Source organism: Artibeus jamaicensis, unplaced genomic scaffold (genome assembly GCF_021234435.1).
Source record: "Artibeus jamaicensis isolate MK-2021 breed Jamaican fruit bat unplaced genomic scaffold, CSHL_Jam_final contig_233, whole genome shotgun sequence".
Classification (NCBI taxonomy): Eukaryota; Metazoa; Chordata; class Mammalia; order Chiroptera; family Phyllostomidae; genus Artibeus; species Artibeus jamaicensis.
The window spans coordinates 51,092,069-51,159,160 of record NW_026521486.1 but is presented as its reverse complement, the minus strand read 5'-3'; the positions used below and the strand labels follow the sequence as shown (position 1 = coordinate 51,159,160).

The window sequence follows — 67,092 nt, the reverse complement described above, 5'->3', positions numbered from 1 at the left end:
GCAAGCAGGTTGGGAAGGAGGAGTTTGGCACTGCAAGGAGGAGAAAGTGTTGCATGGAAAAGTAATTGTTCATATGGAACCGCCAGTGATGAGAAGGGTGTGGGTAATGAGGGGTCAGCAGCTGCTGCAGCCACAATATAGACTTTGGCATTGGGAGTTCAGGAACCAGGAGCGGCAATGGAGAGCTGGATAGCCATTTCTCCTCTTTCAGGCCACTACTTAAAGCTCTGCTTAATTGAAGTTCATGGACACAGAGCCCATACTGGTGAAGTAATACAATGAGATATCATAGTGGCCAGAAGCATGGATATTTGGATTTAGATGTGCTTGAGTTTAGGTCTTACCACCATCATTTACTAGCTCAGTGATAATGTACAAGTTACAGACTTCTCTGCACCTTAGTCTTACTATCTCAAAAGTGAAGATAATAAGCCTCTCTTGTGGGAATTATTGTACAAATTGAATAAGCTGATTAGCACAGAGCACACACTCAGTGAGTATCAATTTTAATGGTAATGGTGATGAGGATGATGATGACCTGGCTATTGTAACATTGTAGCTTGGTCTCCAGGACACTCAGTAGATGCTTGCTCTAAAGAACAAGTGAACGTCAGCTTCCCAGAGGTTTTATGACCATGAAAATGTCAGTCCAGTTCTCTGAGGATCAGTTTTCTTAGCTTCCAATTAGAAAAAGTATTCTTAGGTTCAATGTCCACCAGGGGGAATAGAGGGTATAGACCAACAGGAGTGTTTTGTAAATACCATTTGTTGAGCTCTATCCCTCCTGTCCAGTCAGCCCTCCACTGGAGATACTTCCTGTCAGGGCTGATGTGAGAGTCTGGACAGCATGAGAGTGGTTGGAAATAACAAGGAACTTTGATTCAAAGGTTCACCTACTGTGATATTTAAGGGGCAGGCAAAGGAAACAATCCACAACTTAGAGGATGTGTGGATTGTTGGACAAGCCATGGGACCATTTTGAGCCTCAGTTTTCTTATAGCTTAAATGAGGATGAGAGTATTTGCCTCTAGACATCAAGATGGTAAAAATACATAATGTGAAAAGGCTTTGTGAACTGTGAATGTGTTATATAAAAGTAGTTAAGTGAAATTTGAAAGGAATGACAAAGAAGTAGAGGGCAGTAGCTGGCTATCAAGGTCACCAAGAAGGACAGTAACTGGATCTGGTTACTGTGGCCCAGTGACAGCTCTACAGGGACATAAGTTTGATTTTCTTAATGCACTCAGGTTGAATTTGCTCTAGAGGACAGCTATTTGTGAAACAAACACATAAGAGAGGGGTGTGTGAACCAAAATGTCCTTGTATTAATTTGTGGGGGAGCCTACATTTTCAGTGACTGACATACCTGTGCCTCTGCATCCTGTTATCAAGGTACCTGGGAAACTGAATAAGTCAAAAAAGGCAAATTTAGAACAATGGAAGTTGGTTGGCCTTGAGGGAGAGAGATGGTTTACCATCTCCATGGGAGAGTGGACTTCTGGGGCCACCGGATATAGCACCTGGGACACTGTTGAATGAACAGGACTGTATTCTGGTGCTCTGACACACTCATTTTATAGATTTTTCTAAGGTTACAACTTTCTGTAGTCACATTTTAGTATTGGGAATTCCCCCTGATCATCTTGCTTGGACTTGGGTTTTCTTGGTAAGGTCAGACATGAAAGAGAGAAAAGTGCAATTTACAGTGAAACTTGTCAAAACTTGTAAGATCACAAGGACACAATGAAAACCCTGTGTAAGTCAGTATATCATGTAGAACTCAACTGAGTAACGTCAAATGCCCAAATACCTTAGTATTAGAAAGACAGTAAAGGAAAGATCTGGATTCTGTTCAGTTCAATGCATAGTTCCTGCACACATACTAGGTGTCAGGGATGAGGCCAAACACTTGGTGTTATGAGTGTGACATGGTCTTGTTTTCAAAGAGCTTAGAATCTTGGGTGATAGAGAGTATGTTAAACACATTACTACAATACTCATGACCCATGCTATGATAGGAATGTACGAGGCATAGAAATGGTACCTATAGACTTGAGGGTGATTAAAAGTGATGCCTGGCATGTTTTAGAGAATAAATAGGAGTTTGTCAGGCAGACAAAGACATTTATGTCAGAGAAAAACATTTCAGGCAGAAGAAATAATATAGGTGAAGATACAAAAAGAAAACATTGCACAATTTCTGAAATTTATCTTCAGGAACATGAAATGAGTGACAAGAAATGGGGGTGGAGAGTTAGTTATATCAGTCAAGAAGAAGTTGTAAGGCATTCAGTGGAGTCTGGAGTATAGTTTGTGGCTCAGAATTTCTCTGATGGGGTTTTGGGACTTACTGGTTTATTACAACCTACTACTGGGCCAATGAGAGGGACAGGGGTTGCTTCACTGATAGTGGGATAAGAATCAAGCATAAATCAGAGTTCAGCTTGTACTTGAATATCCCTTAAGAAATTTGACCTGCTTATGGGAGATCTGCCCAGGGAAGTGTCATTTTTCAGGCATTTTATGGCTGAAACAGCTGAGATAGGTGAGGAAGAGCCAGTAAAGAAATTTAGTAGGAGAGTGATTTGGTCACAATGGTGTTGTAGGGGGATCTCTCAGATCAGACTAGAGGGGCTCATATTGGAAGACTTGTTAGGAGATTATTGCAAAAGTGCAGGCAAAAGACAATAAAAATTTGCACTTTGGTTCAAGTCCTTAGAGGTGATAGAGTGGCCAGAAGTGATGATGAAGATATGCATTCTAGAGATAGTTAGGAGTCAAATCATTAGGACTTGGTGATGGATTGAATGCTGGGTGGATAGGGTGAAGCAAAGGGAAGAATTGAGGGTGACTCCATGTGCCTGGGTGGGTAATAACAGAGAATATAGCAAGAGGGCTAATGGGGAGAAATGAGTTAGTTCATTTGAGGTGCCTCTGTTCTATCCATGTAATTACTGGGGCTAGACATGTAAACTAAAGAGTCATCAAAATCTGAAAGTTAGAGTGTACCATCAGATAACTCAGGAAGAAAGGATAGAAGGAGATTGCAGAGAACTCCCAGTAAGAAAGCCAGAAATGCATGGGAGAAACTTGATCAAGTGGAGAAAATTTAAAGGCCATGAGACAAATGGTAATTTTTCTGGGACCATCCAGTCAAAATAACAGTGGTCCTCCAGATCTGATGATGACATCATAAAATCTTAGACTCCAATATTTCATCCTTGCCTGCCCAGTGTAGATTTGAAGTTGGTGTTATCCTAGTAATAATATTCAGAAGGAGGGAAATTCACAAGTACAAGTGCCAATAAAAATTCTACCCCCCTCCACCAGGTTCCCTTTCTCTGTGGCAACCATGGTTTCTTAGATATCTTTCCAAATGTATCAGTACACATGCAAGAAACATGCACATGTATATGTATCCTCCTTTCTTAGATGTTCTCCTACCCTAGCAGACATGACTGTCTGCACTCCATTGGCATTTAAATGACACACTGTTCAGCATGTAAGCCTTTGGAATGTGGCTGTGGCTTCTGTCATATGGCACAGCCTGTGGCCAAATCTCAACATCTTGCCCTAACTTTAAGATATCTGAACACATCTCTTCTCCTCCAAGAGTGTCCAACCCATGGCCTGTGGGCTGTACTTGGCTTAGGATGGCTATGAATGTGTCCCAACACAAAATCATAAATTTACTTAAAATCTTTTTTTGCTTATCAGTTTTTACTAGTGTTTGTGTATTTAATGTGTGGCCCAAGACAACTTTTCTTCTTCCAGTGTGTCTCAGAGATGCTAAAAGTCTGGACATCCCACTCTAGACCCATGTGTCTCCCTCCTAGAGTCTCAGCTGGAAGGACAAAATCCTTCACTCTGCCTCCTGACCAACAGAGACTTGGGGCTCCCTTTGGGCTATTCTTCTTCCTTGAATGGCCACAATGTTGCAGCCATCAGTTTGGTGGCCAGTCTTCCTTCTATAACCTGCCAAAGTTTCTCTCTCTAGCAATGTGGTTCTTACAAATCCTCTCTAATAGAGCTCTGGGATCCATCTAACTCCAGAGAAGAACAAACTTCCCACCTTCTTCCCTCCTCACGCAGTGTCTCCTCTCCCAAAATTCCACGCCCAAGACAACAATCTAGTGCTCATGGGAAAAGAACACAATGAAATAACTCCTCCTGTAACCCTGGCTTCTCAGATCCTAGTTGAGTTTAGCTCAAATTCGTAATTCTACTTCTTCTCCTGGGGGAAAGTCTTTACTAGGCTCAGGGGCTATTCACTAGCTCATTGGAGAGAGAATTCCAGAAGATGATCTTGAACTAGAGCTTACAGTTTCACATGGAATCTTAGGAACCAAATTCCCAGGACAGATTTCCCTGGAATAGAAACCTTCTATTGGCCCTTGGAGGAACTATGAGGAAGTCTCATGTGACTGCCCAGTTCCATCAAAAGCATGTGTGGAAATTTTAAGTAGGACTTTGATGAATGTTTCTTTTGAAAGAGAATACTCTTTCTTTAGGTTAGGAAGTCTAAATGTATTAGTATAATTGACCTGTTTTTTAACAAAAATTAAAGGAACACCCTTTTACTACCAAGAAAAGGAAAACATAGATAATATACCTTACAATCACATATGATTTAAGCATATCAGCACAACACCTTTACTGAAATATCAAGGAGATACAACAGGGAAAATACTGGTAATAATATCATGTATATTTCAGTTTGAAAGTTCCCAGGCAGGAATGTATTAGAAGACATAATGAAGCATTGGATGTTTGCACTGAAAGGTAGATTTGTTTTCCGTTTCATTTGCCATTAAAGAAAAGAGAGAGAGAGAGAAGAATCAAAAACAGAATCCCAGGGCCACTCTGCCTACTGCCTAAGGATAAGACAAAGGCAGAGAAATCAGTGAAGAGCATAGAGGAGCAGTCATGGAGGATGGGAGACGTGAGAGAGCCTGGTGTCATGGTAACCAAGAGGGAAGCACATTTCAAAAGCAGCTAGGAAAAGAGGTCAAATCTGAGTGGAAGTTTCCTGGAGGAGCTACACATTGAGAAGAGCCTAGAAATATGGTCAGGATTTGGTCAGGTGGAAGGGATGAAGTGGGCCCTGCAGGCTTCTTTTCTTGTAAACAGGGCATGGCAAACAGACTAACTGGAGGCTAGTTTAAGGCTGGAGATGTGGTGTATGAAGTTGCTTCCTGGAGCTACAATTGGATGGAGTCTTGTGCCAGAAAGTGAGGGTAAAGGTGCCCATGAGACATTTGGGAGGGACCAGCAATTTTGGGTTGTTTACTGGAAGTATGGATACTCAAGATGCCTTGGGATGCTCTGTGTTACTGTGCTTGCCCCTCCCATATCTGCTGGAAGGAATGTGGCACTTCTTGTCAATCCATTATCAGAAAAATGGCACCATCTTAGTCAACTTGTGACCTTCCCGGGTTCACATACGGTTATTCCCACCCCTCCCTGGTGCCTACGCCTAGTTTCTGATCTGTCAATGGGCCCTGTTAGTTCTGTCTAGACAGGATGGAGTGTCCTCTGCTGGTACAAAGGCTTCTTTACACACAACAATGGGGCCTGTATTGGTCACGGCAAGGCAGTACCTCTTAGAGGTGGTGTGAGTGAAGATGATATAATATGGATATTTCAGAAAACTTCAAATAATTTTTTCAAAAAAAATGTTTTTCTTTGTTCTGTTCATAGAGATATAAGGAAGCAGCTGCATTCCTCTTGGTACCAAGAAAGTTCTCCCCCTGGGTGTTGAATTTGGTCCTAAACATTTGAAAGGAGCTTAGTGACACATTGAAAAGCTAGTGTGAGCTCAGGGGCAAAGCCGGGGCAGCGAAGGGACTTGGAAGGAATCAAAGATGATTGAAGATGAGAATAACAGTCCTGTTCACTGAAGATGGACCACAGAATTGTTGTATGGAAGAGGGTCAGGACTGTTTTTGCCTGGACGTGACAGAGGTCACCCTAAAGAAGAGCTTCCAGTCAGGTCTAGTGTATGACAGGGGTAAAGACTCCCCTGTGAGACAATGAGTGAGTCTCCCCTGGAGACATACAGGGAGGCTTCTCTTTTGCAGGAAGGGGCTTCAGAAGAGTAAATCCCTGGATGGGGCCACTTCCAACCTGGGTGTCTCTTTCTCCATAATCTTCCCAAATTCTCCATAATCTTCTCTTTTCCTCTCCCAAGTCTCAGATTCATCTTCCAGAATATTTTGACCAGTTATTTTTTAAAAGGCATACAAGTTTGGTCTTGGTTTGAACTGATCTGATAGGTAATTTGGAGAATATTTTTGTTTGTCCAGTTAAGAAAATGCCAGAATTCAGTTCTTGAGCTTGGGTTGTTCCTGGCAACTTGTGCATGAGATCAAGACTGAGGTGAGGCCATCTTGCCCCTCCGGTTTTAAGTCCTCAATTAACCTCAATGACATGGAAGATGAGAAGGGGTGTGGAGAGAGTCAGGTCCCTGGCTCAACTTTCTGGATCCAACAATCCATACAATTTCTACTCTGTAAACAGTGAGACGGTTGATTTGTCCCTTTCATCATCAGCTTTAAGTTTCTCCTTTTGTTAGCACAGTTTATTTCCTTTTGTCTTATACTTGGTGAAGCTGGAAGAACATTCTGGGCAAGTGGATAACATAATGCAGTATCTTTGTGTCCCTGAAGGAAGCATTCAATGGAACTTCAATTTAAACCATCCCTTATCAACATTCACAGAGTAACATTTGAGATCATAGGGAGTGCCCCACTTTTGGCTGCCTTCTCTTCAGTAATTTTCTGTCTTGTTTTGATAATATATAAACAAGGTTTCTATAGTGAGGACATCAGGCTGAAAGGCAAGTTTATGTGGCAGGAGCCTCATGCCACCTGATTGGTACTTCTGACCTGCCACATGCCACCATGAAGAGGTATGCATCTTCTAAGACTAGGGGGAAAAATTGCAGTCCGTGGTGAGAAAATCATCAACATCCAGCTATTAAGGGTCTGATAGAACAAGGGTTGGCTTATCTTGTTTCTGAACCCAACTTATTAGCCCCTTTCCTATCTACTTATAAGCATGTGCATAGGAAGGAGCAGTCGGTTTGATACCGTAACATCTTAGGGGCAGTGTTGCAATGAAAGATTTAGAAGCTTGGAAAGAACACAGCTCCTGTTCACTTCCTCTTGTTTATCATCATTGTGGGTAACCGGGTGTTTGTGATATTTATTAAGGGCCCGCTGTTAGTTTACCTGAGGCCTTTTCTCCTCTGAAATTCCACACTGTCATGGTGATGTGGTTTGGTGGCAGAGCTGCTGGGCTGGGTTCCTGGTCTGTTAACCTTTAGTCACAGGACCTTGACAAATCACCAAACTCAGTCCTTTTATCTTAAAAATGAAGGTATCAGTCAGAGTGGTCTCTAACATATTTCTGAGCTGTTAGTACACATACTAGACTGAGGTGGAGAGCCTTTCAGAGGGGCAGGCCACTCTGATCACATCTCTGGGTTGAGAGCAGGGATTGGGCAGACAAGGGTGGAGAGGTTAGCAGTGGAGCTCACAGAAGAATGTGGGTCCCCAAGATATTGGTCTTAGGTCTGCCATGTACTCACCTGTTGATCTCAAGCAGGTCTTTTCATTCTCTTTGCTCATGTGGGAAATGGGCATAACAGCATTTGTCCAACTTATTTCAGAAGATTGTCAAAATGAGATGATATCTGTGAGCATGATCTGAAGCATTACAGGAAGGCAGGTATCGTTCCCACTGTTGTTCTTCCTTGAGAATGTACCAGAGTGTGGGGTATGGTCAATCAGCAGAGGCATAGCTAGAGCACTCAGGAAAGGCTCCTTTATTGGGGACCAAGGTGAAACCCTGTCCCTCATTCTTCCTTATGACTTCATTCTCATTGGTCTTGAAGCATTCAAGGGTCCTCCTTTTAAAATAAATACTCAATCATGGGGGGAAAGCTCATATCCTAGAACCACTACCATGAGCTTTGTAATGAGTGGCTGGTTAATAGCTGAGCAGGGCTGAGCTGCCTGCCCGTAGGGACCTGGGATGGGGAAGGGACCAGAGCTTGTGTACATGGTCAGGTGGCAAGATGTGGCTTAGGAGCTGATGTTGTTTTAATTTTATTGCTACAATTTTGGGATTTCTAGACATTTCCTGTAACTGGGATTACTGGAAAGTAGAAATCTTCGCTTTCTGCTGGAAATTGTGCTAAGTGCTACATGTTTGCTTTCATTTATTTTTCTATTAACTCTCTGAAGTGAATACTGCTATATTGCCCACTTTATAGATAAGAAAATAGAGGCCCCAAAAAGTAACTAATACTTTTAAGGTCAAGAAACTAATAAATGGTGAGGCCAGGGTTCAATCTAGGTGTGTGATAAGAATCCAAGTCCTTCCTTTAACTAGTACACAATATGGCCTTTGTTTAAGACAAGTCACCCCCCAACGAAAATTTATCATGATAGCTTTTCTCCCCCTAAACAGAGAATCCCTCAGATCTTTCTTTTGGGACATTGTAGTCACTTTTTACATGGGGACAGAGGGCAAGGAAAAGACCTACAGGACAGAAAGAAGCCCCAAAGTCCCAAGTGTTTCTGTCACCCAGGCAGAGCCTGACAACTCAGCCCTGGATCCCAGCCTCAGAAGCTTTTCTTTCCTGCCAGGATCCTCTCAGGGGATGAGGACCCATGCCCTTTCAGTCCTTGGAAAAACCCCTGTCTGACTTGGCTCAAGGGAGGCCACTGCCTCCAAAGCCAGGCAGAGAGCTGAGTATGGCTGCTAAGATGCCAGTGAGGAAACCTGACCTGGCATCTCCCAGCCTCATCATAAAGGCGACCCAAATCCTCCCCTCCACTGGCAGCATTGTTCCCTCCCGGCTTCCAGGGGAAGTGGGTAGAGACTGCTCACCCTTTGGCAGATGGTTGGCCAAGTTTTAGGGCAAGGCAAAGGGTGCTTTTCCAAGATCATCTAAACAGCCATCCTGTTCAGGTCTCACATTCTCAACTTACTGTGTGGGGAGCAGTTGTCCCTAGAAGGCCCAGGACACCAGACTCTCACTAGGACCTGAACCGGGGCTGGGAGTGTAGGACCTTCTGCAGAAAAATGGATTAGGAAGAGGGAGTGTAATCCTGGGGATCCATCTGAGCTCAATCTCCCAGATGCTAATCTGGGAAGAAGGGAAGTAGAGGTGGAAAGTAGCAGGAGGAGGGTGGCTGGTGAGTAAGAGATCAGACCTCAAGGGTGTGGATCTGTGAAAATACTGTGCACACTACCTGGCACTTCTTTAAACAGCACTGAGATAGCAGCAGCACAAGCTCCTTACTCTTCCTGCTTCTTCTCCACTCTGTCCTGTCTTCCCAGGGACACTCACCCAGCCCAGTGTCTGCTCGTGGGTGGTCCTTTAGCCTCCAGGGCACTGTCCAGCTCCTGGCTGAGACCCCCTCCCCAGGGAAGCTGGTGACTCCTGTTCAATGTGGGTGGCTACTTCCCAACTGGCATCCTGGATTTACTCCTTACTTCCCACTGACCCTGGAGCAGACCTCCCAGTGCAGGACAGGGTAGCTGCCTATCTTGATACTCGTCTCGTGACGGCACACCTGGGCTCAGGCCTGAGTGCTGCAGTCCCAGTGCCTCTGTGCCCAAAGGGAGCAGGAGGAGGGCCTCTGAAACTGGTTCTTACAGAAACCCATGGAAACTCCCTGCTGTCTCCCGCAATGACATACCAAGGCTGCGAGCATGGCGGGGAAGGATGCCAAGATTCATTCCATCCTTTCTAGTTTGTGACATAAGATGTCCTAGGACACTGGAGCAGGGAGGTGACCACCCCTCTTTCTCACACTCAATCTGATAACCTATCATACTTTCTCCTCCCAGCGCTCCTGGGCCCACACCCACAGCAGTCTCCCTGCCCACCATCTCCACCCTCTTGGGTGTGAGTAGAAACCCAGAGCATCCTGACACCATAAAGTCCTCTTCCCGTGGCTGCCGTGTGTGACCAAAAAGCAGTGGCCAGAGAGACAGGGCCAGTCAACAAATTTGTGGCAACATGGCAAGCCATTCTGGTAGTCAGGGCCTGGGGCAAGTGGCAAGACACAGCAGGAAGTGAGATCAGTTAAGGACAGTGCTGTGTGAAGAGCTTTACTCCTTTTCCTCAGCAAAACCCCACACTCCCATGTAAGCATCCCACCTTGCAAGAGCTGCCCGAGCCCAGCTAGTGACTCTCCATGGACTCCAAGCCGCCTTGGGAATGTGTGAGCCAATACCCACAAAGGTGGCTCGGCCACTTGAGAAAGTGCACCAATATATCAGCTAAATAAGGGGAAACAAAGGCATGGGTGTGATAGAGAGAAGAAGCACAGAGTCAAGGGGTAATGGGCACCCCATGTGAGTGATGAGCAAAAGCTTTCTAGAAAAGGGGGTTCTGAGAAGGAGAGGCTTGGGAAGATAGAAAAGAGGGAGGATATGTGGAGAGGAGCAGGAGAGGGTAGCAGTTCCAAACCACCTACCCCTGGTGTCTAGAGAGACATTGGGAATCCCTGTGACCAACAAAACAACAAGTGTCCTGGGCACAAGCCAAGTGTCATTATAGCAAACCTTTCGACGTCTGTTTCCCAATCTGTAATAATTCTTACCTCACAGGATTGTCAGCAAATTAAAAATGAGAGCTAGAATAAAAGCAAATACCTAGTGAAGGGTGAAGTGTTGTGCAAATGGGAAATGTCCGAGGTCCTGCCAAGAAGGTCCAACAAGTTTGAACTGTCCCTTCCCAGAGTCAGTAACTCCAGGTGCTGTGTCCACTGCACAAGTGGGAGAGGGTCCCCAGGGTGACCTGCTCGGTCATACCTGACACTCCTTCCTGCTGTTTGTGGAGGTCAGGATTTGTGCTTGGTTAGTGTCTACACAGAGCAGGGCAATGAAAATGACAGTCGCCTGTCATGGCTCTGCCTTCACAACCCTATGACACATCCCCACTATAAATTCTCTCACTGTTACCTCCCTTACCAGAGAAGCATTACTCCTGCATGATAGTGGATATCATGGAGTTAAACCTACAGAGAGAAGTGCAGGCACCAACCTCGCCCTCTGGGGACTTCCAAAGTATGGATGCGAGTCAACTCCATGATGTAGTAATGGGCCTCCAGAGGATGGGCCCTGATCAGATGACGTGGTTCTGCGGGGCCTGAGCTGAAGAATGGGGGCCAGGAAAGCCCCAGGCATATGTGCTGTAATGTTTAGGTGCCAGCTGAAATGCTGATCTGGGGAGTTGGCAGGGAAGGTGGGGTCCACGCAGACTCTGCACCTCTACCTCTACCCCCTAAGATCTTTGTCGAGAGGCTCCATGACCTTCCCATCTTTGGATTTTGCTCTGTATGGGAGAGATAGCTCTGAAGCATGCAACACCAAACAAGTCGGGCTGTTCAGACAAATGCCAGAAACAGCAAAGGCACTTTTGTGCAAGGGAGGAGAGAGAGCCTGGAGACTACATCCTAGAGACCCCAAATCCCAGACAGGCAAACTCTTGTTAAAATTTTTCTCAGTGGCTAATGTGGAGCCTGAGAAGAGGTGGAGTTCCCTGCCTGCTCCCAGGTGTGCTGATGAACTCTGATGCCAAGGAGAGAGAAAGAATAAAAGGAGAACTATCAGACCAGGCCTTCTGCTGCCATTTCTTCCTTAGCTCTTCAGTGAGATCTGTAGTTCAATGTCTCCATCTTGCAGGTGAGAAAAACCAAAGGTTAGGAAGGCTGTGGGCTACCCCTAGGTTCTGGTCAGTTGGTCACAGGGCTGCTAATAGAATATAGGTTCTCTAGCCCCTCATTTAATATCCTTCCTATTCCTGTTGGTTCCTGAACCCATCAGTCCACAGGCAAGAAAATGTAGACCTGGCAAGAGGGGTAACCTGCCATGGTCACATGCCTAGTTTCTGGCAGAAGGATTTGACCTTCACATTAAATATGTTTTTCCCAGTCTGTCATATGACTCCCCTTGTAAAAGACTGTACAGCTAAATAGAGACAAATACACTGCTTCAAATTCCTGATGGGCTATGAAGTGTGCCTATGGCTTATAAAAATTTAACTTAGTGTCATAAATTTGACACATCCCAAATGAATGACTGTATTAGCACTATTAAACATTCACTGCTTAACTATCAATGACTTCACTTGTTTTTGTTTTTCAGAATTTAAAAGACTTTCAAAGAAGAGTTTGAAAGACCCATGATTTTTGGTATTAAAAAAAAGCTGTCCAGAGAGTTTTGAACAGTTTTCTCCTCCTCCTCCTCCTTCTTTTCCGTATCCTTCTCCATCATCCCCTCCTCTTCTTCCTTCCAAAACAAGGTATTTTGGTACCCATGGGCCCAAAGGCATCTTGAAGAGCTTTGTTGCTAGACTAAAGAATGAGTCTCTTGAAATAAGAAACAATTTATTTGGTCTTTAAAAATTTCATTTGTTTTCATCCTTTTCTCTCTCTCATTTTCGTGTGGGGGTAATATTTCTCCACCTGCTTTTTTCTACCATTCCAACCCAGCCAACTCAACACAGAAAACCTTGAAAACAAACAAACAAAAAAAGGTCCTACCAAGGGGTCAGCCTTAAGTGATGGGGCAAGGTGAGGTGGGAGCTGAGGGTGGGACAAAAAGTGTGGACTGAAATCATCTGATGGAACTCCCAGTGGACAGCTGGCCTAAGGACACTGCTAAAGAAACATCAGTTGTCCGGATGGAGGCACTGACTGTGAATAGTAACTGTGAATGCAGCAGTATGATATTAGTTTAGCAGGGAGACTCCCCAAGAGTGTGAGGTTGGGTAAGATGGGGGCAGCATTAGTCTGGGGAGACTTGGAGGAATCTCTGGACTGTGGGGAAGGCATAAGTGGTATAGCTATGAACACCCCATTTTTCTGAAATCACCAGGACAGGATGGAATATTTGATAGCTGTCTTGTCTTTCCATGTTGGGGTGGCTATATGGTAACAGGCAAGAGTAAGAATATCAGTGCTTGGAACAACAGTTGGGGCTGGGAATGGCAAGAACTTCATAGGAGACCTCTTTTTGGCTCTCTCTCTGTGAACGCAGACATGCAGGTAAGAACACACATGCACATATGTTAGAGTTTCAGTAGCAAGATAGCATTGTACCAAATAAGGCACATGCCCCAGTGCATGTCTGCAGCCATGACAGGAACTGAGTTCATTCAGGTGTGGATTTGTCCCTTGGAGAATCCAGCTAGGATGTGTAACCTCCCATTGCCTGGGTCAGAGCTGTTGGAACCCCATTAGAAAATTAGAGTTGCATATGATGTTTTGGTCACTGCAGTGGAAAAGAGACAGCTGTTGAGCACCTACTGTGTGCCAGGCATAATGCTGGAGGCTTCCCTTGTTGGTTGCTTGATCACTTCATTAGTTCATCCAAGATGCACTGATCCCCTGCTGTGTCCAGGGCAGAGTCCCTGCCCTCATTCCTCCTCTGAGTCTGGGGTCTGCCTTGTTTTGAGCAGTGGGCACATTCTGCTTTCCTGATGAACCTGGGAGTCTCTGCATTCCAAAATGGACTTCTGCATGGCGGGGTAGGTGGACCTGGCTGCCCATAAGCTTGGCTTCTCAGTTAAAACCAGTTTGCCCAGGGCACCATAAAATCAGTAGTCATGTGGTTGATAGAAAATAAAGAGGTAGTGTGAAAAAAAAACCCACCAAACTAAAAGAACATGTTAGGTAAGAAAGGAAGGGAGGCCCAGGGCTGCAGTGGAGAACTGGGTCAGGGGCTGGGACTATAGATGAGTGAGCAGTTTTAACATATTACTTACAAAGAAATGCCCTGGAGGAGATATTGAGCAAGTGACTCCTGTTGGGAGCCTGGAAGTCTCCTGTCCCACCTTCCCTTAGAGCTGCAAGAGCAGTTCTGATGGAAAGCACTGGGCTTAGCAGGCAGCGTGGGGATCAGGTACAGCTATCTTGAGAATTCTCTGCTGCCGGCCAGCCTGTAGGCAGCTGATTTCTAGCCCACTGCTGGTCATCTCTCTGCTTTCTGGACTTCTTTCTTGGTGTCTTTGGATGCTATGGGTGTTGGCCCCTTGAGCAGCCTGATCTCAGCAGTAGGAGCTGGAGGAGAAGGGTTTGCAGTTTGTTTTGTTTTATATTTGAAATCTAAACACTCGGTTTCCATTCCGGGGCTTGTGAACAGGTACCTTGAGGGCTCAGCAGCTGTGTTCTGCGGATGCTTTGAGTTCTTTGTAAAGGAGAGGTTCGCTTTAGTAGCCTGTGTGGAGAAGCCCTGATGGGGCTTGGGGAAGGTGGGACAGAATCCTGAGACTTTGTCCTGGTGAGATCTGTAGGAAAGATCTCTACAGATGGCAGATTGTGAAGATTTGTTAACATCCCATTTCCAAGTCACGAAAAAGCTGCAACTCCGAACTCAAAATCTTGGAAATGATTTTTTGGAACATAGGCTTATTCCTTGAGTGACTGCTCTGTGCTGGATGAACAGAGAGGTTTAGGGTAAAGAGAAATATGACACTGGCTCTGCCCAGCAGAAGTCTAGAGATGTGACTCATTGTACCACAAGGAAGGTTGTGAGGAGGTTGTAAGCGAGGTATTCACGCTACTAAGGGAGTAGGTGGGAGGGGGAAAGTAATTCCTACCCGGAGAATCTGGTGTTGGCATCCACATTTATTTTCCACTGGCTAAATACTTCACCCCCTCTCTGCTTCACACTGGGAGCTTGCTTTTCTGCTCCTCTGGCCAAGGGGCGTGCTTTTGAAAACCTGTGAGGGGAAGCATTCAGGAGCCTGGGCTTGCCGGCAGCTTGTTAAAAGAAGAATTTTGCTCTGGCTGGTGTGGCTCAATGGATTGAGTGTCAGCCTGTGAACCGAAGGGTCACTGGTTTGATCCCCAGTCAGGGCACATGCCTGGGTTGCTGGCTGTGTTGCTGGCTGTGTTGCCAGCCAGGTCTCCGGTGGGGTACATGTGAGAGGCAACCACACACTGATGTTTCTCTCCCTCACTTTCTCCTTCCCTTCCCCTCTCTCTCAAAATAAATAAATAAAAACTTAAAAAAAGAGGCAAATCAAACATACGGGATTGCTGTTCTGCTCTCAGAGACAGCAAAGTGAAAACTCATTACACCAACAGGTCAATGTCCTTGTGGAACAGTGTGGATTTAGGATAAATGTTCTCGTTTCACAGATGAAGAAAGTGAGGACCATAGTGGAAGTCAGCTACAAAATACTGTTGGAACCGAGCATCTTAATACCCATTTCACTTTCTTAAAGAATACAGAAATTGTTATCTACATAAGCACACTGACATTATGTAAGAGGTAAAGTTTAAAAAAGGAAGTAAAATGTTATATAATATTCACATTGCATTCTTTCACCATCCACATTTTAAGAGAAGAGGACTGACTCTACCTTTTCAACTTGACTTTCAAGAACTGGCAAATGGATCTAGAAAGGGAAGGTACCTGGCAAAGAGACTGGAAAGGGAGACCCAGTGTGAGAGCAGAATAATAAAGCACACAGACTGTATGCCTGGCATAAGCCTGATATACAGCAGATGCTTAATAAATGTTCGTTCCTTTCTGTCACAGACAGACTGAGACCACCCCCCCCATCCCCTGCCAAAGCTGGCATGGCCTCAGCACAGTCATGATGGAGTAATGGACAATTAGGGCGTAGTTCAGATAGCCATAGATAATGACACATTTAACTTTGGATTGAGGTTCTCTCCAAAGCTTTTAGCTTTATGATGTATTTGCATACTTACAATTATATAAGCCCAATTGGGGAAAATAAATAAAGGAGACACACGGATCTGCTTCTTTCAGCATTCTCTTATTGCAAATCAAACTTCTTGAATAACTAGCTCCCTGTTCTTTATCTTCATTGCCGCTTAGTTAAGACATAGGGTTGGAGACTTGGGGGAGGTGGTGCAAGAAGGTAAATAGTACTTACTGAATTTCTACTATTGACCAGGAACTGAGCTTAGCACATGTGTTTATCTCCTTGTTTCGTTTTTACAATAACGATATTCTTATTGTTTCCATAGATGAGGGGACTGAAGCTCAGAAAGCATTGTGAATTACCTAAGGTCATTTAACTAAAATACAATGAAACTGGGACTTAAACTTGAAGCTTACCTTTTTTACTTGAATGTATGCTAACTCTGAACTAGAATCTGAGTAATCCTGGTTTGGTAACTTAAGTGATTTTGTAGAGTTCATGACCATAACACACGAAAAGAAAAGGAGATATCTTTGCTTCACCCAAAATAACAACAATACTTAACATTGATATTGTGTATCATTGTTTTCAAAACATTGCAGATGAATTTTTCATTTTATAGCTAACAATACAGGATTGAGTTTAATACAACATCACAGAGACAGTAAAATGCAAAATTGGGACTCAAACCCAGAATTTCCAACTTTAAATTTAATTCGAACACTCCATAGTGCCTCTCCTATGTATCTGGCCACATGGACAAAGGAAGGACTGTGCTTGAACTTAGATGTGGGTGCTCTGTGCATTTGGTGACTTGGTGGGTCTTCTGATATTCATCCAACCTTGGGTATCATTGAAGAGCCCAGTTTCCTAATTGTTTACTAGAATCACTGCCAAACCGTGACTACTGACTAACTAAATCAAAGTACACTTGGATCTTGGGGTTGCGGAAAGCCTTTGATTGCAAACTTTCATTGGGTGCTCAGAGTGAGATAGACCCATAGGAGGAACTTTCCTTCAGCCCCTCATTTCTGGTTTTCATGTAGAAAATGATGGAGTTGATGGTTATGAAAACTTCTGGTTACAGGAAAGAAAATTCCCCTTTTATTAATGCCTGGCTATTGTGCATTTCTGCTATATCACAGGAAGGAAAGGGTCAAGATATTCTGAAGAATGACAACTCTTTTGCAGTATCTCAGGTGTTAGGATACCTGTTTGGCAGCCTTACAGAACTTCTGTCTGTAGGAGGATGCCTGTTTCCCCACATCACATGCAAAGGCACTTGTTAAAACTCTTCTTGGGGCAGAAGGAAAACCAAGGGGCTGGTATTGAGGGGCTGCCACAGTCTCTACACCTGTCGTCTGGTATCAGCTGAGCTGTGGCGGTGAGCCTTCACTGGCCTCCTTTGGGTTAGTCCAGGACAGGGAGCAGCATTGTGCAGGAGGTCCTTTTCAGATTGAGAAACACACATTCTGATCTCCTCTTTTGATGATTTTACAAAAATCAAATTGCATGACAGATGCCTAGATAAGCAGGAGGAGTTTGCAATCAAAGCAAGTTCTGGGATAGGGCAGGTTATAGATTTTTAATGGCTATTAGCTTGATAATCATACACCAGGAATAGCTTCCAGGCAGACCAAACCCATGCATAAGTGGGCCCACACCCATGCACACCAACACCTAGGTGGAGTATAAAAGGGGACCCTGACAGTCTCCCAAGAGCAGAGTTGAATCTCCAGCCTTTAACTCTTCTCAGGAACCTTCAACTTTCCTTGCTGGGCAAAGCCATCATGAGTTGTCAGATCACGTGCAAACCTCGAAGAGCAGGAGGAGGTGGAGGAGGATTCCGGAGCTTCAGCAGTGGCTCGGCTGTGGTCTCTGGTGGGAGCCGGAGATCAGGCACCAGTTTCTCCTGTTTGAGCCGCCATGGCGGTGGCGGTGGCGGTGGTGGAGGCGGCTTTGGCAGTCGGAGTCTTGTTGGCCTTGGAGGAACCAAGAGCATCTCCATTAGTGTGGCCGGAGGAGGTGGAAGCTTTGGCTCCGGTGGTGGATTTGGTGGCAGAGGAGGTGGCTTTGGAGGTGGCTTCGGAGGTGGCAGTGGCTTTGGAGGCGGCTTCGGAGGTGGCAGTGGCTTCGGAGGTGGCAGTGGCTTCGGAGGCGGTGGTTTCGGAGGAGGCGGCTTTGGTGGAGGCCGCTTGGGAGGCGGTGGCGGCTTTGGAGGTTCTGGGGGTCCTGGTGGCTTCGGGCCTGGCGGATTCCCTGGTGGAGGCATCCACGAAGTCTCCGTCAACCAGAGCCTGCTGCAGCCTCTCAATGTGAAAGTTGACCCCGAGATCCAGAACGTGAAGGCCCAGGAGCGGGAGCAGATCAAAACTCTCAACAACAAATTTGCTTCCTTCATCGACAAGGTGAGTCATGAGAAGCTGGCTCCATCTGATGCTTTAGGATGCCCTACTTCCAGTGCTAACTGAGAAGCAAATCTCAGAGATTTGTCTGTTTTAGAGCCATCAGTGCAAGTCACATAAGCCTGGATTGTTAGCAATATCCAAAGGGGAAAGGTGTTGGCTTTGTGGGCTACATCTTCCACAACAGCCACAGTTAGGAGTTATTTGTGCCCTTGGCTTTACTGTTTTTGCTTAAATAAATAATATTTATAGAAAACTCTGAAAAATCATAGAAAAAGTGATATAGATAAATAATGGACTGACTGGGTCAAGCCATGTGACAGCAGGTTTTGGAAGGAATTGCTGAGACATTTTCTTCTGAGATCCTCTATCCTTCCCTATAAGTTTTTACTTTATTAAATTCTGGGGAGCCGAATCTGAAATATCTGCTTGGGGATGAATGAAGTTCCTGCCTTGAAGAGAAACATTCTCAGTTGTGACCCATAAAGTCTTTATTGGTGTCACTTTGGTGTGTTACAGGGTTTTCTCCTATTTCAAGGCTGTTGAACCTGTCTAGGGAATTTACAAGGCTCCTAAAAACCAGACTGAGGAGTCTGCCTTCCAGTGCTCTCACATTCATTACCCTTAGGAGCAGTGCCGGTGGAGGCCTGCCTTCGGTTTTCCCCAGCATTTATGGGACCTTTGCCGAGAATTCACCTGGAATGGGGAGGGAAATGGCCTGGCGTCTTGGGAGCAGCTGCAAATAAACTAGTGGATGGTAGAGTAGGAAAAAGGGTGCTGTGCATGGAGAATGCTGGGTGTAGTATTAGGAGTCTATAGAACCTTCCCAGTGTGGAGGCAGGGAGCTCAGGCTCTGTCCGGCATAATCTGGCATGATCTGTCATCCAGCTCAGGAGGATGAAGCCATGTAGACTCCTCTAGGTCCCGAAGCAGGGCATTCCAGAGCTCATGTCCCATTCTTCTGGTCATGGCAGGTGCGGTTCCTGGAACAGCAGAACCAGGTGTTGCAGACCAAATGGGAGCTGCTGCAGCAAATAAATGTCAGCAGCCGTTCCACCAACCTGGACCCCATCTTTCAAGCATACATTGGCCAACTGAAGAAATATGTGGATTCACTCTCTGCAGAAAGGACAACACAAGATTCAGAGCTGAGCAACATGCAGGATCTTGTTGAGGAATATAAGAAGAAGTAGGTGGCAGAGAAAACACTGAGTGGAGATGTTGATCTGAGCCACCTGATTATTTCCCCAACAAGTCACTCATCACTCACTTGCATTTGTGGTGATAAAGGGCTGATAATTTGCGAGGAAGACATTCAGGCTTTAGAAATCACCTGTTTTACTTGTTGGAGAGTTAATTTATTGAAAATCATCCTCATTTAGGATATCATAGTTTCATTTTAGACCATTAAAGAGTGCTTAATATTCCATGAGAATAGGGTAATTTTGGTGACTCTATCAGGAAAAGGAAAAGAAAAAAGTAAACAAAGTAGAACTAATCTAACGCTATGTCTTTTGGGTCTCAACAGGTATGAGGATGAAATCAACAAGCGCACAGCTGCTGAGAATGATTTTGTGACACTTAAAAAGGTGAGCAAGAGAGTGTCATGGCTGGGTTGGAGATGAGAGTGCTTCAGAAGCCTGTGGTATTCAAACAGACAGGCTGGAGAACAACTCTGAGTGAGAAGACCAGTGGCAAGGGAAAGGGGTGAGGCATGTCTATCACTGACTCTCTTGGGAACAAAAGTGTTTTTGTAGTTCAAGTTTCTGGAGACAATTTTCAAAGATGTTGTGCAATTTGCTAGAGCCTTTCCCATCAATAACCTATTAAAACCTATATTGGATTATGAAAGATAAAAACAAAGAGAACACTTAATTCTTCTAAAAAGTTGAGAAAGGAATGAGACTTCTCTAAGAATGCCTGCTGTTGCTTGTTGGTTGTACTGATGAAGGTTTGAGCTAGAAGGCAAAGGTGTGGATTTTCAGCTGGTTCCTACAGAAACTTTGATATAAAGTCCAAAGAAACTCAGGAGAGATTGGGATGGACAGATGGAATGAGAGAGTGGAGGACTGTTAAAAACTACAGAGGCCACTATGTCCCATAATGTATCAAGCAAGAGGGAGAGAATGGTTGACAGATCTTGATCAATTCAGAGCTTTGTTGGTGTTGAGGCACATGAGCAGTGAATGTGGGCATGGAACCCCCAGGAAAGGCACAGATTGGACTTTATGCCTGATGAGGTCTCATGAGGACAAGGCTCATCTGGAGGTGCCTGGGATATTGGAGAGCAGCTAACAGAGACTGGGTGGAATAGAGTGTAGAGAGAGGATGGGACCCATACCCAAAAAGGGGGTCATAAGTTTCACCAGAGGCCTCTTACCTTTCTTACAGGATGTGGACAATACCTACATGGCCAAGGTGGAGCTGCAATCCAAGGTAGAAGTGCTGAGCCAGGAGCTTGAGTTCATGAAAGCCCTCTTTGATGCGGTAAGGAGCCTGCTCCTGGGTGGAACCCTTCTTCCCACCCTTCCTACCAAAGGAAAGTCCTTCTCAATTGTTGAAAAAGTGGTATAGGTGGGATGTATGGACAGGCTGACTTCAAATTGCCATCATACCAGGCTGCTGTGGGGCTTCTGTGGTGTAGGTCTTGGAGGAGAGCAACTTTCTACTCTGATGTCACAGGAAGCGAGGCTCTGGAAAAACTTGGACAACTCTCCCTTACTTCAGTCCCCAAATGTCCCAGTCCCTTTAAGAAGAGATCTGTCCTGTTCCCATCCCTATGTCCAATATACTTTGGCAGTCAAATTTAATATACCTATCTGCTCCCTGCCTAAATGCACATATGTGACTTCTGCAACAGGAAGTATATTTTAAGGCATTTGCCATTAATCAGCTTCTTTCTGGGGGCACTAATCAAAACTACAAAATTATGAAGGCTGTTAACTAGGAGGCTCAGAAATACAGACCCCTCTTCCACAATTCTCAGGACAACCTCAGCAGGGGCCTAGAAATGATGGTTATAGAACTTTAAATTCCATGCAGGGCCCTCTGAGTCTGAGACTCTGTGTGGTTCCTGAACATCAGGGAGGGGCTACCTTTTCAACAAACAGGGAAGCCATGGCCGGAACTCCCATGTGTTGTAGGAGCTGTCGCACACGCACCAGACTATCACCGACACCAACGTCATCCTGTCCATGGACAATAACCGCAACGTGGACCTGGACAGCATCATCGCAGAGGTTCAGTCCCAGTACGAGGAGATTGCTTTTAGGAGCAAGGCTGAGGCTGAGGCCCTGTACCAGAGCAAGGCAAGTACTTGGAGCCCAGGAAGAGTCACAGCTGCTTCTAGCCAGCCAGAAACTGAATAATATGATTGTTATTGTTTTTATCTAGTGGAAGTTAGGCATCATTCTCCAGAAAGAGTGTCCACAGTACCCTAAATGTCCTCAGTCAAGATTGGCACTGAGTCTTTCTGGGGGTATCAGATGGTTCCCACCCCCATGAATGTAGACATGATATCCAGCTTGGCTGATGCTCCCTGGGCCAGTACCAGGCTTTCCCTGCTTCAAGCCAAGCTTCTTCTCATCTGCAACTGTTTTTCTCTCCCCATACAGTATGAGGAGCTCCAGATCACTGCTGGGAAACATGGAGACAGCATGAAAGAGATCAAGATGGAGATCCATGAGCTAAACCGCATGATCCAGAGGCTGAAAGGGGAGATTGACCATGTGAAGAAGCAGGTGGGGTGCATCCCTGAGGACTGGTGCAACTCCACAGGTTGCGCAGGGCTTGGGGTGGGGTGAGAAGCTGTGTATAGGTGTGTGCAAATGTGTGCGTGTGTGCATGAGAGAGAGAGAAACTGAGATGTTCTAGTCTAGTGTATGTTGGTGCCAAATGCCTTGAGCTTAACATAATTTAAGGCTTATAACAATTTTTAGAGTGGCCTAAGGGACATTCTAAAGCAAGGAGTAGTACAGGCAAACAATTATGCTTGCTTTTTGATTGCTCACACCAGTGAAAGGGAAGAATAACAAATAAAGCAGGGGCCATTGGACTTGTCATGGATTGCAACCCTAGTGTCCCACTGTGGCACAGCCCTGAGCACAGCTGGCTGCATGATGGAGAGGCAGTGAGTGCTGCAGGGAGTTGGCAGAGGGCTGGGCATTAGTTTTGAAAGAGAGGATGTGGGACACAGAATCTACTCCATAAACAACAGAATTTGTGAAGCAGTCCACCTTGGATGTTTTCATTTGCAATTATAAAATGGGATAATAATTCTGGCCCTGTGTCGTGAGGGTCAAAGGTCTGTGTGGGGAAATTGTAAGAGTCCAGTCAAAGGTGACTTGGGAAGATGATGCCCCAGAGACAGCAACAAGTCTTAGCACAGTTGTTTGCAGCTTGTGTTAACTCCAGGGGAACCCAACACTTCCAGGCAGTGATTCTGGCTTGCCACACCCTAAACACCTCTGTTCTCTCTCTGCCAGGCAGATGCCAGTCTCTATATAAACAGAAAGCTTTTCTCCTTCCCTTGTAGTGTAAGAATGTGCAAGACTCCATCGCAGATGCTGAGCAGAGGGGAGAGCATGCCATCAAAGATGCCAAGAACAAGCTCCTTGAGCTGGAGGAGGCCCTACAGCAGGCCCGGGAGGATCTGGCCCGGCTCCTGAAGGACTACCAGGATCTCATGAACACCAAGCTGGCCCTGGACGTGGAGATTGCCACCTATAGGAAGCTGCTGGAGGGCGAGGAGTACAGGTGAGGGGCACTGGGAGGGCAGAAGGGACCCAAGTTTACCCTTCCTTCTCTCTTAGAACCAGGGCAGAAGACAAAGGCAGGGAAAGCAGTGGTGGAGCTGGGCCTTCTGATGGCTGACAGCTGACATCACTATGTCCCCTAAGCAGGAAGTCAGGACATAAAGCATTGTTGTACAGTGGTAGATTTATTCATATGGAATGACTAACAAGGCAGAGTAAATTAAATTAAGCAGTAAGTTAATTGTGGTCTTTTCTGAAAGACAAACAAACCCCCTCCCAAAAAAAAAACCAATATGCTGTGAAAGCATGTCAGTCCTAGACACTTTGAAACCTTGCTTTCTGGGTCTGTGGGGCACGTGGTCTCTTCTGCCTCCATGCTGTGACCTGGAATAGGGAGGTGGTGGGTTGGGGCATGCTGACTGGCTGGGGTGTGCTCACCCAGAGCAGAAGCCAGACCTAATTTTTGCAGGTTTCTGGAGGCATAAACAGAACCATTTGCTAACTCCTCTAAAGGGGCCAGAAAACTGTCAGTGTCGTTAACATCCCCAGTGATTTATTTAATCTGGCTATAAGCAACTGGAGGAGGAAAGCTGTTCTGGGCCACCAGCAAGCCAGTATGACAGGGAGGGAGCTGCTGGCTCGGGCTGTTGCTCTGTGCCTGTCTGCGAGTCCAAGCTTCATATCCCTCAGCTTGCTAGAGGCAGTGGGAAAGAGTTCAGATGAAGCCAAGGGCAGTGAGGCAGGAAGGTGGGGCAGGGAGGCTGTACAGAGTGGCAGTTCTTTCTGAACTAAATGTTCATGCAGTACAGCCTCATTTCAAAATTTCTGATGTGGCTGGGATTCTGAATACTAGATTCCCCAAGATGGATTTAAATTAAAAAATGGGGTGCCAAGTCAAAAGTGAATTTGCCTTCTGATTATTTTTATGAGAGCAAAAAATGTAGATGGATTGGGATGCCAGGCAGTGTGGAAAGAGGGGGCTGGTCCCATCTCTGTGATCTGGCAGCGCAGGAGAGAGCGAGTTCTCCAGGGCTCTGGTGGCTGATGTTAGAGGCTAACCTGTACACTTGCAAAACAACATGTATGTAGAACTTAAGTGCTCTGCCTTTTCTCCCTCTCCCTTACAGGATGTCTGGAGACCTCAGCAGCAACGTGACTGTGTGTAAGTGGGGGTATGGTCCTCCCTCTGTGTGGTGTGTTGGGTGGAGGCAGGCTGAGACAGTCAGAACTTTCTATGGCATCACCATCTCTCTCTGCAGCTGTGACAAGCAGCACTATTTCTACAACCTCGGCATCCAAGTCCGGCTCTGGAGGCCATGGTTCTGGAGGTAGAGGATCTGGTTCTGGAGGAGGAGGAGGAGGATACGGCTCTGGAAGTGGCAGTTTCGGCTCTGGAGGCAGAGGGTCAAGCTCCAGAAGTGGCGGTGGAGGTGGCGGTGGAGGCGGCAGTTCCAGAGGAGGCTCTGGCTCCGGAGGAGGCTATGGTTCTGGAGGAGGATATGGCTCTGGAGGAGGCTCTAAAGGAAGCTCTAAAGGAGGCTCTAGAGGAGGCTCTGGAGGGGGATATGGCTCTGGAGGTGGTACTAAAACAGGAGGCGGAGGTTTTAGCTCTGAGAGGGGTGGTGAAAGTTACAGTTCCAATGTAAGCTTCTCTTTTAGATAAAGATGGAGTTCTGCTCCTGATTCTCCCACTCCAGAATGTAGAGGTCTGTCTTTGTACATCTAATTGACAGCAAATCAAACCTTGTAATCCACCTCTGATAGCATTTTGGAGGAAAGGGATGCCTACATAGAATTTTTGAAATATCTCCTCTCCAAAGAAATTAGTTGAAGCCACTGACACCCTCTGTCCCCTGGGGAAGAATCTGCATTGCCTAGGTTTGTGCTTCCAGCCATGTCCCCATTCCTGGCCACTCCTTGCATTGCCCATTTGGTGGTCCTCCCCGCCCCCCCCCCAAGTATTCTGTTGAGGACCCTGTTTCAAAGCCTGTGCCTTTCCCCTGGCAGTTCCCCCAGGGAAACAAGTTTCTGTGTATATAGCCTGTTTTGCTGGCTCTGAATCTAAAGTGCTGTGGTCTTGGTGTCTGCACAATAAATTTCATTTGCAATTCATAGCATGTGATGTGTGTTTCATGTCAACCTTGGCAGAAGTGGGTACCCAGGGGCTATTACTCATTGCCTTCTAACTGAAGACACCAGAAAATGGAGATTTGGAAAGGGTAAGAGAGGATTCCTGAAGGAGAAACATGTTGCCCCGGGGCAGTGTAGCTGGGAGGAGGCAATGTTCCCCCCTCCCTCTGGAATTCTTTAAGAACAGTAATGAAGTGGGGCTGGCACTGAGTCAAGGGATGCATATGTGTTGTGAGCGTGTGTTTGAATTATAGCCTTTTCTATAAGCCAGCCTTCAGTCCTTGCTCAGATCGTCTGATCTGGGCTTGATGAACCAAAAGCACTGAGTAGCCTGTATGACCAGCAGTTCTACAGGTGACATGGGCACTGAGAAATAGCAGGGAGCCAAAGCAGGTGACTATGCTATTCATTAGGATTTTATTAATGCAGGTTCACTTAACCTTCATTGATGCAGATTTAATTCAAATTTATACTAACCTAGTGACAATACCAATCACTCAGAAACAATTAGTAATAACATTACACAAGAGAATTGGGGGTAACAAACCTGAGTCCCAGAGTCTTAGTTTGTGGGTCCAGGAGACAGCACAGTGAGCAAGCAAGCCATCATTGTCTTGTGAGGAAGAATCTCCAGAGCCAGGTGGGCAGCAGTGCAAATGAAGTCCTCAGTCCGGCAGGGCAGCGCCTCTGGCAGCTGATGCCAAGCAAGATCAGTGTGGTGTGCAGCAGCACTCTGGTGTGTGGAGCTCAGCTGTCTCAATAGTGGTTTGGAGCCTGCCTCAGTTATACCCTTGATAAGTGTATATTACCCCAGTGGGGTGGAGAGTAGTATATTCCACCCTATTGTGTCTCTTGATGTGTCTTAGTACCCCAAAGACAAGTGGAAAATTTCCCCAGGAGACTATTTATGGGTGTCTTGCTTTGCAGACATGGCTGTTCTGGTCACTTGTATAGATATTTTAGGCATGTCTTCTTGCCAGATGTGTCTAACATGACAGGTAGATTCCCTCTTGAACCAAAGTGTCATGGCTGACTGGTAGCCACTGTGGTTGACATGAGTAACTTCATTTTGTTTTATATACTTTATGCTATCTTAACCAGACCAATGTCACTTTATTGGTCCTGCTCTCCACAGTGTGATATCCTCAAAAAGTATTTGCCAGACATGGGGACTGTAATATTTCCAGGAAGGTGACAGGGGGATTGGTAGGAAATTCTCTTTTCCAGAAAAAGCCACTCTTCTTAACAAGCATTTCCCACTGACTCCACCTCACTCCTGCCCTATCTGAGAAAAGCTCTGATGTGAGGCAACTTCTCCCCAGAGCAAACGAGCTGAGGCCCCTGAGCTCCCATCCAGATTGCTTGCAATTCTGAGCTTCCAGGGCAGAATTCCCTCAGTCTGACCTAGGTCATGGATGCTCTATGACCTAGAGTGCTCATGATACCCTACAGTCCTAAGTCCCCATGTGGAGCTCTCAAGAAAGCTGAAGGAGAGTATCTGGGAAAGACTCTGGGACTATAAAATGCCCTCCAAAAATAAGAGAATGCTATTTCTACAGAACATTTCCCATTCCATCAGAGAAGTCTCCCAACACATTCAGCAGATAATGGACCACTCTTTTCTCCTCTCCTCCAGCAACCCTCTGTAAACTCCCACCCCTGGACATCTTGGGCAGGGTGGCCTTCTCTTGTAAGTGTGAAGATGATTTCAGTCCCTTTCCACCAAAAGGCCTTGTCACCTGACATGGACCTCTTGGGAGCTCAGGAATGGCTGGGCAGGCAGGGTGAACTCTTGGGGCTGATATCAGACTGGCCAGAGTTATACAAATTGCAGTTGGTAGCTTAGGTTGGGTCAGGTGAAACTTCATGTATGTTGTGTTCAGATACAGCAGGTATGGTCTAAAACAACTAAGAAAAATATACTGAGGGGTCCCTCCTGGCTGGTGTAGCTCAGTGGATTGTGTGTGGGCCTACAAACCAGAAGGTTGCAGGTTCGATTCCCAGTCAGGGCACAAGCCTGGGTCCCTGGTGGGGAACTCCTGAGAGGTAACCACACATTGATGTTTCTCTCCCTCTCTTTCTCTTTCTCTTCCACTGTCTCTAAAAAATAAATAAATAGAATCTTAAAAAATACTGAGGGGTTCTTTTCTCTTTCATTATACTCTAGCTTCAAATCTTGGTGAGGTCTCTGTTGAGTCTGAGATCCTCTTCCTGTTCTTAAAGGTTGTAGAGATGGTTTTGAGAAATGCAGGGGGAAGTGTTAATAGACAATAGGTTGTTTCACCTGTACCCAGACCAGCCAGCCCCGGGTCTGAGGGTGACAGACAGAAAGAGCTCTGAAAGCTGCAGGCTACAAGGTGACAGTACATGAAACTGACTATTCCAGGGTGATCTGTTGCTCAGAAAAGGGCCCTTGATCAGGTGGGAGAGGTCTGGGGGTCGTGAGGGTGTACGCTGAGAAGGAGAAGCACAAAACTGGCTATTTTAGGGTGCATACACCATGCAAACACCAACACGACCCTAAACAGGGACTAGTGTCCCAGAAACTTAGGGCTGGAAAGAAGATTTCACAGTCAGTGAATCTGAACTTCTGATTTAGGTTAGAAATCAGGTAAGGCCTAGAACCAGGCCTCCATCCTTTATTCATGTACTGTTTGAAGGCTTCAGGAATGGCGAGCCGTTTGGTAACTTTTGGAAGGGAAAGAAGGTAAGGCAGGTAGGGTGGCAGTTTTTACTTCCAATTACCTTAATTCCTGAGACTGTCAGTGGTGTGAGTCTTCTGTGGTTCATAGCTTCTCACTCCTACCTCACCTGGAGCACAACCCTTCTTTTCAGATCTACTCAGACATGTGTTACTGTTTTTAAAAAATATTTTATTTATTTATTTTTATACAGAGGGGAAGGGAGGAAGAAAGAGAGGGAGAAAAACGTCAGTGTGTAGTTACCTCTTGCATGCCCCCTATTGGGGACCTGGCCAACAACCTAGTCATGTGCCCTGCCTGGGAATCAAACTAGTGACCCTTTTGTTCACAGGCCGTACTCAACCCACTGAGCTACACCAGCTGGGGCCACATGTTACTTTCACGTTGGACTCTAAGCAAAATTAACCTTTTATGTTAATTCAGGAATACAGGCCTGATGCCTGAAAGAAATCTGTCTGTAAGCAGGTAATGGAGTGAGGGGCCAGCTTGAGGGAGAGATTCTCCATTTGCTCCTAGGAGTCTTAGGAGACTAGTCTACAATCTGGGTCATGCCCCTCCCACCAAATCTGATAATTGACTTGTCAGGTTCTGGCCTTCAAAAAGAATAGATGGACACAAGCAGAAAGGCTTTATGAGCTCTATTTCCGTAGGAAAGTGGACTAAATATTTATGTTCTGATAATGTTGCAGAATATTTGGAACTTGCTCCTTTTCATAGCTCCCTCCCTTTCTCTGCCTGGGAGTCCAAGGATGAATTCAAATGAGCCTCTTTGCTCCCCTTCACAGAAATCTTCCCTATCGACTTAAACGAGTCTTGAGACAGCTGACCTCCTCCAGGAAGCCCGGTTGAATGGAGCACTCATGCTTCCTCTACTTGCTGTGAAGTGGAGAAGCCTTTCTGTGGGAGGGGGGAGACTTGAATGCTTATCTTCATCTTGGGGGGGAATCATCATGTGACGTTATAATAGTCATTTCTTCTCCCAAGGCTGATTTCTGCATCAGTTAAAGGAGATGAAATGGGATGTCTCTGTGTATCCCCCCAGCTCTGATGAAAAAAGCCCTGTCTGTGCTATTGGGTGGGCTTGTTTGTTAAACCTCCCAGCTGAATGGGGGGTTTGGGACACAGTCAGGAAAGAGGCTTAGAGACACAGGATGTGGGTGGGTGTGAACACCTGAAGGTCTGTTTTCATCCTATTTCATTTCATTTCAATTATTAAATTTGAAGGTCTTACTAGCTTTATTAAATGATTCATGAATAGGGCAGCACTCCACCTGGCCAGCAGAGAGGAGCCCCTCCTCCATTTCATTTTGGTTCACTGATGGTTGGACAATGACCGTGGGCAAGGCACTGCACTGGGCTGTTGTGAGGGTACCAATACTCACAAGACACTGCATCCCACAGGGAGCTTACACTCCAGTTGGGGGATAGATGAGAAATTTATGAACAGCTATTAATATAAGAGATACTCTGGGGGGGGGGACTTCTGACAAGATGGAGGCATAGGTGGAGACGCTGTGCTTCCTCACACAACCAAGTTTAGAGACAACTAAATATTAGCAACAGAAAACATAGCCAGAACACAGAAAATTGAACTTTTTGGAAGTTTGATAACAACAAATTCTTCAGCCTGACCGGTAAGAGGGGCGAAATCAGCAGCTGGCGGAGCAGGGTTGCACAGGAAAACTCAGTCAGACAGACTCAGCCGCGAAGAATCCAGGAGCAGAGTTGGACCTGGGGGGCAACTCAGCAAGCAACCGCGGAGAAACAGCGAGGGAGCAGGGCTGTGGGTTGACTGTGGTCACGCATTCCTGTGTGGATAGACAAGCGAGGGAGTGGGAGACTGGACAAGAGCCAGCAGCCCCAGGCAGCAGAGGGCGCTGCCATTTCTCCGCTCTGACCTCCACATACAGCGTCATAACCCCGCGACCTAAGTGGCCCTGCCCTGGTGAACCACCTAAGGTTCCGCTCCTTACCTGGCGGCTCGAAACAGCAGAGGGGGCCACCATTTCCCCACTCTGACCACGCCCCCACATATAGCGTCCCAACCCAGCTACCTGGGAGTCCAAGGCTCTGCTCCTCGTACTTAACGAGTGCGAACAGACCAAAAATGGCTCAAGAAGATCTCAAAGCCCCAGAGCCTATAAATCTAAGCGATGAAGAAATAGCAAAACTCTCAGACGCACAGTTTAAAACACTGGTGATCAGGATCCTCAAAGAACTGGTTGATTATGGCCACAAATTAGAGAAACATATGAAGGCGAAACTAATTGAAATGAATGAAATTGCACAGGAAACCAATAGCGATGAAAAGGAAACTGGGTCTCAAATCAATGGAGTGGACCAGAAGAAAGCAAATAATGGCCAAACAGAAAAGAGTCAAGAAGCAAGAATTCAAAGAAATGAGGAGAATCTTAGGAACCTCCAGGACATCTTTAAATGCTCCAACATCTGAATTATAGGGGTACCAGAAGAGGGAAAGGAATAGCCACCAGTGGAAAACTTATTTGAACAAATAATAAAGGAGAATTTTCCCAATCTGGCAAAGGAAATAGATTTCCAGGAAATCCAGGAAGCTCAGAGAGTACCAAAGAAGTTGGACCTAAGAAGGAACACACCAAGGCACATCATCATTATATTAGCCAAGATTAAAATGAAGGAGAGAATCCTAGAAGCAGCAAGAGCTAAGGGGACAGTCACCTACAAAGGAGTCCCCATCAGACTGTCAGCGGATTTCTCAAAAGAGACCTTAGAGGCAAGAAGGGGCTGGAAAGAGGTATTCCAAGTCATGAAATCCAAAGACCTACAACCAAGATTGCTCTACCAGCAAAACTTTCATTTAGAATGGAAGGACAGATAAAGTGCTTCTCAGATAAAGTCAAATTCAAGGAGTTCATCATCACTAAGCCCTTATTATATGAAATGTTAAAGGGACTTATCTAAGAAAAAGAAGTTAAAAAAACATGAACAGTGAAAGGACAGCAAACTCACAGTTATTAAGAACCACACCTAAAACAAAAGCAAACTAAAAGGACAGCTAGATCAGGAGTGGAAACATAGAAATGAAGATCACACGGAGGGTTAGCAACAGGGGAGTGGGAGGAGAAGAAGGGGGGAGAAGGTACAGAAAATAAGTAGCATAGACAGTAGATAGAAAATAGATGGGGGGCAAGAATAGTATGGGAAATATAGAATCTAAAGAACTTGAGACACGTGGTCATAAACTAAAGGGGGAGAATGGTGGGGGAGGAGGTGTGCAGGGTGGAGGGGAATGAAGGGGGGAATAGAACAACTGTAATGGCATAATCAATAAAAAAATAAATTACAAAAAAAAGAGCTACTCTGGGAGTAGAAGTGGTGCATTAAAATAACCTGGGGACCTCATTCAAAATTCACATTCTTCTTTCCAACAGACTTAATGTTTTTCCCGTAAGATTGGGAACAGGCTAGGACACCTCCTGTTACTACCTCTAGTTGGCATCATGCTGAAATTCCTGAAGAGTGCAATAGTCCAAGAAAAAGGCATAAAAATGTATAGATTGGAAGGAGAAAATAAAAATGATTTTATTATATAGGGTATGATTGTCTATGTAAGAGATCCCAAAGGTTCTACACAAAAGCTACTAAAACTAACATGAGCTTAGCAAAGTTACAGGCTACAAACCAGCAACAAAAGTTGGAAATTAAAATCAAAAGGCAGTATCATTTACAATAGCACCAAGAAAGCACAGCATATTTAGATATACAGGTGAAAATTTGTGTAAAATCTATGTGCACAAAACTAAAAAAAAACAAACAAAAAAACAATGATGAGAGAAATTTAAAAAACCCTAAGTGGATGGAGAGATAAACCATGTTCATGGATTGGAAGACGCACATTGTTAAGATGTCAATTCTTCCTAAACTAATCTGTATGTTTGATGAAACTTCAATCAAAATTACAGCAAGATTTTTTTGTAGAAATTAATAAGATTAGAAAAAATGTACATGGATGGCCGAGCAGTTCAGTTGGTTAGTGTTGACTCAACACGCTCAAGTTGCAGGTTCAGTCCCTGGTCAGGGCACATACAGGAAGCAGCCAATGAATGCACAAATAAGTGGCACAAGAAATCAATGTTTATTTTTTCCTCTCTCCTTTCCTCTCTCTCTAAAATCAATTAATCAATAAAAATTTCAAATGTACATGGAAATGCAAAGTACCTAGATTAACCAAAATAATATTTTGTAAAAAGTTACAGGACTCACACTACTTGATTTTGAGACTTATTATAGTAATCAAGACAGCATGGCATTGGTTAAAGGACAGATACATATGTCAGTGAAATGGAGTAGAGAGTCAGAAATAGACTATAAACATTCTGGAAGAAACAATAACAGAAATTCTTTGTGGTCTTGGGTTAGATGAAGATTGCTTAGATACAACACCCAAAACCATGAGCAATAAGAGAAAAAGATTAGAAAACTAATCTTTATCAAGATTGAAAACTTCTCTGTGAAGGACACTGTAAAGTGAATGAAAAAAACAAGTCACAGCCTGGGAGAAAATATTTGCAAAACACATATTTGATAAAGGACTTGTATCTAGAATATATAAAAAACTCTCAACACTCACTAGTAAGGAAACAGACACATTAATCAAAAAGGTGCAAAAGATTTGAACAGACATTTCTTTAGAGGAGAGACAGAGACAGCGAGTAAACACATGAAAAGATGCTCAACAGCATTAGTAACTAGGGAAACGCAAATTGAAGCCACAATGAGATACCACTACAACTTGTTAGAATGTCTAAAACAAAAAACATCAAGTGCTGGAGAGAATGTGGAACAAATGGAACTCTCACACATTGCTGCTGGAAATGCAAAATTGTATAAATACTTTGGAAAGCAATTGGCATTTTGTTATAAAGTTCAATATGTACCTACCAGGCTATCCAGAACACTCATGCCTGGGTGGAGTGAATGCATGGCTTTGCATGTCCAGCGGCATCATAGGAGAGTTCTGGCTGCTCCACCTTCTCTCCAACAAGGGGCATTGTCAGTCTTTGTCATCTAATGGATGTGCATATTATTTCATTGTGGTTTAATAATGTTTTTTTTCTGATGTCTAGTGATGTTCAACACTGTTTCTTGTGCTTACTGGCCATTTGCACATCTTTGGGGGAAAGTCTGCTCAAACCTTACATGGATGTTTATTGTGTGGCTTGAGTTATTGAATTGCAGGAGTTCTTTGCACATTCTAGATAACAGTCCTTTGTCAAATACATGTATTGGGAATATTTTCTCCCAGTGTGTGACTTGTCTTTTTATTTCTCTTAATGGTATCTTACAAAGAGTGAAAGGTTTTAATGTTAATGAATTACAGTTTATCAATACTTAAAATGGTTTGGGCTCTTGGTATCCTAGTTAAGATAGTTTATTCACCTAATGGTCAAAAGAGTTTCTCCTAAAATAAAAACCTATGAAGGAAAAAGGAAAAAAATGTAGAGAATATTGCACAATTATATTCTGCCTCTGCCTGAGAACCCACAGTTCCCCCTCCCCCTTCGCTTTCATCATTGTTAATCTCTTCAGCTGTGACTTGGCTTGTCTTCCCACCTTTGTCTCACTTTCACCCTTCCAGTTTTCTGCGACCCATCTCAGGCCCCCTCGTTCCCAGCCCTCACACCTAGTGGGGCTCCCCCAGTGTCTCTGTAAAGACCACTCTCTGTCCATGCTCTCCACTTCCTCCTGAACCTCAGAGCTCTCAGTCTATGTCTACTCAATATTTATGAATTCAATATCTGATTCAATTCAACATTTATGTACTAAATTCTAGAATCAGTCAGCCTTGGTTCAAATCCCACCTCTACTACTAAACTAATTGCATCTTTTGGGCAAAGCAGTTGATCTTTTGAACCTTAGTGTTCACTTCTAAAATATGAAAATAATCATAGAACTGTTGTGAGGATTAAATGAAATTACTGCTAGAAAGAGACGTGGGCGAAAACATTTTTACCAATGGTAAAAACGAACGTTTACGTTCGTTCCCTTGAATGGTTTCTGTAACACCCTGGCTAAGTAGCAAGGACAGGTGTCATCATCACCCTGTTTTGAAAGATGACGAACTGAGGCTGAAAAGTCCATGGACACAAAAGTAGGAAATACTGAAGCTGGAACAAAAAATTAAAGTTACGCTCTTACATCCCAAACTATTTCTACTATATCCCATTCTGCTTTCCTTCTCTTCCTGGATTTCCTACCAGTGAAGGATTTGAGGTGTTCATACAACAGGTAGGGGCTGCTACCAAGGCCTGGCTGAGCAGAGCACGTACAGGATTACAGGTGAAGAGGACATCCTAGCTTCTATTCTGGGTCTAGGAAAGGAGACCAACTGAGAGAGTCACCGAGCCAGGCCAGTATGCACGGCTGTGCCAAATGACTTGGGCCAGGCCTGCTGCGTCAGGGGGAAGAGGTGAATTAAGGGCCCATGATGGGACTGCTAGTCAGTGGGATAACCTGCCTTTTCCTGGCCTAGGGAAAAGGTAGTGAGGGGAGCTTGAGTCCAGAATATTCCCTCAGGAAGCTGTCCCTGTAGTTAGAGAGCAAGCAAAAGACGGGATGAGGGTCCTTGGCCTGTTTGAGTTTTTTAAGGGAAGGGCTGCTCTCACTTCCCTGCAGAGGAGATTGTAGCCTGACAGGGCTTGACTTCTATTATGAAAGTAACAGCTGCTGATACTTTAGACTTGGAAAAATAGAAAGATAGAAAATTAAAAAGTCAACTATTACATGAAACAACTACTGTTAACATTTTGATATGTATTTTGAATGTATTTTTCTAAAATATTTAGCTTTAGTCAGCTTTTAAAAACAATATAGTTATGCTCATATTATATTTCCAGTCTTACTGCAAGCCTGCCTTCTATTCTGTGCCTTAGATTTAGTGGTACCCATTATTCAATTTTGATTTCTCCTTTTCTCACTTAATATTAAAACTAAATTTTTAAAAAAGATTTTATTTTTTTAGAGAGAAGGGAAGGGAAGGAGAAAGAGAGGGAGAGAAACATCAATGTGTGGTTGCCTCATGCATGTCCCTCAATGGGGACATGGCCTGCAACCCAGGCATGTTCCCTGACTGGGAATTGAACCGGGGACTTTTTGGTTCATAGCCCACACTCAATCCACTGAGATACACCAGCCAGGGCTAACACTGAATTTTTTATGTTCGCACAAACAAATCCTGTAACCATAATTTTATTATTTGAATAATAGTTCACTGATGGACATAGTTTATTGGGCAATTCTTTATTCTTATTTTGAAATTTGTCCTGGGAAAAAGCTTTTTGGTAGAGAGGCAGAAGCAACTCCCACCAACTAGAGAAAACCCCGTTGAGTGGGTCTCTCTGAATCACCATTCTTTCTAGATATCAGTTTCTAATTCATCAGTGTTGCTGTGCTAAAGCTTCTAGGGGATGTATCTCGAGTTTCAGTGCCAATCTGGTAGAAACTGAAAATGTTGAGATATGAACAGTCTCAGAAAATACCCTATCTGAGAGCTTTTTGGGTGTAAACATCTACCCCTAACATTGCAGAAGTAAGCTGATGGCTGATGGATAAAAAACAATAAGCAAACCCTGCTAACTAAGTAACAATTGTTTGACATACTGTTCCCAAGTAGATGGTGTTATTTCTTTTCTTGTCACTTTCAGCTTTGGGGAGCAAAACCCATGAACCTATCCTTGGCCTGCTGCCATCTCCAAGAAATATATAAGGGGAGCCTCGCGCACTCCAGGGGAGAACACTGAGACACCTTTTCCCACCTTCCCAGAGTCGCTTACTCCTCTTGAGCTACCATGAGCAGGCAGGTCTATGCCTTGAAGGGCTAGAGTGGAATCTCCAGTAGTGGCTCAGCCTTCCTGCTGGGAGGTTGGTGGATGGGCAGGAAGCCCTCTGTCAGTCCAGAAGAACAGCAGCCCCTGCCAAGGTTATGCTAGGTGGGGAGGTTACGGTAGCTAGAGTCTCATTAGTCTTGGCAGGAGCAGGAGCATCGTCACCAGGGTAGCTGGAGGGCTGGCCCATCACAGCAGTCTGGGGAGCCATGGGCGTAGACATTTTGGCAGGGGGCAGTCTCAGCAGGGTGGGCTTTGGCCTTGGTGGTGGTTGTAGGGGGCTGGGGTCAGTAGGCCCTGGGGGCATCCAGGATATTGTAGTCAACCCAAGTTTGTTGGAGCCTTTGGATGCAAAGATCGACCCTGAAGTCCAGAAGGTGAAGCAGCAGGAGCAGGGGCATATAAGAAACTGAACAACATTTTTGCTTCCTCCATTGACAAGGTGAGTGCTGATGCCTGGAGACAAGAGACCCAGGCCTGGATGACCTCAGGGATCTATAGACAAGGCCTTTCTGCCAGGATGGAAATGTGGTGAGTGGCTACCCACTGAACTAGTTCGTCAGTGCCGGCCAGCTAGTTCAGTTCCTGCCCTTAAAGCTGGTCCTGCTGGAAGGCGCCCACTTTGTTTTCATGCTCTCCATCCTCCCTAGGAAACTGGATCTGAACCTCAGCGACTCGTCACTGCATGTCAAACTTAGGTTCCTCCAGTCTTGCCCTGAAATAAGGTGCCCTTAAAGGTGATCCCTCCTTCATGAACAGTAAATTGGAATGGGACGAGATGTCCAGTTTTTAAAAAGACAGAATGGTCAGTGGGGGTCTTGAAAGGGGACACATTAAGACATTGGCAAAGGTTTGTTCCTCATGTGATTTGAGTCTAAGAGTTTCCCTCTGAGCAAACTGGCATTTCTACTCCTCAAACCAGCGAATGGAGACCACCAGAATCAGGGATAGTGCCCAGGTAATGGGCTCTGGCAGAGGAGCAAGGAATCAATGCGAATGATGTGGCCAGTCAATTTTCAAATTCTGTAGGCCAGGCTGGGAGGAGTGAGCTGTGCCCATAGCCTTGGGAAATTCTGACTTTCAGGTCTTATCTGGTCCTACCATGAAAAGGAGACCAGACTTCTTATCCTAGCATGCCAAACAATCTGTTTTCAGACCAGCCTTAGATGGAGGTTTACCCTGAACAGCCCTGGGAAAAAGAGGGACCAGGAAGGCTGCATCTTGAGTTAGCATCAGTGGGATGCTCAGGACTGTATGGGAGGAGTGCTCTAGCTCTGGCTAGCCCCACCTTCCTCAGGGTACTCTTCCTTAAGGGGGAGCGGCTATGGTTAGCACTATTGCAAGAACTTGGGGCTCAGAAAAAATTAGGAGAAGCCAATAAGAGGTAAAGTAGATTTAATGAGGAACTAACTATGTTCTCTTGTGGTGGCTACAGTTGATAGCACTGTACCATATAATTACAATGCGCTAAGAGAGTATAATTAAATGTCCTCTCATACACTCAAAAAGGGTAAGTATATGAGATGATGGATGTGCTAATGAACTTGATGGTGAGGATTCTTTCACAGTATTGTACTCTTTAAATATATTATAACTTTAGCCACTATACCTCAATAAAGCTGGAAAAAAAGAGGTGGGAAATTGTATGGGATTCCTGCTTGATGAAAGTTCTGGTTTAGGGGAAAAAATTAAACTGTGTGTTTCCTTCTCAGGCCTCAGCACCTGCTGTGCTGTGAGAAGGGGCAGGGGTGTTGGGGAGACGCAAAGGGGAGATTGGCTGTAGGAAGAAATGGCTCCTGATCTTTATCAGGAAGGTGCTCAACAAATTCATGGTGCACATTCTCAGTTAATTTTGCTCCGGTTGCTGCTGTCTCTTGCAATGTCATGAAGACAGCAAGGAAAGTGAGGACAGGGAATATTTTGTCCACACAAAATAGTTATTACTATTTGTAAAAGAATGTTCCTGAGAGTGAGTTATTTTGCTGCCGCATTGATGAATCTCTTCCTGACATCCCTCCTTCCCAAATGATCTGGGCCAGTGGTTCTCAAAGTTGGGTGGGAATCAGAATCGAGTAGGGAAGCTGGCAAATGCACCAAGACCTAGGCCCTGTCTTGCACTGAGAAACCTGGACCTCCATGCCTTTTCTGATCTTGCAAGGGGTCGATTCGAATACCCTCTAGAGTTTGAGCACCACTCTTCTAAGCAGCTGGCCATACACACATAACCGAAATTTCTCCGAGTGGTGGGTCTAAACCAGCCTGTATCACAGCATGTGGGAAATCAGTGCCAGACTGATCACTTGTCCCTCTTGCCAGGCGAGCAAGGTCTTCTCAACTCCACTACACTGTCCCCTGGAGTTGAACCCTTGGAATCCAGTTTTAGGTGCAGTTCCTGGAGCAGCAGAACCAGGTGTGGGAGACCAAGTGGGAGCTGCTGGACGTCAGCACCAATGCCAACAGCCTGTAGCCCACCTGGGAAGGCTACATCAGCCAGCATTCCTATCTGTGTGATGGAACAATTAATTAACGCACTCATTATTCCTGAAACGACACCTGAGTTTTGTCAGTGGTGGTTGGGTAGGTGTCCAGTCAGGGCCTTTGCCTGGAGTAACATAATTAGCATAGATTCTAGCCCTGTATGCTGGAGTCCTTAACTCCTCCAAATATCTTTCTAGACCTCTGGACCAAAGGGAAAAGTGGAGCAATTTCCCTTCCACTGAGAAAGGCAGAGGAAAAAGGTATAGCTTTCCTTAGCTTTGTCCTATCCCACATGACTGCACCGAGCCCGGGCTGGGGAAAGGGTGCAGAGGCACTGGAGGGCCAAGGGCACCAGGGAGCGAGGAGAAGAGTGGGAGACTGGAGACAAGGGTGTGAAATTCACTGTGCCAGTCCTTGTTACACTAGGCAGGAACTGAGACCCAGGTATTTTCCAAGTGAAAATGAATCACAAATTATGAAGCAGACCTAGGATATCTTTCTTATAGAAATTATCCTCCTCTGAGTCCTGGTCAGAGGATTTATTGATTTTTATGATTGTTTCCCTGCCAATGAGCTGGCTGGAGAAGTCACCAACAATGTGAGCCGCAGTGAGTAACGGGGAGCTCTCCTTTGCTGGCCTGTCAGGAGTCACCCTTCTCCTTGCCTGAGATAAGGAGAGAGGAGCCCTCTGCCAGGAGGCTGGGGGCCTGGGGCCCTGGTCTCACTCTGCAGACCATGGCTGTGTGGTCTCAGACAGTCACTCCTTGTCCTGTGGCCTGCCTCCAGGGCTGCGAGGTCTTCAGGGGCCAGCAGGAGCACCCGAGGATCCAGACCTCAGGTTGGGAATTCTGGAGACACCGGTTCTAGTAAGGGAAATGAATAGTCAAGTTCAACAAGAAACCAGGGCACAGAAACCTGGAGATTTCCCCCAGGGGCAAAGTTGAGTCTTTGGCCCTGATCCTGTCACATCTATCAACTCGAGTATTTCACGGAGAATATGCCCTCCTCTGGCCCTCACCTCACCTTTTATTTTCTTTGGCAATATGGAGACAGTCTCCTGGGTCCAAACAAGTTCCTCTTCCTTTTTTTTCATACATTTAAATGTTGAGGGTCCTTGGGAACATTTCTTGTGCAGTCTCCATGGGCTGACAGGTCTGCCAGTCAGTCACCTTTCCCCTGTGTGCCCTGCACCCCTGTAGTGCTCTTGTTCCAATGCATCCCCTTCTGTGGTGCAGAATGAAAAGTTTCACTCTCTCTTGGTCCTGAGGGACAGGCACGCACATCTCCTTTTCGATGATCACTGTCCCTTCTCAGTCACCCTCCTTCATGTTGTCAGTCATCATTTTGATAATCTGCCTCCAGTTTATCAAGAACTTGTTTCAATTTGATTTTCTAAAGCTCCGTGTGATCCAGTCTGGGGCACCGGGACTCCACCTCCCAGTGATTCACAAACCTGGGTGAAGGCATCTCTCTGGGGGGCCTGACAACCTGGAGGCCAGTGTAGGATCTTAATGCAAAGGGAACGTCGTAGGAACTTTCTACTCAAATCCTCCCCATGGGGCCATGAGGCAAGATGCAACTTGTTCAAGAACACTCAGCCAGTGCCCACAGACTGAGGTGGGCCACCAAAAAGAGGAGGGGAGAGAAAGACCTATAGGGACCTGGTGGCTGCAGGTGTGCCAACCTGGCTCCACCGCTGCGCCTGAAAAAGCCACTGTGGAAGACAACGTGAGAGGGGGCTGAGTTCAGGTGTCCCCCCTTCTCCAGGAATGAGAATAGAATGGAAGAGAAGCAATGATATGTCGGGACCACATGTCAGATGGAGTCCAGTTTGAAATCAATGCCCAGTGTGACCTGCTGGGCTATGAAGGGCATCAGGAGAGCCCTGGGCCTCTCCTCTCTGTGGAAAAGATCTTGTGTCTTATGTTTCTTTTTCTTTTCTTTTTAAAGACTTTAGTTTTTAAAAAATTGTGTTATTGTTTTTCAATTACATTTGTGTTTCTTTTCAAAGAGTTGTCTGCTTCTGCTGTTATCCCTGCCTCAGCCCTCTCCCCTCCCCACCATGCTTTGCAGTAAACTTCATGGGAAATTAATCCATTTGGTAACTTTTATGCACTGACCAAATGGACCCTGAATATTGTTCACCTCCATTCTCCCTCCTGCAACACACACACATGCACACACGCACACACACATACACATGCCCATATGCTCACTTGCTGTTTTCCCTGCTCAGTTATCCCTGTTGACAGAAGGGTATGTCATTTCTATTTAGCTTTACAAGGTGAGTAAAAATGCTCCTTATATTCCCTCTTTACTGGGAAAGCTCCATTTTAAAAATCATTAACCTTAGGTCCTTGAGCCCTGCTTGGCAGTCAAGCTGGCATTATTATTGCCTAATTAAGGGGTAATCATTGTTATAAGAGTTATTACTGGGTAAGTGACCAGAGAGTGTTTAGTGGGAAGCAGCAGCCTGGGGGCACAGGTCGGGAGGGCAACTCTGTTGCCTTGTCTTCTGCTTCTCTCGGAAAGCCATTCCCAGGCCGGCATGCCATGGAGTCCTGTGGTGTTGGATCGGGAGGGGTCCCATCAGTTCCCTGTCACGAGCACATACAGGAGGGAAGGTAGCCAGGGAGAGGATGGGCATAGCTCCTAGTCTGAGCAAGCCCTAGGCTCTTGGAGGGGCAGCATTTATTCAATAACTGTTAACTGAGCTCCTACTATGTGCCATAATCTGTTCTCAACACGGGTATGGAAAAGGCAACTGAGGACTTTGCTGAGAAGACAGGCCACGGGTGTGTGTCAGAGTGCAGTGATAGAGCGCTGTGGTGGGGAAGTGCAGATCAGGAGCCAGGGTCCAGGCTAGGGCCGTGGGAAGACTTCTAGGGCTGATGAGGAGCCCCACAGTTGACACTTGAGACTGGACAGAGGAGGAGGAGTTAGCCCTGCATGGGGAGTGTTTTAGGTAGAGGTGCTCTATCTCCTGTGAGGAAGCCAAGCCCATAGTAGGCGGGCACATATTTATTCAACACATATAGGTTGAATAAATGAGAACAAGGTTGACAAGAACATGGCTTCTTGGGTTCTTTCAAGGAGGTGAGGTCTGGCAGAGCTTGGAGAGAAAAGTGGTAGGACAGGTGGGGTGGGCCAGATCATGAGATGAGAGCCTTTGTGGGAGATTGACTAACTTGTTCTGTTTTCCTGGAACACTCCTGGTTTTAAAACTGAAAGTCCTATGGCCTGAGAACCCACTCAGTCCCAGGCGAACCGGATGGTTGGTCATCCTGCTGCTGCATTGCCCGAAGAGGATTGGGCCTCATCACTCGGTTTTAAACAGTGGAATCATATAGGGACAAGGATGCTGATTTAGCAGAACAGTGCCCGAGCCTGCTGTTGGCTCCCCAGGGTTCTTTCTCCTCTCTGCTACGGAAATAGAATTTGTAGGTGAGACTTGGCTACCCACCTAAAGACTACATTTCCCAGCCTCCCTTGCAAATAATTCTGGCCATGAAACTAAGTTCTAAACCATGGAATGTGAGCTGAAGTTATTTAATGCTCCTGATTGTAACCTTAAAGGGCAGAGCCCCTAAGAATGAGTTGAAGCTCCAAAGAAAAAACTGTAAGGCAAGATAAGATAAGAGACTCTACAAGCTCAGGCTCTATCTTACACCTTTTAAATAACAATCTCAGAGTTGAAGAAATGGGTTATTTTAAAAAGATTTCAGGTCATAATGCTTAAGTGCATGGGCCCCTACAGTGGACTAACTAGCTTTCATGCCTGGTGCCCAGCGGTGTGACCTTGTTCAAGTAACTGAACCCCTCTGTGCCTCAGTTTCCTTACCCATAAAAATGTACATCGATTGTATCTCCTGGGTAGGGTCATTTTCAGGATTAATGTGCTCAGAGCTGTACATGGCACATAGTAAGTGCTTAAATGTTTCAAGATGGTAGCACCTTGCAAGACTATAGTACAACATGGCGACCAGGATGTTGATGTAGATACAGTTAAGATACAGAACAGTTCCATCACCACAAGGATCCCTCCTGTTGTCTTTGACACACTCACTTTCCTCCTGTGACACTCCTTCCTTACCTCTGGTAACCACTGATCTGTTTTCCATTATCTCATCAGGAGGTCTCATTGTCATATTTCAGGAATGTTATATAAATAGAGCCATACAGTAGAGAACCTTTGGTGATTGGCTCTTTTCACTCAGCATGATTCTCTGCAGATTCATCCAGGTTGTTGCAGGCATCACTTGTTTGTTCCTTTTCACTGCTCAGGGCGTTCCCTGGCATGGTTGTACCGCAGTTTGTCCCCCACTGAAGGGCGTAAGGGTGTTGACATTTTTTGGCTATTATATATAAAGCTGCTATAAACATCTGTGACCAGGTTTTTGTGGGAACATGAGGTTTTACTTCTCTTGGATAAATTCCCAGGCGTGTCATTGCTAGGATGTACGGCAGTTGCATATTTATTTTTTTAGAAATTGCCAAGTGGTTTTCCAGAGTGGCTGTCTCATTTTGCATTCCCAGTAGCAGCGTAGGAGTGATCCAGTTTCTTGGAGTCTTGCCAGTGTTTAGCGTTGTCACTAAGTTTTATTTTAGCTGTGCATAGATGCACAGGGATTTTCATTGTGGTTTAAACTTGTATTTCCTTAATGGCTGATGGTAATGAAATTTTTTCCTGTGCTTAGTTACCATCTGTACCTCCTGTTCAATGAAATGCCTCTTCATGTGTTTTGCACACTTTCTAAATTGCTTGTTTAATTTATTGTTGAGTTCATTATATATTCTAGATACAAGTTTTTTGATGGATATGTGATTTGCAAATAATTTCTCTCAGTCTGTAGCTTTGTCTTTTTGTCCTGTTAACAGGTTTTTTTTTTTTCCCCAGAGGAAAGTTTTTAATTTTGAGGAGTCCAGTTTATTGAATTTTCTTTTTATGGATCATGCTTTTGACATGAAGTCAGAAAGCTCTCTGTCTGGCCCAGTGATTTTTGGCATTTTTCATCTCATGGCACATAGAAGCTACTCACTAAAATTCCGTGGCACACCAAAAACATACTTCTTGCTGAGCTAACAAAAGATAGATATAATTTTGGTTCATTCACACTGGATGGCCATCCTTTTCCCAGTTCAAGTGAAGTGAAAAAATCTTAAATCTTATATCCCTTATCCACTCTCCTTTATAATGTAATTTCTTTTTTAAAATATATTTTAGTAATTGTGCCATTACAGTAGTTCTATTTCCCCCCTTCATTCTCCTCCATCCTACACACCCCCTCCCCCACCATTCCCCCCTTTAGTTTATGACCACGTGACACAAGTTCTTTAGATTCTATATTTCCTATACTATTCTTGCCCTACCCCTGTCTATTTTCTACCTACCATCTATGCTACTTATTTTCGGTACCTTCTCCCCCCTTCTCCTCCTCCCACTCCCCTGTTGCTAACCCTCCATGTGATCTTCATTTCTATGGTTCTGCTCCTGATCTAGCTGTCCTCTTAGTTTGCTTTTGTTTTAGGTGTGGTTCTTAATAATTGTGAGTTTGCTGTCCTTTCACTGTTCATGTTTTTTATCTTCTTTTTTTTAGATAAGTCCCTTTAACATTTTATACAATAAGGGCTTGGTGATGATGAACTCCTTGAATTTGATCTTATCTGAGAAGCACTTTATCTGTCGTTCCATTCTTTTTTTTTTTAATTTTAACTTTTTTATTGATTATGCCATTGCATTTGTTCTATTCCCCCTCCACCCTTCATGCCCCTCCCCCACCATTCCCCCCCTTTAGTTCATGAACACGTGTCTCAAGTTCTTTAGATTCTGTATTTCCCCTACTATTCTTACCCTCCCCCTATCTATTTTCTATCTGCTGTCTATGCTACTTATTTTCTGTACCTTCTCCCCCCTTCTCCTTTTCCCACTCCCCTGTTGCTAATCCTCCACATGATCTTCATTTCTATGATTCACTTCTGATCCAGCTGTCCTCTGAATTTGCTTTTATTTTAGGTGTGGTTGTTGTAACTGTGAGTTTGCTCACAGTGAGTTCAACTTTTTTATCTTCTTTTTCTTAGGTAAATCCCTTTAACATTTCATATAATAAGGGCTTGGTAATGATGAACTCCTTGAATTTGGTCTTATCTGAGAAGCACTTTATCTGTCCTTCCATTCTAAATGAAAACTTTGCTGGATAGAGCAATCTTGGTTGTAGGTCTTTGGTTTTCATGACTTGGAATACTTCTTTCCAGCCCCTTCTTGCCTCTAAGGTCTCTTTTGAGAAATCAGCTGACAGTCTGATGGGAACTCCTTTGTAGGTGACTGTCCCCTTATCTCTTGCTGCTTCTAGGATTCTCTCCTTCATTTTAATCTTGGCTAATGTAATAATGATGATGTGCCTTGGTGTGTTTCTTCTTGGGTCCAACTTCTTTGGGACTCTCTGAGCTTCCTGGATTTCCTGGAAGTCTATTTCCTCTGCCAGAATGGGGAAGTTTTCTTTTATTATTTGTTCAAATAAGGTTTCCATCTGTGACTCTACCCCTTCTGGTACCCCTATAATTCGAATGTTGGAGCATTTAAAGATGTCCTGGAGGTTCCTAAGACTCTCCTCATTTTTTTGAATTCTTGTTTCTTCATTCTTTTCTGTTTGGCCAATATTTGCTTTCTTCTGGTCCACTCCTTTGATTTGAGTCCCAGACTCCTTTCCATTACTATTGGTATCCTTTGCATTACCATTCATTTCAATTAGTTTAGCTGTCATATGTTTCTCTAATTTGTGACTAAAATCAACCAGTTCTGTGAGGATCCTGATAACCAGTGTTTTGAACTGTGCATCTGAAAGTTTGGCTATTTCCTCATCACTTAGATTTATTGGCTCTGGGGCTGTGAGTTTTTCTTGAGCCATTTTTGGTCTGTTCGCGCCGGTAAGTAATAGGGGCGAAGCCTTAGTTGTTTACCAGGGCGGGGCCACCCAGGTCGCTGGTTTGTGACGCTGTGTGTGGGGGTGGGGTCAGAGAGGGAGCAATGGCGGTCCTCTCCGCCAGCCCAGTCCATTCCCACCACTCGCCCCAGCCTGTTTATCCAAGCAGAATTGTGGGAGCCTGCTGCCCTGCGCCCTGCGGTCTCAATACCAGCCTCTTCACTGGTTTATCTGCATGCAAATGAGCGACCTACCGTAGACAGCCAGCCGTGCCTCTTCCCTGTGTGAGCCCGTAGCTAGCCCGTGATCCGATCCGCGCCTTCGCCTGCTTGTGCGCCACCAGGTCAGGGATCTTTTCGGTCAACCAGCTTCGCTGCTGGCTTACCCGTTTAGCCGAGCATTTCGTCCTTTTTTTTTGGACTCCGTATTGTCGATTTTCTGTGTGGTCTGGTTGTAATTATCGTTGTTAAAAATAGTTGTTCTTAGATTTGGTTGTGCACGAAGCAAGGTGGGTCCACCTACACCTCCATCTTGGCGGAAGTCCTGTCCTTCCATTCTAAATGAAAGCTTTGCTGGATAGAGCAATCTTGGTTGTAGGTCCTTGGCTGTCATGACTTGGAATACTTCTTTCCAGCCCCTTCTTGCCTGTAAGATCTCTTTTGAGAAATCTGCTGACAGTCTGATGGGAACTCCTTTGTAGGTGACTGTCCCCTTAACTCTTGCTGCTTCTAGGATTCTCTCCTTCATTTTAATCTTGGCTAATGTAATAATGATGATGTGCCTTGGTGTGTTTCTTCTTGGGTCCAACTTCTTTGGGACTCTCTGAGCTTCCTGAATTTCCTGGAAGTCTATTTCCTTTGCCAGATTGGGGAAGTTCTCCTTTATTATTTGTTCAAATAAGTGTTCCACTCATGGCTGTTCCTCTTCCCCTTCTGGTACCCCTATAATTCGGATGTTGGAACGTTTAAAGATGTCCTGAATGTTCCTAAGCCTCTCCTCATTTTTTTGAATTCTTGTTTCTTCATCCTGTTCTGTTTGGTCATTTTTTTCTCCTTCTGGTCCACTCCTTTGATTGAGTCCCAGTTCCCTTTCCATTACTATCGGTTTTCTGTGCATTTCCCTTCATTTCAATTAGTTTAGCCTTCATATGTTCCTTTAATTTGTGACTAAAATCAATCAGTTCTGTGAGGATCCTGATCACCAGTGTTTTCAGCTATGCATCTGAAAGTTTGGCTATTTCCTCATCGCTTAGATTTATTGGCTCCAGGGCTCTGAGTTGTTCTTGATCCATGTTTTTATCTGTTTATGCCTATTATGTAGGAGGAGCAGAGCCGTAGTTGTTCACCAGGGCAGGGCCACCCAGGTCGCTGGTTTGTGACGCTGTATGTGGGGGTGGGGTCAGAGAGGGACAATGGCAGTTCCCTCTGCCACTTCCTGCTGTTGGGGCCTGTGCAGTCTGTCTCACTGCTAGCTCCTTCACCAGTTTATCGGTTTGGCTGAAGGGTTCGTTGTTGTCAGATTTCTGTGTAGTTCAATTTTCTGTGGTTTGGCTGAGTTTTTGTTGCTAAAACTTTGTTGTTTTTAAAGTTGGTTGTGCAAGAAGTCTATAATGTAATTTCTTAAATATTTCTTCTAAATATCTTTAGAATCACATTAGACAATATCATAACTTTTGCTTCTAGGTTCAAACATTTAGAAAATTCAAGAGGAGAAGGAAAGTCTATTGCATTTACCCTTATTTTTTAAAAGATTTTATTTATTCATTTTTAGAGAGAGGGGAAGAGAGGGAGAAAGAGAGGGAGAGAAACATCAGTGTGTGGTTGCCCCTCGCATGTCTCCCACTGGGGACCTGGCCCACAACCCAGGTGTGTGCCCTGACTAGGAATTGAACTAGTGACCCTTTGGTTCTCAGGCTGGCACTCGATCTACTGAGCCACACCAGGTAGGCAACACTTATTTTTTATTACCATATTCTTTCCTTCTTCTTAGTTTTCCAAGGTTTCTTCTATTATCATTTCCTTTCTGTTCAGAAAACTCCCTTTAGCCATTTCCATGAGGCAGTCCTGCTGTCAATAGACTCTCTTAGTTTTTCTTCATCTAAGAATTTCCAAACACTGCTGAACTTGTATCTAGGATTCCCACTCTGCTGTAGTGGATGAGGTGGGGCTGCAGTGTTTTCTGTGGTGCTGGCTGGAGCAGACTGGTTACTGTCCATAAGTTTCTGTCTTGCTGGCCTGTCCCACTTCCACAAGTTTGGCTGACAGGTAAGGCTTTTAAACACCAGTGCCCTTCCCAGGTGTTGCCTTCTTTCACTCCAAGTCTGGAATATATGAAACAAATAGAAAACCAGGGAGCTCACCACCACATCGTTCCCTGACTCCTGAGGTCTCTAGCTTGTATGTTTCTTACATATGTCTCATATTAATATCCAGATTTTTAGTTGCAATAGGTGGAGGAATAGAGTTCATACCATTTCCCTCACTAGAGCAGTGTAAGATCAAGTACTACTGTTCCATCTATCAAGATGAGATATACTATTCGTTCACAGCAGGATTTTATTGCGCCTGGCATGATGGGAGTAAATTTCCTGTTTCTTTTGTGCTAAACCCATCAAAGACACCTCCCCTAAAGCCCTGGATGAAGGCCCATGGCAGCACTGCCCCTCTGTGGGAAGTGGGGCTGACTTAGTAATTGGGTGAAGGCTAATAAGGGGTCAGCTGATGTCAAGTTTCCCCTGTGGAGAGCAGTGGCAGTATGTGAAATATAAGGGCCCACTATTTAAAAAGTAATTTAAGAAGGTTTTAAAGACAGGTGCTAAGGAACCTGTCCTTAGGACAAATGATTTTAGGGGACCCATAAGAGTCTTTTTGCACCCTCCAAGACTTCCTGAGAACCCCTCGCCCCCCGTGGTTCTGGGAAGTGGGTAAAGAGGACCAGAGGGAGGGTGGGACAGGTCCTTGAGGAACTTTCTGGCTGTCAGGGAAGACTGGCACACACCTGGAACACAGGTAGAGACTCCAAATTAGAGCAGAGAAGTGGCTGGATTGAGATGTGACCAGAGAAGTTTTCCCAGGGTAACGTGTGGCAAGTTCACAAGGAGAGAAGGCCATGGTAGGAGACAGGAAGTGGAGACCACTCAGGATGAGGGGCTAGCTGCACGTTGACCCTGGCACACCATACTGCAGAGCTGGTGCTCACACTGTGAACGCTTGCTTTCAGCCTTTAGGGAGTGATCTTAAGACCCGTGACAGCAGTTTGTAGTTCTGCAGAGAGTGGAATCTGAGTCTAAGTCATGTCTACCTTGACTCTTGTGTGCTGAGAAGAGTCATTAGGGGGTGATTCTGGCTGGAATAATGTCGTCACTAGAGCACAGCTTTGTTTATCTTCACTCATGTCTTACAGAAAAGTCATAAAGAGATAAATCCTGTGTGTCTAGTGGGAAAATACTGTAAATATCACCAAGTGCCATTTCTGATGGAGAAATTGAGACCATCTAAGAAAATGATTGTTCTTAACTAGAAAATAGCTCTTTTGTATAAAAACAAAAGGGAAGGTTAAATCTGGCAACTGCTTGGTATACCAGTATTAGAGATATAATGTTATTGTGTTATATAATACAGAATAATGACATAATCTCAGAGTAGAAATAGCAAAGAGGAATTGGCAAACTTGTCATTCAAGGACTTCAGCTAGTGAAATAATTGCATTTTTATGGAGGAAATTATGTACTGTGAATATATTTGGGATTTGGGAATTGTGAATACTTTGGTAATGTCAAGGGTCTAATGAAATTTAAGTGTCTGCTCTTCCCCTACAATTGAAAACTAGGTTTCTGTCTTACTAATTTATGACCCTGGAGCCTAGCACAGTACCCAAGACAAAGTCAGCTCTCAACAGAGGTTTGTTAAATGAGTGGATGGATGGCTGAATGAATGAGCAGGTGAATGGCGGGCTATCTGGCTGGACAGATGAATAAGACCTGCATAGGTAAGGCCCCTCTGAATGTGGGGACAGAGACCAGCTAAGGGAGTCCTTTGGGCTGGGGCCTAGGTTTTGTTGGGCATTAGCATCCTTTGGGATTCATACAAAGAAAGGGCTCATGAAATGTTTGCTGGCCTCAGCTATCTGAGCCTTGGTTTTCCCATTTGTTAAATGAGGATCATCACAACTTCTCCCCAGGTCAAGTGGTTTACATGGGCTTCTGTGTGCCAGGAGCTGTTTTAATGCTGTAAAGCATTTCACTAGTGTGAACCATCATGAATAGTAACAATATTATTATTGCAAGGTCAAGGGTGAGAGTGGTGAAAAGAGTCTGGAGCAAAGTCAGTGTGTGCAGAGCAGCTGGCCAGCACAGAGGAGCAGGAGATTCTCCTGGGAGGCCACAACACGGCTGCGAGCCAGAGGACTGGCTTGGATTCCTAGTCCCAGCTCATTGCCCATGGTTCTGGCCACCATAAGAACTGTCTCCAGGAACCCTGGGAAGTTGGCTGTGGAGTTCTTCCTAACCACATAAAAGTAGTCCCTGCAGTAGCCCATCTGATGTTGATACAGTCGTGAGATTTCTCACAGATGACACTGTCAATTAAAGATCTTCCCTCTGTACCCCCGCAGTCCACCCACTCCCCTTACCACTCCCTGGAGAAAGGCAGCTGAGGCTGTGACAAACCTCCGGGCCGAGATCTTTCTAGAGATAATTTGGCCAGGCTAAATGCCCCACATTAATTAGATAAGACTCAAATTACATGAGCAACCCTTGCAAGCCTATCACTTTGGGGGGTTTCAAATTATTTAGCTGGTGTCTCTGAGTTTGCTGGGAGAAAATGATTTCTTGCTCCCAGGCAAACTAAGCCCACAAATTAGTGCAGTGGCTGCCTCTCAAACCCTATAAAGGGAGAGACCAAAATCACAGGCTGGTGACTTGCATCTCACCTGAGGATTAGCTTTTTATTCCAGATCTCTGGCATTTTCAGCATGAGCCGTCAGTTCACTTACAAGTCAGGAACTGCCAAGGGGGGCTTCAGCGGCTGCTCAGCTGTGCTCTTGGGGGGCAGCTCATCCTCCTACCGGGCAGGGGGCAAAGGGCTCAGTGGGGGCTTCAGCAGTCGGAGCCTTTACAGCCTGGGGGGCACCCGGAGCGTCTCCTTCAGTGTGACCAGTGGCAGTGGGCGGATGGGGAGCTATGGGTTTGGCCGAAGCCGGGCCAGTGGTTTTGCTGGCAGCATGTTTGGCAGTGTGGCCCTGGGGCCCATGTGTCCATCTATGTGCCCTTCAGGAGGCATCTCTCAGGTAACCATCAACAAGAGCCTCCTGGCTCCCCTTAATGTGGAGCTGGACCCCAAGATCCAGAAAGTGCGTGCTCAAGAGCGGGAGCAGATCAAGACCCTCAATGACAAGTTCGCCTCCTTCATCGACAAGGTGAGACTTCTGGAGGAAGCCGTGTAGAGCTCCTTCTTTCTTCTCCCTTCACTGCGTTTGGGAGCCCCCTGTCTGAGGCAGAGGAAGGCAGAACACCTCCCCAGGATGCAGACACAGCTGAGGACAGGGCAGGGAGGAACTGGACAAGCCCTGGATATCAGTGCTGAGAGATCAGGGTGGTCAGGGTGGAACAAACTAGTCTGGAAAGGTCTATGGGTTTCACTGAAGCTGGGCCAGCAGTTTTGCTGGCAGCAGTTTTGTTGGCAGTGTGGCCCTGGGGACCATGTGTCCATCTATATGCTCTCCAGGAGGCATCCCTCAGCTAACCATCAATAAGCTTAGTCTGGGAAGGTCTCCTGGAGGCAGTGAAAGTGACATGAGTTGAGAAGTAGGAGAGTGATGGCGTGTGAAACTTAGAAACCAGACCATGGAGAGGCCTGTGGCAGCCTCAGATGTGGCTGCCAGATGTGTAGAATGCCATAAGGCCCACCTCCTTCCCTTATGGGACTCAAAGCACCTCAGATTCTGGCCAGAAGACAGACTCATGGTTTGTAATACATCCAAATTATAGCACAAGGCACATGGGGACCAGTGGTGCACTGGAGTGGGGGCTCCCCAAAGTGGTCCCTGAACTGGCAGCATCAGCATAACCTGGGCACTCACTGGAAATGCACATTCTCAGGCCCCACCTCATGCCTACTGAACCACAAACTCTGGGAGTGGGGCCTTAGAATGGGCATTTCTAACACACCCCAAGGGTGATGCTGAGGCACACTCCAGTTTGAGAACCATTGAGGAACAAAGGGGTAGGAACATCTTGGGAAGTAGGCCTCCTGATGTTCAGGGGGTAGAGGAAGCTTACCAAAGGTGACAATGAGGTAGGGTGGTCAGGCCTAAGTAGGAGTTCATCAGACAGAGGTAGGAAAAGGGAGAGGGAGCCTTCACGTGCAACATGAAGGACTTGCCTGAAGAGTGTGGACTTGCCTTGGGTTTGTGTGGGTGCTAGGTGAATGGTGGAAGAGGGGCCTGGCACCTTGTGAAGAGCATAAGAGGGATTTGGACTCGGCTCTGTAGGTGCTGTGGAACTACTAGAGGGTTTTCTGCAAGGGAATGGCACAATATTTATAGGCCGCTCCTTGAGAATGATGGAAAATGCTCTGAGATCATAGGGCATTGAGGACATGAACATAGGAGGGGCTGAGACCCAAGGTCAGCTGAGTATAGACCTCTGGCTGGGCTGGGAAAGGCCATGACTGAGGAGACAGAGAGTAGGCAGAGTGCAGGTCAGGCCACTGGGCTCAGACAGAGCCACTCGGGAGCATGAAGGCCACTGTAGGCCCGTTTACATGTCTAAGAACTTGCCTTAGAGAGCTGGCTCAGGGTGATCACCAATATTGGTCCTGGCAGGTTTAGACAGGTGCAGACGAGACAAATCTTGACCCGAGGGTAATGATTTTACTGGCTGCTCCCAGAAAGAGAACCCTCAGTCAGACAAAGGGCCTGGGTGGGGAGGAACATGAGTGACTTTTCTAAGGGCTGAGGCTTACTCCTTAAGCTAATGCAGCATAAGAGAACACAGCTACCATCTGGGAAAGGAAACACCACAGCCTTTCTCCATGATGGAGTTCTTGTTGCTCTGGGTTCCAGGTGCGTTTCCTGGAGCAGCAGAACCAGGTGCTGGAGACCAAGTGGGAGCTGCTGCAGCAGCTGGACCTGAACAACTGCAAGAACAACCTGGAGCCCGTGTACGAGGGCTACATCAGCACCCTGCGGAAGCAGCTGGAGACGCTGTCCGGGGACAAGGTGAGGCTGGACTCGGAGCTGAGGAACATGCGGGACGTGGTGGAGGACTACAAGAAGAGGTGAGTAGGAGTCCTGCATCCAGGTTGATCACCTCTTGGTTTGGGCTTTCTCAGCTGGCATTGGAACATTTGCTTCTGGTCTCAGGAGCACTGAGCTCAGGTGGGAGTGACCCATCCTGAGCTCCTCTGCCTGAGGAAGATGAGGGCCTTCTCTGGACAGTCAGGCAAGCTGGACAGGGGACAGCCAGCCTCTTAAAAAGCAGCAGGACTGTCTTGACAGGTGACCACGTCTTGGGCATGTTCTCTTCTCTCCCCACTCACAAGGGCTCAAGTGTCCATACCTCACAGGCTCTTGGCTCCCCAGCTCACTGTTTCCCTCTAAGTTCCAAGGAAAATTCCCCCATGTGTCAGGGATCTGGAATTTCTGTTGGGCTTTTCTTTCTTATTTCCCTCCAGTCCTGGACATTTGGGCTATGCTTCTTCCTCTTCCAGGGGATAGTTCTGGGTTCCTTGGGACTCATGCTTTGGGAAGAGGTGGAGTTATGGGTAGAGGTGCTTATGGGTAGAGGTGCTATGGGTAGAGGAGCTGAGTGACACAAGCATCATGGCTGAAAGGGGCAGCAGTATTTGGAAACTGAGTGGGAGGATTAAGAACCTACTCATTCTCCACACAGTGAAGGAAATTCAAACCCCAGACCATCTGGTCACCTGGCCTGGGCGATTTGCTTCAAACCCTGCCCACAATGCTTAAGACACAGTGAGCAGAGTCTTAGAGAGTTGGACAGATTTGCAAAGATGTAGAATAACACCTATTAAAAGGTACACACACACATCCTGCTCACTGTGTGGCTTTTGCAGGTATGAAGAGGAAATAAACAAGCGCACAACTGCTGAGAATGAATTTGTGGTACTTAAGAAGGTGAGGAGGCTATGCCTATTCCTTGGTCACCCAGGGAATGGAGTGTGGAGGCTGGAGGGTGATATCAGAGAGGAGACTGAAGTCTGTGCTCCCTACAAGTGTCTGGAGCTGAAGTGCCAGTGCAGATGGAGGGATTTGCTGCTTGGGACATGTTGGGACACCTTGATGTGTATTGAGAACACATCACTTTGTCAGTCCTTATGTTTTGTGTAAGTGGGTAGGAGCCCAAACATGGACAGTCAATCTCCAGGTCATGCCCACTTCGGCTTCAGGAACAGGACATGCTTTGAGAAGGGCTCCAGGTTTACCTTCCTGTTTCCCCTCCACCTTCTCTGCTTCTTGGCCAGTCTCAGGTGACATATCTCTCCCTGTCTCTGCTAAACCTCTGTGGTTGCCTTCAGCTCTGACTATTGAATGATGGCTTGTGGAGGGTGTGGTGGTGGTGGGGAATAGGGCTCTCTCCCATAGCTTCTCTTTGAGAAATAGAGGCAGTAAAATGATCCCATTGTTGGATGGGGCAGAAGGAGTTCCAGAGGCACCAGGGACTTCTTCAAGGTCTCACAGTGATTCCTGGGTGGAAGTCAGGTTCCTGCCCCCTGGGTTGTGACTCCAGTCCCTGAGGCAGCTAGTGATAGAGTTTGTGCTGGGGTGACTTTCCAGGGAAATACTGTCTGGACTTGAAGAAAGGCAAATTTGGGGGTCTCTGAATTCCCTTAGGATGTGGATGCAGCCTACATGAGCAAGGTGGAGCTGCAGGCCAAGGTGGACGCCCTGGACGGAGAGATCAAGTTCTTCAAATGTCTCTATGAGGGGGTAAGGTTCCCTCACACCCACCCCAGTTCTGTCTTCTGGGATAGACGTGAATGAGCAGTTACTTACTCATCAGCAACTTTAAGAGCACAGGAGATCTCTAATATTTGGATGCTGGGGGTGTTTGTAGATGAAAGACAAGGGTGACATCTCTCTCCATACCTCCAAATAAGGTGTGTCATCAGTCCCAGTGTCCAATGTCTGATTTCCAGTGTTCTGCTCTCACATCCTTCAGGAAGGCATGGGTTCTTAAGGGGTTCCCACTGACCTTCAGTGGAGCACAGTCTTATTTTTACCTATCTTTTCTCTGCCACTTGGGAAACTTCCCCAGGCCTTTGTAGAAATCTCCAGGGATGGAGATGGGGATTCCTCAAACCCTTTCCACTACTTCAAGCCTCAGCCTGTTGGCCAAGTATCTGTGAGGCCCCTGTGTCCTTAGTGTCTCTTGTGTGGTGTCAATGCTGTTTCCTCTCTAACTTCTCTACTTCTGACTACTCTCAGGGGACAGACACATAGTCTGTTTTCTTCTTGGGATGCTTCAAACATATTCAACAGCTTTTAGGTGTAGTGTTGGAACCTCTGGGCTGGTGACCTCCATTGTTATAAGCTTTGGAGAATGCAGCTGTCTCTATTTGGGAGGGTTTGTGGACTCTCCTGCTGGGATAAGGCCATTACCTTGTCACCTTCTTCTGCTCACAAAAGACATTTCACACTTCCTTGTTTCCCATGCAGGAGATTGCTCAGATCCAGTCCCACATCAGTGACACATCTGTCATTCTGTCCATGGACAACAACCGGAACCTGGATCTGGACAGCATTATTGATGAGGTCCGCACCCAATATGAGGAGATTGCCCTGAAGAGCAAGGCTGAGGCAGAGGCCCTGTACCAGAGCAAGGTGAGGCAGCACACTTACCTAGAGTCACGTGTTCCAAGACCACTGGCCCAGGCCCCTGACCCAACATGGCCCACACACTGGCTGGGTCATGACACTCTCCCTGGCACTGGAGGGAGCCCAAAGGGAGGAGAAGACAGAGCTCTGTCCTTAGGATCCACTTAGATCATGACAGCCATGGGAGGACATGCTGAGCTGAGGGCAAATGAATGTGGTACAAACAGAGTCATGAATGCAGGGGAAACAGAGGTTAGGAAACTAGGATCAGATGGGGCAGGTCAGGAGCAACTTCTGGAGGCAGAGTTGTGAACTGAGTCTGGGAAGGAGGAAAACATGGGCAGTTGACATCTCAGCTCTCTTGTTAATTATAATAAATTAGGGGATCTCTTCACTGTGCTCTGAGATTAGGTAGCTCTTACCTTTTCATTCAAGTACAACTCCAAGAGTAAAGAAGGTGTTTGAGTCATTTAGATCTTAACTTCTCTAATGAGTTGTGGGTGGGGAGATAATTTTTTAGATACCGTGGTTTCTCAGATCTAGGTGGCAACTTCCTTATTGTTCCTTGTTGTTTATCAGACCTCTTCTCAAGGGAAATCCACACTCTTGAGATCTTATCTTGTCCATCCCCCTGCTTCCTTGCTACCCAAGGGACAGAAAAATTTGTCCAACAGAGGTGGGAGTCAGGGAAGCTTTCAAAGCCTGGGAGACACCACAGACTTGGGCTTTTTGATAAAGGTTACAACTCAAGTCCCTAGTCCTCAAATCCCTCTAGTTACTGCTGCAAACCAGGTTCAGGGATGGCCATGTGACTCAACACTCAGGAGAGTGTTTGGTGTCAGAACTGGGGTAGTTAGTACTTCTGTCCTGGTCAGAGTGTGGGAAGGGCCATTGTGCTCAAACAGCCTTGCAGAGAAACAAGAGAAGGCCACCTGTCCTGCCCTAGTGTTTTTTTGCCCCTGAATTATCCCCAAAGATAAAACAGGGGAGAACAGAGAGAAGACCCCTACCTCTAAGAGAAACCCTAAATCTAGTGCCATGCTGGAGTCAGATATTAGACAACTGGCAAGGCCAAGCACCCAGGGACAGAGATAGGCAGAGCCCAGCCATCAGAGGTCTGAATTCCATGTGTTTGTGTTCCCCCGAAACCAAATTCTGGAGTAGAAATGGAATACTCTCTGTTAACTATCCAATGGATGACATCAAAGGCAGGAATAATCCCTAACTAGTAGATGACCCAAAATTCATGACTAGTGGTGTTGGGGTATATACAAATCTATCCTCACTACACATGCGCAAAATGTCGTTCCATGCCCAACAAGACTGCCATTAATCCGGGTCCTGACTGAACAGTGAAAGGAAAGAAAGTCACAGAAAATGCAGATGGGCAGCTCATCAGCTGCCTCTTTGGTTCATTCATTCATCAATGACACTTCTTTCAAGTACCAGCCAGACACTGATCTACGTACCAGGAATTCAGAAATTTAAGAAAAAAAGTTCTCTGTCCTCTAGTCATTCTGAGTCTGATGATAAAGACATAGAAACTTGTGACCACAGTACAGTGTGGTAAGACCTATGGACTGGTGTGGCAGGGGCTCTACGGCAGAAGGCACTCAACCTAGGGATCAGGGAAAACGTCCTGCAGGAAGTGACTTTGTGCTGACTGAGTTGGAGCCAGATAGAGGCCAAAGACTCAGAGACTTGAGAGCACATGGGACATTGAAAGGACTTGGAGCTGATGGGCAGGGACTATGAGGAATGAGTCTGGAAAGGCTGGTGGATGCCAGATTTCAAAGCACCTTGATGCCATACCAAGAGTTTGAATTTTACCTAGACTTTGAAGGGCTATAGGCAGAGGAGTACCATAACTGGAGTTGTGTGCTATAAAGTTGCCGTGTGGAGGGTATGGGACTTACAACAGTCCTATGGTCAAATCTAACCACTAGTGAGATCAACTGTGTTTAAGGAAAAATCAGTCAATCAATCAATCAATTAATTCAGTGATGGAGTGGGAGGCTACTGTTAGACCTGGTGAAGTTGGAGACCCCTACCCACCTCTACCACATTACCCAGGCAAAGACACAGTCTGCCAGGCCCTGAATCAAGGTCCGTGCTTTGGCTCATCTCCCTCTAGTTCCAGGAGCTCCAGCTGGCGGCTGGTCGGCATGGAGATGACCTTAAGCACACCAAGAATGAGATCTCAGAGCTGACCCGGCTCATCCAAAGGCTGCGCTCAGAGATTGAGAGTGTGAAGAAGCAGGTGAGTGGGATTTAGGGGTTCCTGGATCACTTCCAAGGGAGGGGTAAACTGCCCACCACATACACTCACCTATATTCCTTCTCTTGGTTCTCCATCTCAGAACCCATTTCCTCAAATGGAGCTTCTCATTTCATCTTCCTCATTTAGTCCTTATCTGAAGTCTGGGAACAATTGGAAGGGTCTTTTCAGAAAGCCAAGGGGCTGAGGATAGCACTCCTCCCAGTCCCTGGTTGACAGGACTCCATCACCATGGCTGTAACTTTGCTCTGTCCAACCACTGTGAGCACATGGAGGGGGTAAAGGGAGGCTCAGGTGCCTTAGAACTCAGGGGGATGTTACCTCCTGGCCCTCAGTGCTCCAACCTGGAGACAGCCATTGCTGATGCTGAGCAGCGTGGTGACTGTGCCCTGAAGGATGCCCGGGCCAAGCTGGATGAGCTGGAGGCCGCCCTGCACCAGGCCAAGGAGGAGCTGGCCCGGATGCTAAGGGAGTACCAGGAGCTCATGAGCACAAAGCTGGCCTTGGACATTGAGATCGTTACCTACCGCAAGCTGCTGGAAGGCGAGGAGTGCAGGTGGGTGATAAGGACGGGTCTTAGAATGTTAGAGCTGGAAGAACTTTTGGAATCCCCTGACTTAATTTCTGAGGGTGTTGGGGGTCAGGCTGCTGGAGGGCCTGGAGATGATTTTCATGTCACTCACAAACATAACCTTAAAGAGCATTGATCAGTTGAGACAGATTCCCTTTACAGTTCTAGTTTTCAGACTGGAGAATGTTTCAGTGTGGTGTTATTATGTCTTTAACACTGCCCTGGCACTTGCAAACACCCCCATTAATAAAAAAAACAATAGACCCAGGTTCAGTCTCTAGGCAGACAATACCACCTTGCCAAAGAAAAATTTTAATTGTATAATTGTTATTATATTTATTTTTACTGCTACTGTTTTATTCTTTTTTGGTCAGGTAATGGGTTCTGGTTGTCTATTTATCCTGGTGATATAAAATTTCCTTTTAAGAGAAATGCATTTTTTGTTATAAAAGGCAGAGTCAATGCAAACTACTAGTATGAGGTGTAGATGGTCATAGCAACACATGGGAAAGTGGTACAGGAAACCCTGACATTCAAAAGATCTTGTTCTAACTTAGCATTATTTTACATGTAGGAGCCAGAGAAGACAAGGTACTGGCCCTAAAATCATACAGAGAGTCCACTGGTGGCAAATCCTGATGCTCATATTTCCACATGTACTTATTCATGCCGTAGCTTCTCAGGAATGAAAAAGTGGGCTAAAGGGAAACTTGGCAGAAGGGACCCTGGAGGTAGTGTTTCTGCTGGGGGCTCCTGGGTTGCAAGTTCATACATCTTTGAGTTGGGCACAGTAGACTGAGGTTGGAGAGGGAGGTGCTTAGAAACACCAAGGGCAGCTTACACTTGGACTTGAGCTCGTCTGGCTGAGAATGTCAGGCTGTGGTGAGGGTAGCTCAAGGTCCATGTGATGGAGATTCACCTGTGCTTTTCCCTCCGTGTAGGATGTCTGGAGAATATACCAACTCTGTGAGCATTTGTGAGTATTTCATGCCTCTGAGGAATATTTTTAGTCCATTAATAAACACAAAGTAGTGGCTTTCTAGCACTAGGACCCCCATGAAACAGCTCCATTGCCGTAATCACGTCCCTTGCTGAGGCCTGCTTCTCCTTGTGGAGTGAGCGAGCCATCACTTTCTGACCTTTCACACTGGCCCCTTCCCCCAGAAGTCTCCCCCGTGCTGGCATGAAACTCAGTTTTCACACATGATGGGAGCCCAGGAGTCATGGGCCGGAAGAACTCTCGTTGAGAGTGAAGATCAGGCAGAACCATGCTGTGTACAACCAGTTTTAACGCTGGTCCTACAGGGTTCTGCTCGGTCTCCTTTCAAGAGAGGCCAGCAAAAAACTCCCCTAAATCAACCAATGAGGAAGTTCTTTGAAAAAAATTAAGACGGTATTCTAAAGTTAATTGTAAGCCTTGCTCAGGCACCATTCGTTCTTCAGGGGAAGTCCTTGCTACTCCTGTCTGTTCAAGGAGGAGAAGCTGCCTGATTTGGAGGCCCTGTGGGACCAGAGCTGTTTCTGGTGCCTGAGCTGCTCAGAAATTGAGTCACTGAACTCCAGAGTTGATCTGCAGTGTTTGCTTAAGGAGGAGACATTGAAGTTAGCTCGGACTGGAAGGTCGGAGGGGACTTTGGGTGACCCCTGTCCTGGGACATGCACTAATCATTCCTCCCTCCATCCTCCTCAGCGGTCATCAGCAGCTCCACAGCCGGGACCACAGGTGCAGGGGCCGGCTTTGGGTTCAGCAGTGTGGGTACCTGTGGCTACCGGCCCAGCTCTCTTGGCTACAGCGTGCTCTCTAGAGGCTGTGTCACTGGCACTGGAAACTCCAGCCCTCGAGGGGAGGCCAAAACCAGGCTGGGGAGTGCAAGTGAATTCAAGGACTCCCCCGGGAAGACCTCAGCTTTGAGCTCACCCACCAGGAAAACCACAAGATAAAGATAGCTGACGCCTCGCCCTGGATTCTTCTGGACTCCCTTCCCCAGGCAGTCTTGTCACAGTTCCTCTTGGTTTTCTTTGTCACTGCCATCTCCTCTCTCCCATTTCACTGCCTTAGTCTTTCTTAAGGTAGAATCAGGATTCCAGCCCATCCTTTTGCCTCTGTACCAGGAGACCTCCCAGCTCAGCTTCCCCTTCCTGAATACGAATCCTTGCCGAGGAAGTTTTTTTTTGTTTGTTTGTTTGTTTTCTTAACAGTAACCGGAATCCTCCCGCCGCCCCTTCCATGCTCTGGTCTAGGGAGTTATTTGGCCATGTACTCCATGGGTACATAAGATTACAGGCCCACTGAGAGACCTGTAAGAAGTGTCTCCTGTGAGAGCAACGCCAGCTCAAGGGAGACACCTGGTTATAGGTTGTACCTTGCATGGCCCCTGCAGATTTCACAGCTGGGAGTACCCCATCAGTGAAGGGACTTGTGCTGTCAATATGTGGGTTCTTGTCCTGGTTCACACCTCACCTCCCTGCTTCCCGCATCTCACCAATAAACTTATGAAACACATGCAGGAACAGGATGTTTCTCTCTCCTAAGGGAATCCTCATCTCAGGCCACATTTCTTCTACATGTGGAGGTTGGTGACGTGGAACCCAGGGCATCTAAGGTGCAGTGTGTTCCACAGAGTCCCAAAGTAGCTTTATCTGAGTGATCCTTGCACAACTGCCGGATCCCACCTTCCCCTCCACTGGGTGTTGAGATACTCAGGATTCATTGCTATTCCCTAACACCCGCAGATGCACCTCCTAAGTCATGTTTCTCTCAGGCCAGAACTCCAGTGAATGGGTAATCTTTAAGAATGTTCAGATTATCAGATGACATAGGAAGCCAATACTTGTGGCAAGATTTTAAACTGGTCAAGAGTTAGTAGAAGGTCAGTTCCAGAAGCCTGGATCTTAAGTTATGACTCTTCTCCCAAAAAAGCCAAAGGTAGATTCTCTTTAACATAATAACCAATGTTCTTTTGGTCCTTGGTGAAGTTTCATTGGTTTGAGTATGGATGTGAATGTACATTTGTCTGAGCTGTTTTTAAATATGGGCCCACTGCTGTTTTACACACCACTCAGCTTCCAGAATGTTCTGTGCTCAGAGATTTCTCAAAGGTCTGCAGGCCATGGTGATGCTGTCAGGACGCAACAGGATATAAAGAGCAAGTGAGAGGCTGGCACACATTCAGGCTGATGCTCACAGGGGCATCTGAACAGGATCACAATGGGTCCAGAGAGAGTCCTAGACTTCAAGTCAATAGCTTGGAATTCAGATTCAGACTCTGCAAGTAACTGGGGGTCATGAGCACAGCTTGCAACCTTTTGCAGCCTTGTTTCTTTAGCTATAAAATAGGCAGAATAATACCCCAGGTTATCATTAGGCTAAAGTGAGGCAACATGAGGATGTCTTGTGCAATGCCTGGTACAAAGCTCATGCTCGAGAAAGGTTAGTGGAAGCAGAATCCTGTGCTCCGTATCTGTGGTTCAAAAACTTGACTTCAGAAAAGGTAACTTCAGACACTGTTGATGGGATTATAAATTGATGCAGCCACTATGGAAAACAGTATGTGATTCCTCAAAAATTTAAAGTAGAGCTGCCATATGATCAAGCAATTACACTGTGTGCATTTATCTGAAGGAAACAAAACCCTAATTAAAAAAGATATATGCACCTCTTTGTTCATTGCAGCAGTACTAGTAATAGCCAAGGTATAAAAGCAACCTAGATAGATGCCCATCAATAGAACCGATAAAGAAGATACTGCACACACACGCACACAATGAAATATTATTCAGCAATAAAAAGATAAAATTTTGCCATTTGTGACAACATGGATGGACCTAGAGGGTATTATTGAATGAAGTAAGTCAGAGAAAGACAAACACAATTATGATCTCACTTATATGAGGAACCTAACAAAATAAAACAGTGAATAAACAAAACAAAACAGAAATTTATCATTTATCACATACCTGACACTTGTTAGTGCTGGGCATACAGTGCTACATATGCTTGGCCCAGGCCCTTAATGGAGACATAACTATCAGAAATGTAACTGCCACACGGTGAGATATTGGCAACACAAGAGAATTCTGAAGCAGCACAGAGGACAGTGGTTAACTTCAGGGAGGTTCTAAAAGGTGGACAGAGGAGTCAACATGTGCAGTTTTCAGAGGACAAAGTTAACTTTTTTAGTAGCCAGAGCCACTACCATGGTGACGATAGGTCATGATTGCTGGGGTGAGAGGTGGAAGGGGAGGAGGGTCAGCAGGTGGGGATGGGGGTAGGTACAACAGCACCAGGAGCTGGGGAGGCAGGAAGCAGCCACATCCGAGAGTCCCTTTCAAGTCTGCTGAGGAGCTGGGCTTCTGTGCTGTAGAAGAGAAGCTGGGCTTCTCCTGTGGGAGAAGCTAACACCTTGGGTGTCAGATGGGTCCAGGTTTGAGTCCTCCTCTGCCACTTACTAATTGTGTAATTTAGGCAAAATACTTCTGCTTCATAAGCCTCACTTTCCTCATCTGTAAAAAAAAGGGGTTAATAATACTAGTTCCTTGCCTTTTGACCCAGTGATCCTACTTCTGGGAATATATCTGAAGAAACCTGAAACACTAACTCAAAAGAATACATGCATCCCTATGTTCATAGCAGTGTTGTGTGCAATAGCCACATCTGGAAACAGTCCAAGTGCCAACAGTAGATGAGTGGATAAAAATGCTGTGATACATTTACACAGTGGAATACTGAGCTCCTATAAAAAGAAAAGAAGAAAATCTTACCTTTTGTGACAGCATGAATGTACCTGTAAACTATTATGCTCAGAAAAATAATCCAGTCAGAAAAAGACACTATATGATCTCACTTACATGTGGATTTAATCAACAAAATAATTTAACAAACAAAATAGAAACAGAAGCACAGATACACAGAGCAGACAGACAACTGTTAGACGGGAGGGGGACTGGGAAATGGGTGAAAAAAGGTGAAGTGATTAAGCAAAAAATATGTTTATACGGCACATAGTATAGTGATAGCCAGAGGGAAAGAGGGGTTGGGGGAGGTGGAAGTGGGCAAAGGGTGCATAAGTGGAGATGGAAAGAAGACTTGACTTTGGGTGGTAAGTACACGATGAAGATGTTTTATTGAGTGGTACGCTTGAAACCTGTATGGTTTTATTAACAAATGTCACCACAATAAATTTAATTAATAAAGAAAAAATAATAGTAGTTCCTCATGAAATTGTCATGAGAATTAAACTTAGTGGATGTTATGAGAATTATTAATTCAGTCAGTGGCACATAGCATGTTATCAAACCATTGTTATTATCATCACTCTTAGCATTACTAGGATAGATTATTATTTCAAGAAGCTAAGTGAGAAGGGCAGTAGAGAAGGCCTAAGAGTGATTGGAAGATTATGTGGTGAACATGAACCAAGGATAAAGAGCATTGGCTACTAAGAGATGTTTTTGCCATCATACTTCTGTGCTTGGATGCAGATAATTAACATTGACTGCCCCAACAAACAAACCCTGAAAGCTCAGTGGCTTAACTTCATAAAAAAGAGGTTTCTTTCTCATTCATAGTCCAAAGCAGGTTGGGGCAGCTCTCCTACATGGTTCTCTCAGTGGGTGTCTTAGAGACCTGGGTTTTCCTGTCTTGTAGACCCACCACAGAGCCCACATGGCCTGCAAGGCTACTGGAACGGGGGAAAAATAGACAGAAGAGGCACATGGGTTGGTAATTGCCTTACCCCAGATGTAACACATGTCAATGCCCCTCACATTGAACTGACCCCAATCCCCCACTGAACCCCAAAGTAGGCTGGGAAATGAGGATGAGAGCAAGGACCCTGGGTGAGCACTGGCAGTTCTGGGCCCCACCTTCCTCGGGGTAGATACTGACATTGGTCACCAGCCTGAGAATTCTTTCTCCCTTGAGCCATGCTAGGGCGATGCTGGCACATGCCCTCAAGTCTAGGCATACTTCCTCCCTTTGGTTTTGGCAATGGAGCCCTGGGCATATTGCCATAAACCAGACCAGACCGCTCAGAATATTTGTTATACTTAGATCTCCATTGTGTTGTAAGTATGTTTGACTTTGGGAAATTCAAGTTGATTTAATAGTGAAATGAAGATAATTTGCTTAGTATTTCTTAAATAAGCAAACTTTGCCTTCCTCCCCTTTCTTCTCTAGTTTTTTAAAAGATAACTGATTTATAAATATATTACATGCTTATACTAGAAAATTCAAAAATATTAAAAACTAGAAAACAAAACATTATTCACAATTCTGTTTCCCAGTCACTGTGTGTGGAGAACACTGAATCTGGCCACACCCTCTGTGCAGCAGAAAGCACCAAGCATAGTAATGGGTCTAAAAAGTCTTGCAATAACTCACTTGTTTAACTTTTCTTTTTAACCCATCATGAAGTCCACTCTTATACATTTTACCTACCTGATAGGTAATAATTTCCCTAAAATCAATGTTGCAGGGCAAAAGACACCCAATGTAATAGGTAACACATTATCAAATCCTTGCGTAGGGTGGTTTTCTCTGTCTTACATGGCTGAGCCCTGGTGTCAGAGGGCCGGTTCACCTAGAACTACTGGCTGAGGTGGTCGCCGGGGCCCGAGGTTACACAGCAAGCTGATGTTGGAGGCAGGTGTGAGGAGAAGGCCTCCCCCAAGGCCGTAGCCAACTTTTGATCTGCCCACACATCTGATGCCTCTGAAACCTGGATGTGTCACTTCTGTCTCCTCATAATCTGAAAGAGAGGTGAGCCAGGGTCGAGCCTTGTAAGGAATTCCTATTCATCCAGCTAGTCAACTAGGCAACCCCTCAGGAGAAGATAAGAAAAGATCATCTTACCTGTTCCCTAGCCTAGGCAGAAGTGGTGTGGTCCCAGACGGGTGGGTGTCTCAGCTTCTTAGAAAGTTTTCAGAAAAAAAGGGACTTCAGAGGCTCCTGTAGACAACCAATCCTCTGTACGTGTAAGTTTCTCCTGTTTCAGTTTTAATCCTCTTCTCACTTTTCTGTTATCAATGACCGGAGTTAATGAACTCTTTCTTGTGCCTGCAGCAATAAAATAAAAATAAAAACCTGGCCAAAATGATGGGTCAAAGGGAAAAAAATCTCATGAAATAATGGAAAACATAACCTTGAACTTCTTGAAAGGCCTACTGGTCACCTGGGCTTACTGACACTGCCCCTCCCGTCTTCAGAGGGGATGGACTATAGCATCTCTTCTTAGGCAGCAGAGAGAGCCCATCCTTTTCCCCCTGCAGGACACCCAGACTCCTCTATCTGCTCATCTGTGGCTGGTGTCATCTCCATCACTCACCAATGACCCAAAGCCTTGTCCCCCATGGGGTAAACACCTTGGTTGTTATTATGCTTTGTGATGGTTCAGTGGAGGCTGTGTCAGCCACTTACCCCCAGGCACCTTCTGGCCCCCCAAACAGGGCCTCACAGGAAGCCCAGGCTCTAGGGTATAACAGAGGGCAGAGCAATGAGCCTCATCCTATGCAGTAGTCTGTTTCACATTCATCCTGCATGTCCCTGGAGCCAACGCCTGGGCTGATCACAGGAGGAGCAGGGGAGGGAAGGATGAATCCAGAGGGACCTGTTGATCTGATGTGGGAAAAGGGGCACACCCAGGATTCAGACTGAAAAGTAGAATGATGAAGTAGAACCCCACCTGGGGTGCTTCTAAGAAAAGAATGGAAGGCAACTTGCCCATAAATTGGAGAAAAGGAGATGGGATTGGATCAAAGAAAGATACTCCTGGGCTTATATGGAATCAAGTTCTAGAATATGGTTTTTAATTTCAGATCAGAAGAGTCTTTCTCAGCCCTTCTTGACCTTGTTTCTAAATAAGTGGTCACATATTGATCCAGAATCAGAGACACCAGTAAATGTCCTGTTCAGAGGTTCCTTGGATTGGATGAATATTCTTCTTCTGTTATTAAAGAATTCCCCTCCCTCTCTGCAAAAAACACCTCAGGAAAGACCATTTTCCTAAGCTTTCCCTTGCCATTACCCCAGGACACCTTCTTTTAGCCTTCCCAGCCAGTAACCCTCCACTCATATTCCAGCAATGCTTTTCTGGAGAAGTATTTCAGTCCTGGCCCAAAGTCACCCCCCAGCAGCGGGGCCAGAGCTCTCAGTCACCTTACATCCATCACTATGTCCTGCTTCCTCCAACAGACTGAGAGTTCCTTGTGGATAGGACAGAAGGCTCGACTCTCCAATCTTCCTTCCAGCACTCAGGAGAGAGCCATCCTCACCCAGAAGCCTAAGGAAGCAGCAGGGGACAGGCTACTGAAAGCTCTGAAATATTCATGCTCCTAAAGCTGAACCAGCCTGGACATTTGATTCTCTGTACCTCTCTCTTCCCCCACACACCCAGAGAGGCCAGACCCACTGGAAGCTTCCACCTGAGATCTTGGCAGTGATAACCCCAGTAATTGGAGGGCAGCAAGTAGAGATAAGGCAGCCAAATTATTATAATGCAGGAGGTAAGCAAAACAAATTCAGGGTTCTGGGCCAGTTTATAGGAGACTTATGGGGAGTTCTGGGAGGAAGAGACAAAAATCTCAGACAGAGGATGGTAATTTCCTAAATGAAGAACCTAAGAGATCCCATGTAGCCTAAATGAAGTTTCCGAACTACAAATTAGGCTGACTCCAGCCCACCAGGCCCACACTATTTAAGGGGTGAGCAAGACCAGAAGGTCCAGCCATCCTCAGCTCCCTCTCTGCCTCCTGCACCACAGAGCAGCGTGCATCCTTGCCACCATGAGCCGCCAGCTGCACCCTTTCCCTGGTGGGGAGCGCCTGGGCTTCAGCGGCTGCTCAGCAGTCATCTCTGGTCGGGTCAGCAGCAGTTCCACCTCGTTCAGGGCTGGTGTCAAGGGCACAACCGCCTTTGGCAGCAGGAGCCTCTTGAGCTTAGGAGGTGGCCGGCGCCTGGCTCTGAGTGCCTCAGCTGGGCGGGGAGGTGCCTTTGCTCTGGGCCACTACACGGGCACCAGTGGCCGTATGGGAGGCTTCGTGGGCACCGTCTTTGGCAGCACTGGACTGGGGCCTGCATGTCCATCTATGTGCCCACCAGGTGGCATCCCTCAGGTCACTGTCAACAAGAGCCTCCTGGCTCCCCTCAATGTGGAGCTGGACCCTGAGATCCAGAAAGTGCGTGCCCAGGAGCGGGAGCAGATCAAGGCACTGAACAACAAATTTGCCTCCTTCATTGACAAGGTGGGTATGCAGCATGTCCCTACATTGGTAACCACTGTACACAGGGATGCTTGCTCTGCTGCTAATAGCTGTGTGGGAACTTGGGTGAGTTAGTTATCCCCATAAGCCTCTCTTTCCTTATCTGTGAAATGGGCACAAGAGTGGCTCTTACCCCGTAGGCTTGTAATGAGGATGAGTTGGATGTGTAGAAGGTGCTTAGAACAGTGCCAGGC

The 67,092-nt window shown here is 45.8% G+C and overlaps 3 protein-coding genes across 4 annotated transcripts in view; all 3 read left to right on the top strand.

Moving 5' to 3' along the window:
* Nucleotides 1–17,493: 17,493 nt before the first annotated feature.
* On the top strand, nucleotides 17,494–24,525 carry KRT2 (keratin 2). Its single transcript, XM_037135217.2, has 10 exons — nucleotides 17,494–17,770; nucleotides 17,813–18,111; nucleotides 19,083–19,297; nucleotides 19,637–19,697; nucleotides 20,500–20,595; nucleotides 21,252–21,416; nucleotides 21,723–21,848; nucleotides 22,643–22,863; nucleotides 23,990–24,024; nucleotides 24,122–24,525. Exons 1-10 carry the CDS (start codon nucleotides 17,494–17,496, stop codon nucleotides 24,523–24,525), a joined length of 1,899 nt encoding a protein of 632 aa, XP_036991112.2.
* A 25,400-nt stretch (nucleotides 24,526–49,925) lies between these two features.
* On the top strand, nucleotides 49,926–59,581 carry LOC119041804 (keratin, type II cytoskeletal 73). The gene is made up of 9 exons (XM_037135207.2): nucleotides 49,926–50,369; nucleotides 52,017–52,231; nucleotides 53,030–53,090; nucleotides 53,808–53,903; nucleotides 54,633–54,797; nucleotides 56,926–57,051; nucleotides 57,405–57,625; nucleotides 58,582–58,616; nucleotides 59,331–59,581. Exons 1-9 carry the CDS (start codon nucleotides 49,926–49,928, stop codon nucleotides 59,579–59,581), a joined length of 1,614 nt encoding a protein of 537 aa, XP_036991102.2.
* Nucleotides 59,582–66,421: 6,840 nt separating this feature from the next.
* KRT72 (keratin 72) overlaps nucleotides 66,422–67,092 on the top strand; it is an 11,640-nt gene continuing 10,969 nt past the window's right edge. For both annotated transcript variants that reach the window (XM_037135199.2, XM_037135192.2), the window contains exon 1: nucleotides 66,422–66,880. In XM_037135199.2, the coding sequence (XP_036991094.2) occupies nucleotides 66,422–66,880 (459 nt within the window). The remainder of the gene's footprint in view (nucleotides 66,881–67,092) is intronic.

What these genes read in the sequence shown, in the direction of transcription:
- KRT2 (XM_037135217.2), top strand. Translation starts at nt 17,494, where the DNA reads ATGAGTTGTCAGATCACGTGCAAACCTCGAAGAGCAGGAGGAGGTGGA. An exon ending in ATTTTGTGACACTTAAAAAG is followed by an intron (nt 19,698 to 20,499) that starts GTGAGCAAGAGA and finishes CCTTTCTTACAG; the next exon opens with GATGTGGACAATACCTACAT. An exon ending in AGGCCCTGTACCAGAGCAAG is followed by an intron (nt 21,417 to 21,722) that starts GCAAGTACTTGG and finishes CTCCCCATACAG; the next exon opens with TATGAGGAGCTCCAGATCAC.
- LOC119041804 (XM_037135207.2), top strand. Translation starts at nt 49,926, where the DNA reads ATGAGCCGTCAGTTCACTTACAAGTCAGGAACTGCCAAGGGGGGCTTC. An exon ending in AGGCCCTGTACCAGAGCAAG is followed by an intron (nt 54,798 to 56,925) that starts GTGAGGCAGCAC and finishes ATCTCCCTCTAG; the next exon opens with TTCCAGGAGCTCCAGCTGGC. An exon ending in TACCAACTCTGTGAGCATTT is followed by an intron (nt 58,617 to 59,330) that starts GTGAGTATTTCA and finishes CATCCTCCTCAG; the next exon opens with CGGTCATCAGCAGCTCCACA.